Here is a 71,155-nt window from a genome sequence, read left to right as displayed (position 1 = left end):
AGTGCTACCTTTAAAATTCCATCATTCACCTTTGCAATATATAGCTCATGGGACAAAATAGCCTTAAAAACTATCGTAGTATTGAATATGTACTTATGTACTTTATATTTTATTAAGTTGCTTGTTCTGCGATAACCATGCTTCTGGGGAACGCCATCAACTATTGTTGAATATCATGTGAGTTGCTATGCATGTCCGTCTTGTCTGAAGGATCTATCATTTTAGTGGTTGGAGCATGCAAAATTGTTAGAGAAGAACATTGGGCCGCTAACTAAAGCCATGAACCATGGTGGAAGTTTCAGTTTGGACATATATCCTCAATCTCATATGAGAATAATAATCATTGCTACTTGCTTATGCATTTAAGAGGAGTCCATTATCCGTTGTCCATGTTGTCCCGGTATGGATGTCTAAGTTGAGAATAATCAAAAGCGAGAAATCCAAAATGCGAGCATTCTCCTTAGACCTTTGTACAGGCGGCATGGAGGTACCCCTTTGTGACACTTGGTTGAAACATGGCATGCGAAGATCCGGTAGTCCAAGCTAAGTAGGACGAGGTGCGGGCACTATTAGTATACTATGCATGAGGCTTGCAACTTGTAAGATATAATTTACATAACTCATATGCTTTATTACTACCGTTGACAAAATTGTTTCATGATTTCAAAATAAAAGCTCTAGCACAAATACAACAATCGATGCTTTCCTCTTTGAAGGACCATTCTTTTACTTTTATTGTTGAGTCAGTTTACCTATCTCCTTCCACCTTAAGAAGCAAACACTTGTGTGAACCGTGCATTGATTCCTACATACTTGCATATTGCACTTGTTATATTACTTTATGTTGACAATATCCATGAGATATACATGTTATAAGTTGAAAGCAACCGCTGAAACTTAATCTTCCTATGTGTTGCTTCAACACCTTTACTTTGATTTATTGCTTTATGAGTTAACTCTTATGCAAGACTTATTGATGCTTGTCTTGAAGTACTATTCATGAAAAGTCTTTGTCATATGATTCAGCTTGTTTACTCATGTCATTACCTTTGTTTTGATCGCTGCATTCATTACATATGTTTACAAATAGTATGATCAAGATTATGATGGCATGTCACTTCGAAATTATCTTTGTTATCGTTTTACTCGCTCGGGACGAGCGTAACTAAGCTTGGGGATGCTGATACGTCTCCAACGTATCGATAATTTCTTATGTTCCATGCTACTTTATTGATGATACCTACATGTTTTATGCACATTATATGTCATATTTATGCATTTTCCGGAACTAACCTATTAACAAGATGCCGAAGAGCCGAGTTCTTGTTTTCGCTGTTTTTGGTTTCGAAATCCTAGTAAGGAAATATTCTCGGAATTGGACGAAACTTTCGCCCAGGGTCCTATTTTTGCACGAAGCTTCCGTAAGACCGAAGAGATAACGAAGTGGGGCCACGAGGCAGCCAGGGACAGGCGGCGCGGCCCAAGCCCCGGCCGCGCGGCCCTACCCCCGGGCTCCTCGTGTGGCCCCCGCGTTGCCCTTCCGCCTACTTAAAGCCTCCGTCGCGAAACCCCCGAGCACCGAGAGCCACGATACGGAAAACCTTCCGAGACGCCGCCGCCGCGAATCCCATCTCGGGGGATTCGGGAGATCGCCTTCGGCACCCTGCCGGAGAGGGGATTCATCTCCTGAGGACTCTACACCGCCATGGTCGCCTCCGGAGTGATGAGTGAGTAGTTCACCCCTGGACCATGGGTCCATAGCAGGTAGCTAGATGGTCGTCTTCTCCTTGTTGTGCTTCATTGTTGGATCTTGTGAGCTGCCTAACATGATCAAGATCATCTATCCGTAATTCTATATGTTGTGTTTGTCGGGATCCGATGGATAGAGAATACTATGTTATGGTGATTATCAATCTATTGTTTATGTGTTGTTTATGATCTTGCATGCTCTCCGTTATTAGTAGAGGCTCCGGCCAAGTTTGTACTCTTAACTCCAAGAGGGAGTATTTATGCTCGATAGTGGGTTCATGCCTCCATTGAATCTCGGGACGATGACGGAAAGTTCTAAGGTTGTGGATGTGCTCGTTGCCACTAGGGATAAAACATTGATTCTATGTCTAAGGATGTAGTTGTCGATTACATTACGCACCATACTTAATGCAATTGTCCGTTGCTTAGCAACTTAATACCGAATGGGGTTCGGACGATAACCCGAAGGTGGACTTTTTAGGCATAGATGCAGCTTGGATGGCGGTCTATGTACTTTGTCGTAATGCCCAATTAAATCTCACTATATTTATCATATCATGTATATGCATTGTTATGCCTTTCTCTATTTGTCAATTGCCCGATCGTAATTTGTTCACCCAACATGCTTTTATCTTATGGGAGAGACACCTCTAGTGAACCGTGGACCCCGGTCCTATTCTTTACATAGCATACAATCTACCGCAATTGTGTTTACTCGTTTTCTTTGCAAACATCTTCCACTCGATACGTTTAATCCTTTGTTACAGCAAGCCGGTGAGATTGACAACCTCACCGTTTCGTTGGGGCAAAGTACTTAGGTTTTGTTGTGCAGATTCCACGTTGGCGCAGGAATCCCTCGGTGTTGCGCCGCATCACATTTCGCGACCATCAACCTTCAACGTGCTTCTTGGCTCCTCCTGGTTCGATTAAACCTTGGTTTCTTTCTGAGGGAAAACTTGCTACTGTGCGCATCATACCTTCCTCTTGGGGTTCCCAACGAACGTGTGAGTTACACGCCATCATCTACACACGAGTCGGACTCTAGGGCTGAGTTGGAGGTGATGGAGGATGGGGGTGCGCCGAAGCCCTTGAAGCTTCGTGGAGAAGCTAGAGTCCCCGATGCGAGGAAGGAGCCGAAGACCCATGATGACAAGGCCCTTATCATTCCTTCGAGCGATGAGTAAGTGTACTACTTCAGAAATTTCGAACATGTATTTTCATCTTGGGCATAATAAACAATTTGGCATGTGTACTAATGTGTGATTTATTTGCAAGCAATCGGACATGGGATGCCAAGCCCCCCCGCATGCCTAACAGCCTTGCTTGGGGCTCTAATTAAGAAGTTCCGGCCCGGCAGATACACTCCCCTTAGCACGGTCCCCGGTGGCGCGACGAAGCTAGCCACTACTTGGGCGGACTATGAGGATGCCCCTCGCCGTAGGCTTCGCGACAGCCGCCGAGGCTCGTGACCACCAAGTTCCGGGTAAGGCATATATTTCTCGAGCACCGTTCATAGTTAATGACCCTAATGTGCTAACTCATGACTTTCACAACTCATTTATGCATGATTGAAGTGCTTCTATCGTGTGGACTCCGGAGCATGACACGCGAGCGCGTCTCACTTTGCGTGGCGCTTGCGAGAGGTTGACACCGCAGCAGTGGTACAACCAAAAGTTCACCGGCGCTAGTGCCTTCTGGGCTAACAAGGGTAAGAGGGTCAAGAAGGAGTACTATGTTGGTAACCAGCCTACGGATGAATGGGCAATGACCATTGAGGAGTACATGTCGGTGAGTAAAATGTCAATGAGATACTACATTGCTGCTAAGTTTTCATTGGATTATCTTGAGTTGAGTATTGCGTTTTCAGGTTTGTCCCGAGTGGGCCGAGCAGCATAGGGAGGCATGTGAGGAGCTGATTAGGGCGAGGTGGCTCGGTGGAGGACGAGGAGTTTGCAGCCGTGTCGAGGCGGAACATGGAGAACCGAGGCACCGGTGGCACACACTCGCGCGGGAAACCGCGACTACACCCGCTACAAGGGGAAAATGGTATGTATATACATGGAACGACCTTCTTTCATTTCCCGTCATGTTACATTTGTGGTACGCATAACTTTTCTTTTCGCGATGCAGGTGGCCGAGGCAGCACCTCGGGTGGTGCTTCATGATGCCCAGATATATGACATGATGCGGACGAAGAAGAAGCCCAATCCCGCATTGCCTCAGCCCACGCACTACGACAATGCCAAGGCCGCCAAGGAGGACTACTGCGACATGGTCAAGTCTCGTCACCCCGAGGTGGATGACCCCTTGAGCATTCCGGCCGACGAGGAGTCGTTGGTCCTGTCGGGGCGCGGGCGTCCGCATGGCCGTTACCCCTTTCTGAATAAGGCGGTCAAGCCTACCCCAGCCACGAGCTACACGCGTCTCAAGCATACCCTCACCGCCGACAGCCCCCAGCCTCGTCCACCCGCCTACGATGTAAGTTTTCCTCATTTTCATCCTCTTTCCGGTTTTCCTTCCTACATGGCTAAGTGTTTACGAGATTCATTGTTTCTGAAATTGTAGCCTGAGTTCGAGGCGGCCTTCGAAGCCTCGTAATGAAGCGTATCGGCGAGGCCGCTGCGCAGTGGAATAGGCAGAATACGGCCTACATGGCGTATATAGGAGTAAGTCTGAATCTTTCTTCTCGCAAGTAGATGACAAGTCTCGGCTTGATGCTTTATTTCGCAAAGCCTAACTTGTAACCTATCTTGCAGGAAATGATGATCTCTATGTCTACTGGTACACCGCCACCGGCTCGAGTTACCGTGGCGGGGGACATGCCTATCATGCCGTCGAAGGCAGCTTTCGCTGCGACTTACTACGGATCCACACCGGAGGTAAGTTCTTGCCAAACCGGTAGTTACCACTTTCCTTTGCCTCGCAAGTTGCTAACATGTCGAGAACACGTAGGGAACGGGATGGTCCGGGAACCAGGCATCGCCGGGTGGGCGCGAGGTCACACCGGTTCATGAAGGTGGTCGGTCTCCTGGGCGTTCCGCCGGTGCCTCTCCGTCGACTACTCCCGGGACTACTCCCGGTGCCTCTCCGTCGACTTCTCCCGGGCGTAGCACCGGTCCTTCTCCGGGTGGTTCTTCTGCAGCTTCTACCGGAGCGCAACCCCGGGCTGCTCGTTTCGCCAACGATGTGGGCGGACACACCCCGCCCGGGTCCTTCCTCCGCTAGTCGGCCTTAGAACTAGGGTTTGCTTGCTACTACTATGTATTTGGATGACATGGCACTCTCCGCTCTCCTCTTGTATGCTACTATGTGCACCATGTATGCTACTATGTGAATTATATGCTATTTTGGTGAATTATGGCGAATTTGGTCGATTTTGGATTAATTTGGATGAATTGGACCTGTTGAACTGCATTGCAATTGAATTGGAACAGGGCTGAAACAGCAAAAAAACAGCAAAAAAAAAATATGGCAGGCCTACGCCGAGGGGTTGCCGTCGGCATAGACCCCGGCATAGACCATATGGTCAGGTCTATGCCGAGGGGGTTGCCCTCGGCGTAGCCCTTGCGCCTGGCCGCCCCACGAACGCGCCACGTAGCTGCATGCCCCATGCATATGCCGAGGGGGTTGCCCTCGGCGTAGACCTCCAGCTGGCAGCGCCAGGTCGAGCCACGCCGCCTCTTCTCTCGCAGGAGCCCTGCCCTGTGCCGAGGGCGAGGCCGTCGGCGTCTCCGGCCCTCCGTTAACGGCGACGGTGCGACGGTACGTGGTCGCCGAGGGCACGTACGCCGAGGGGTGGTCTTGGCCGTCGGCGTATGACGTGTACGCCGAGGGCCAGCCGTACGCCGACGGCGTGGTTGCGTACGCCGAGGGAGCTGGACGCCGACGAGGTACGCCGAGGGCTGCCGTCGGTGTAGCCTACGCCGAGGGCCAGGCGTGGCTACGCCGAGGGCAGCTGGCCGTCGGCATATCCTCGCATTCCTGTAGTGAAAAAAATAATGGCAATTTATATAATTCTAACCTAGCTAGTGCGAAAACTTTGTATAGCTGATGATTGTCGACGATCGATGTCGGCCAGTACGGCTAATACAGATTGCTCTTACAATAATAAGATTATTATCTTGAGCTGAGAACATTGGACACGCTTCTTCCAAATAATTTAATTCATGTGAAGGAAACGATTGTTTTACTTGTGTTTAGCAAACACATGCAGATCAACAATGCACACCAGCAAGCAAAGAGGAGCGCGTATATATATCCTTTCCCGCCCACTAGTGGAAAAGAGGCCTTTCGTCCCACCCTTTAGTCCCCGTTTTGAACCAAACCGGGACCAATGAGGGGCATTGGTCCCGGTTCATCATGAAAACCCTTTAGTCCCGGTTCGTTTGGACCCTTTAGTCCCCCTTCGTATTACGAACCGGGACTAAAGGGTGGTCTATGGGGCAAAACCCTTTAGTCCCCCTTCGTATTACCAACCGGGACTAAAGGTCTACCCTTTAGTCCCGGTTCGTAATACGAAGGGGGACTAAAGGGTTTTCTGCCTCCCCATGCACCTCCACCCCCCCCGTGGATCGCCTTTTTGACACCGTAAAATATAAAAGAAAATGATACAAAATTCAAAAAATAAAATGTTTTCGGATTCTTGTATGTTATGCAACCTACTATTAGGGAAAATTAACAAATTTGAATTTTCACTTATTTTGCAAAAATGTTTTGAAAAATGGTAAAACCGCAATAACTTTTGCGTACGACGTCGAAAAAAACGTATAATATATCAAAAATATCCTGGGAAAAAGTTACATCCGAATTCACCAGGGTTTACCCGGTTAGCCAATTTTTAGATTCTCAAAATTCCAAATGAAAATATGAAAGCAGGAAGATTTTAGTTTTTGCCAGAAATTCGGAATTTTATTTTTTAAATTTTTTTAAAATAATAATTACATCATGCATAAAGATTACTATTACTTAACCACAAAGTTAGCCAATTTTTTAGATTTTCAAGTTTGGCAAAAAAATATTAAAAAATAATAAATTAAAAAAACAATTATAATACAGATTTAAAAAATTATAATTATAATACCATTACCACAACATGTACGTTATTAGTTTTGTTTATTAAAATAATTTGGATTTCGAATAATAAATAAGTGTGACATCGACCAACATGTTAATAGGATTGATATGATACTAGTATCACAACATGCGCGCGAAGCACTTGGAAGCGGGATGGGAAAGGAACTTGGAAGTTAAGCGTGCTAGTGCTTGGAGTAGTGGGAGGATGGGTGACCGAGCGGGAAGTTGGACCACGAGTAAGTAATTTGACTAGAGATTAAGGATAGTTAGAGATTAAGTGGAGTTAGAAACTAAACTAGTTAAATAACTGAAATACTAGAAATTCTGAAAAAATAGGAAAAAAAGAGGAGCGAAAAATAATTGGGAACCAAATAGATAAAAAAATAACAAAATAACTTGTAGTCCCGGTTCGTGTTACAAACCGGGACTAAAGGGTTTTTTCCTCGACGCGCGCCAAGCAGCCCACGTGGCGGGACCTTTAGTCCCGGTTTGTTTTACAACCGGACTCAAGCGGGACCTTAGTCCCGCCTAATTGGTCCCGGTTTGGAAACCGGGACTAAAGGCCCAAATGAACCGGGCCTATAGCCCCGTTTTCCACTAGTGGCCATAGCTTGTGTGCGCCGCTTTCCCATGCACCATCTAAACGGCTACTAATTTTTCAGTTTCCATCTAACCGCCATGGCTCAGAGAAAAGCGTAAGTAGTTTAGTCTATCTTACGATAAAGAGGGTGAGATAGGGCATCAATATGTCCTGGTCGATATATGTTAATTCTCTTTTGTTTATATATCTTGGTCTACATTTTAGCTAGCAAGGTGGTCAACTGGTCATGTAAAGGGTGTGCAGTTTCCGGTTGCGGTATATTGCACACGTCATTCATTTTTAAAGCTAGGTACATGAAATTTGAAGACACTTCCCCTTCTAAAAAAGGAGAGGAAAAAAGGTAGGAGTATGAATTTAACTGAAACATTTGAAATTCTTAAACCCCTCCTTCCATGTCTCATATGTCAAGTTAGAATATGTTAATTTGAACCATCTGCCAATATTCAGAGATCCACACATGGAAAAGGGACAAGAATGACTGCAGATCGTTTGACGTAGATAAATGATAAATAATCAAGTGTGGTGGAAGACCAAGCTAATAGGAGCGACGAATAAACAACCGGTAGCCGGTCACCCATGCGGCCAAAAAAAGACGCAAAAGCAACTGAGCAAACGATTGAAGCTAGAAAAAATAGCTACATCTCAGGCAAGGACTGGACAAAGAAGTGGATAATTTGCACATCTACAGTGCTCAAATCATTATGAAGGGTACTAAACTGATTGAAAAATATATAGTGTATAATTTCTCGTTGATAGTCGTCTAATCAAAAATTTTCTTATTCTTACATAATTGCACCAAATCTTGATATCCAGATTTGTAGGAATTGATTGATAACTACAAAAATCTGAAAAAGATCCGAGAAACAATGATATATTATAGCCTAGAAATACATGAATTCCCATAAATTAAAATAAAACAAATATGCATAACTATTTTTTAAACTGTACACCAGGAGCTCTGCCTTTTCATTATAGGGGGGGGGGGGGCAAATTTCGATGTACAAAATACAACAAAGGCTACCAACACTCATTGAGGAAAGGTTAAAAGAAAAAATGCAAACTATTCTACGAGCACCTCTAAAAAGAGCAAACTCATTCTTAGCAAAGCTAGCCACCGATTTAGCATGCGCTTGCTTTCCCTAGAAAATGTGTTGGTTATGTTCTTTCCATATGTTCCATGCCACATGCCCGGCTACTGTGACATCATTGGCAACCTCATCCTTAAGCCCGGTGTTGATGAGGCACCACTAGTCGCTAAGGCCATCAGAGGACGCAACCAAATGGGCGATTCTCTGCTGATTGGGGTTGCAAACCACTTTGGCAAAAGGGCATTGCAAAATCAAGTGACCGGAGCGGTTTCCAATACATGTAGGTAGAAGCAGCACACTTATCGTTGTGGTTCCATCATTGGTTCATCAGCCTATTTGATGTCCATAACTGGTTTCGCAGCAGGAGCCATAAAAAAGAATCTCACCTTCTTCCATTTTTGCCTTTCAAACATTGTTCAGATCTAGTAGGACCAATCTCCCATAGAACTATGATTCATAAGCAAATTTTGCTGAGTAGGCAGCCTCTATCGTCAAGATCCAAGTCATGGTGTGAATTCTATCAGTCGGCTGAATTTCCTGAACTTTCTCCCACATCTTAGCAAAGGTCAATCATCCTTTCAAGCCCTCTCACCTCCACTTCCCTTGAGACATAGCATCTTTTACCGATAGCTTCTTGTGAAAAGCCAGCTTGAACATGCCAGGGGCAACTGTCGCTAGTGCCACTCTAGAGAGCCAGTTAACAGTCTAGAAACGACCAATAGTGACATTATCGATGGAGATCAAGGTGCAAGCATCAAAGATATCTCTATCGATGACATCACAAGGCACCACCATTCCTTTCAGAGGCCAGTCAGAGGTATCCCGGTGGAAACACAACCATCGCAGGCGAAGGGATCTACTAAAAGTTGTGATGTCCCACCACTCTCTTACAATTTACTAAGCATTTCCCTCCTTTTGCCTCCTCCTCATCACTCCACATAAAACCTCACCTTAACTTATCAATTTTCTTGATGAACCACTTGTCTACGGGGAAAGAAGCAAGGTGATGGGAAGCCATGGATGTCATGATATAGTTTACCAGGCACGACCTAGCGGATCTACCCATCATCTTGCCTTTCCAAACTTTGAGAGTACGAGCTATCTTGTCAATAATAGGTTGCAACTCCACCATCGTCGGTCTTCTCAGACCTAGCGGTAGCCCAAGGTATCTACAAGGAAAAATCCCACTTTCTCCTCCAAAACCTGCAAGCACCTGTTAAACATCAATACCCATGCATTGATAGAGTATGTCGTGCATTTGTGAATATAGGTCCAGAGGCCAGAGGCATCACCAAACATTTTTAAAAACCGCTGAATTGTAGTTACATCTGCTTCACAGGGTTGATAAAGATATCAGCATCATTAGCATATAAACTAGCACACATACGAGCGGCATGCTCTCCCAAGGGTGACAGAACGCCATTAGCAGTTGCAAGATGCAGCAACCTTTGCAATGGCTCCATCAACAAGATGAACAAAAGAGTGGACTGGGGGTCACCCAGTCTGAGGCTATGACGACGAGAAAAAGGAACACCCGGGATGCCATTCAAGAAAACTCTAGAGATCGAAGAGGCAATAAAATGTCTACCAAATCCCACCACCTCTGGCCAAATCCCAACTAGTTGAGAACTTCCAAGAGAAAATTACAATTAACTAAGTCAAAGGTTTTGGCGAGGTCAAGATTTAGAAAAATTGAGGGGTTCTTCTTCCTGTGAGCAGCTTTGACGACATTCTTCACATACAAAATTTTTTTTCTTGGACTGTTCTTCCCCGAATGAAGGCACTATGACGTTGGGACACCATCTTGTCAAGCTCCGGTGCTAATGGGTTTGCTATCATCTTGCTGAAGATCTTTGAGAAACTATGAATGAGGCTGATTGGTTGATAATCCTAGGCCCTGGCGGCAACAACTTTCTTGTGAAGAAGCACCAAGTTCGCATAATTTAACAGCCCCCAGTTGACACCACTTAGAGCATGAATTTGATTCATGGCAATAAGAAAGTCGTCTTTTACAACTATGATTGCGAATATATATCTATATAGTTTGATGCGGCATTTTAGTTAATAAATCTCCCTTTATCGATCTAAATAGCATTTGACGGGGAGACCCAATTACGAGTAGCTTAATTTGCCAAGCTATTTTCAAAAGAGGATAACTTTAGTGTGTGTTTCTTAACATAATAATTTAAAAGAGGTAAAGACCAAATTCTTAGGCGAACAATATCAGCTATCACTAAAATATTACTCCCACCAATATAAAGGGCAATATTTTTATGAGTGTCATAGCTCACACCTCACACCTCACAGCTAGTTGTTTTTATCGGATAGTCACTTAGTTTACTCTAAAATCAAGATGAATTGCACATATCTATCTCTCTCACACATACACACACGCACGCATGCACACGCGCACAAGGGTGCGCCCCCGCACACACCCTTATATTTGTAGTCTTGTACACGATAAATTCTTCCTTTTTATGTCACAAGTTTCTCCTATTTCTTCTCCTGGACGATAGATGGAAAGGCGCGTGAAGTTCCTTTGCTAGAGAATATATCTGAATTGAGAGTAAGACGCTTGAAATGCTTGATCCTCTTCTTTAGACGGAGGGCTCGAGCTGAGTTTGGCTTTAAACTAATAAAGCTACACCGGCAAGCACAAGGTTCAGCACCACACAAACACAACAACACAAATTTCAAATTAGAATGTATGAAGTTATCTTGATCTAAAACTCGTCAAGTCAACTATTTAGAAGCTTGTGTGCTACAGACAAGCGGGGTCAATATCGAGTGTAACAAGTAAAAAAGTATGGAGGAACACGATTTAGATTGCCTCAACATGACTTTTAAGGTGGTCAAAATATAGGGAATTGACTGTATAATGTATAGTTCGAGGGAAGAAGCATATGAATATGGTATGTGTTACCTAGATGAGCATAAATATAGTCAAGAAATTTATCTGCTAAGTGTTTTGCATGGAAACAGATTGCTAAATGAGGTAGAAGCTGGTCATTTTTGTGAATATGGAACTTCACTTGTTTGAATATAGTTAGGGCTATGGAGTGAATATACTCAAAAATTGACACGTAAAGTTACCGGCTGCTCATTTTCCCAAAAAGTTACTCCCCGCGCTCACTAATATAAATCTTTAAGTTTTTTTTGTAAATGCAAATATTTAGATGCGGTTTTTCTGTGTAGGGTTCACTCATGATTATCCATATCTAGTTTACTTTAAAATATTTAAAAAAATTACATTTGTGGAGAGAGGAAGCACAAGCTTCTTTGAGCAAGACTTTTATTTGCCCGAAAGAGTATTGCAGCTTCTTTTGAAGCCGAGTTTTTTTTTTTTTTGCCAAGGACTGGACTAGGGTATCGAATTCTCCTCTTCTTTGCTAATGGTATCTCTGATATCTCCGAGGTGGATTGCTTCCATGCATGCACGTACTTGTCCGGTCGGAGTTTCCTTAGACTAGAGAAACAATGACAGCCGCAAAATAATTGCAGCAACGAAAACCCACCTGACCGGTTGATTTACCGTGAAGCTAACTGCGTGCGGCGGCCAGATTGCTAGATTTCGGTGCACCTAGGACCTAGCTATAATCCAAATCGAGGGCAATACGTGGCCAGGTCAGTACGATCGCATGGAATTTACAGGTCCTAGCTAAGCTAGTGTGTGTACGTGTTATGTGTCGCCAAATGAGAGGTGACTGTTACACGGTACCAAAAGCCGGGAAAATTAACAAGCTAGGAGAATCGTTGAGATTGCAAAAAAAAAGAAAATTGTTTGGAAATCGATCGTGACACTGATGGATGGTTATTTGTTGGCTACCTAATGTATGTAAACGCCTATCGATTGATCGTGACAATTGAACGCAAACAATGCCAAAGCCAAGAGTGTGATTACTTCGATCAACCCGTGAAAGTCATTGATCAGCAAGGTTGATATGTGTGAGTTCAAGGGAATCACGTGACGCTCTCGATTAAAATGTTACTCAACTACTCAACAAATAATCTTCAATAAATTAGCAAGAATGTCATAGCTGAGAGGGGAGAGAGGAATTTATGCTAAGCGCATCTCCAACATGTGCTGTATAACGCAGTGCTTTAAATCGTCTTTAGACCGCGCGCTATGCGGATGCAGCGTGCGACGCCGGCGACAGCTTCACCAGACGCTGCAATTTACAACGCGCACATAGCAGCCGAAAAAACATCCCCCACTAGGCGCTGCAAACTACATCGCGCGGCGCCAGCGCAAACAGCATATGCACAATTGTATATACTCAACAAGATCAAACAAATCAACTAAAAATCAAGAACACATGATTGCAAAAGTCAACAACTCATCCAAAATAGCGCAGTTCAAATGCAACACATAGTTCAACACAAAGGATAACCAAGTACAACACCACATAAAACCAAATTTAACACAAACACATCACTTTTCAACATCCTCATCCTCATGGCCATCTCCATTTTGTCCTTCTTCATTGGACTCTTGGAGGATGGTTTGATCATTTGAAGGAGGATTCATGGAGCACCTCATAGCAATGGAAAAACACAAATGTCCTCCCGGGTATCGGCTTACCCTTCTTGTTCTTCTTTCCCTCATCCTTGAATAAGCTTTCCCATGTGAAGCTACATTTTGAACAAAAGAGAACAAATGAATGTCTCATAACAATAAACATATGCACATGAGACGAATAAATAGAACATACCCCATCCACATCATTTGTGCCACTTGGGTTAAGTGTGTCAATATTCTTTTGCATGCCCGCCCACTTTTGACAATCGGCGTTGATGAGTGACCAATGGGATCGAAGAGAACAGTCGATGCACTCATTTCCACTTGTATTGTTTGCATCAAAGTACTCCTTCATCCTAGCCCAATAGGTATCTCTAGTTTGGTCCGTGCCAACCGTTGGATCCATGCCAATTTTCAACCATGTCTTGCAAAGCAACATATCCTCATCAACGATGTAGTTGGCCGACCTACCTTTCGGCGCCTCAACCGTTCCCTCTCCTTCATCATCTACTTCATACTCCTCATTCCCATAGGCTTGTGCGAATGATGAGCCAACATTCATTGCCTCCAAAAAAGTATCATCATCAACACTACATTGCAATTGAATAAAACACATATCAAAAATCATTCTATGCATTCATCTATCTCAAAAACCAACAAAAAAGAGGCATATTAACCTTGTGGCCATTTGGTCGAGCACTTGGTGCGCGCCATACGCTGCAGCATCGGTCGGCATTGCTCCCGGTGCCGGCGATGGACGAGGGGCAGAGTGGGATGACGGCGGAGCGCGGGAAGATGGCGCCCTCATCCGCGCCGTCGCCGCCTTCTTCGCTGCCTTCTTAGGTCGATGGAGACCCGCCGCCGCTGCGCCGCGCTTGTCTCCTGCGACCTTCGGCGCATGTGGCGGCATCTGCGTCAGCCGTGGCGGCACGAAGAGGACGCAGGCAGTGCTAGAACTCCCGACAAAATTGCTGGCAGCGACATTGCTCCCGCCGCCGGCGCCGCCGCTAGGGTTAGGCGCGGCCTGCGGCGGAACACCTCCGCTGGAGGCGGGGACCGAGTAGGGAGGATTTGGTGGAGCCTCGGATGCGCTGTCCATCGCCGGAATAGTGCCGGCGATGATGGAGGTTGCGCGCGTGGGGAATTTTTTAGAGTGGCAGTTGAGCATCACGCGTGAACGAAAACAATAGCGCGCGCTGTAGTCAACGCTCGAGATATGGCGCGGCAAATAGCGCAACGCTCTACCCGCGCAAAAAAATTTGCAGCGCGCGGTTTTTTGCAGCGCCTGCTGAAAAATGGTCGAACCCGCGGTATATCGGCGGTCAATTTAGCACGCTCGCGTAGCTCCTGCTGGAGATGCTCTAACACATCTACGGCGATACGGCATGCACTCAAGGAGTTGATTAACCGAGCCTGGATGGGCTTATCACGTTGTACAAGATCCATGCATTTAGGATTGGGCTAAGTTCTGCTAGTAGAATATTTCCGTTGGACTAGATAATGCATACACATATACACACATGACACATATTGGGTTGTTGGTTTGCTACTAAGAAAGGAAGACAGAGACAGATTGCTTATTTATTACTAAAATTTATAAAATATACAGCGGGCGAACCCAATGTTCAGCTTAAAAAAAAAAACAAATTGCGATAGCTCAACTGGATGATGGGCCCTCTGGCTCGTTGGATCCCAATGTGTTTGCCATGCATGCCCTTTTCCAAGGCCGGACATGTCTATCTTGATGTCTCAAGGGTGGCGGCGTATTGGTGTCTTAGCAAATACATATAATGCATTGCTCAACCGCTAACATGGCAATGAGTAGCTAAATCTTCACGTTTCGGAGGAACTATGAAGATTGCAGTCACCATGACTATCGAATAGAAAGTTGTCGAATCAAATCCGTTAACAAATACTCAGTGGATCGGCTCGAATATGTAATCTGAACTCGAGCACATGTTCCCAATGCATCCCATGCCTAACACAATCAGCATCCTTGTAAGCCAAGCTAGCTAGCACCACTTGTGTATATTCCTAGTTGCAGCAATAGAAAAGATGGGCAACCTTATATTTTCACCTTGCAATCTTGAGTGTTCGGCTTATATTTGGGACCGTGTTGGTAGGTGCAAATGAGCGACTCCATATTGTATTTATGTGAAAGTTGTTGATCTCACCATCTCACTATATCCGATTGTTCAAGTATTTCATTCCAAGTGTACACTTGGTATAAGAGCCAACACTTTATTGGCATGGACTTTGTTTTTGACACATAGATCGGCCTGTGTGTAACGAGATGTAGTTATGAACATGATTTATGATGTCCCAATGCTGTTATTTCTAGTTATAAGCAATGGTTACAAATTTTGTAATTATATTTATGAATATATCTCAACTACAATACAATTATGAAGACATATTGGTTGTAATCTGCCTTGGTACAATTATAATGGTCAATTATCTGTTTAGTTACAATTATTATGATTAAGCGACTAAGATACAAAGCGATTTATCTTACCGTGGTCTACTATAAAAGGGTGCATCCATTATCAATCAGATGCTATAATGCTACCATAAACTATCATTTTTTCCTTGCAAATCGATCTACAATCCAGATAACTTAGGGTGGTTTGTCTTTATTTGCATCATATATCATATACTTGTAAGGTTCTGACTAAATACAATCTGGAAAAAATTAAGCCTCCCAGTTTTCCAACCATAGGAGTTTCCTTCCAAGTGCAGTAGCGGGACCCATCATGAGGTCCACCGAGGCCACTGCATATTCGACTCTTATGAATCTGAGCACGCCATTATGGAAGCACACCTCAAGTGATTACAAGCCAGGCATGTGGCACATGCACGGTGGCACGCTCGAATGCCGCCACAAATGCGTGGAACATGTCCCGTCAGATACAACCCCAAAACTCATGTTCCCAATGCATCCCATGCCTAACACCATCATCATCCTTGTAATCCAATATAGTACCACACCTGTATACTCCTAATTGCAGCAACAGAAGAGATGGGCAACCTTATAATTTCACCATGCAATCTTGAGTGTCCAACTCAATTCGGGACCATGTTGGGAGGTACAAAGGAGTGAATCGATAATGTATTTATCAGATTTTTTATTTTACCATCTCAAAATTCGGTTGTGCAATTATTTTACTTAGTGTCTACAATTGATATAATAGCCAACACTTTATATATTGACATAGACTTTCTTTCGATATGTATATCGGCTTGCATTTAATGAGATGTAGTTATGAGCATGATCGATGATGACCATGTGATGTTAGCTGCAATATTTTTCAGGTGCAATACACCTATAATGATCAATTCTTTGTTTACTTATGATGATTATAATTTAAAGACTTATATACAAAGAGATTTAGTTGACTAAGGTCTAATATGAAAAGGGTGCAACCATTAAAGTCAGATGTTATAATGCAACCATGACCTAGTATTTTTTCCTTGCTAAATGATTGAATAAGGATAACTTAGGGTGATTTGTCTTTATTTGCATCATATCATATACTTGCAAGGTTCTAACTATATACAAAGAAAAAAATATTTAAACCTCCCAGCGCTCTCCTACCCTTGGCGGTTCCTTCCAAGCCCATCCCCAGACCCCATCACGAGGTCCACCATGCGTTATTGCATATCCAACTCTTATGAAGCCAGGCGCGCCATTGTGGAAGCACACATCAAGTGATTGCAAGCTTGGCGCGCGGCACATGCATAGTTGCACGCTCGAATGCCGCCACAAACACGTGGAACATGTCCGTGAGATACAACCCCAAAACTCATGTTCCCAATGCATCCCATGCCTAATTCCATCACCGTCCTTGTAATCCAAGCTAGCACCACGCCAGTATACTCCTAATTGCAGCAACAGAAGGGATGTGCAACCTTATATTTTCACCCTGCAATCTTGCATGTCCAACTACTATTTGGTACCGTGTTGGGACTTGGGAGGTACAAAGGAGTGAATCGATAATGTATTTATGATTTTTTTTGATTTTACCATCTCAAAATCCGATTGTGCAATTATTTTACTCTGTGTGTACAATTGGTATTATAGCCAAAACTTTATTGACATGGGCTTTCTTTCGATATGTATATCGGCTTGCATGTAATGAGATGTAGTTATGACCATGATCCATGATGACCAAGTGATGTTAGCTCCAATATTTTTCAGGTGCAATACAACTATGATAATCAATAATTTGTTTACTTACAATGATTATAATTTAAAGACTTAGATATAAAGAGATTTAGTTGACCAAGGTCTACTATGAAAATGGTGCAACCATTACAGTCAATTGCTATAATGCTACCATGAACTAGTATTTTTTTCTTTCTAAATGATCGCAATAAGGATAACTTGAGGTGATTTGTCTTTATTGGCATCATATCATGTATGGTAAGGTTCTGACTATGTACAAAGAAAAAAATTGAGCCTCCGAGCGCTCTCCAACCCTTGGTTCCTTCCAAGTCCATCCCCAGACCCCATCACGAGGTCCACCACTCATTATTACACATCAAGTGATGCCAAGCTTGGCGCGCAACACATGCATAGTTGCACGCTCAAACACTGCCACAAACACGCAAAACGTGGGACAACCCCAAAACTCATGTTCCTAGTGCATCCCATGCCTAACATATCATCCTTGTAAGACGAGCGAGCACCACCCTTGTATACTCCTAACTGCAGCACAAAAAGATGGGCAACCTTATATTTTCATCCTGCAACCTTGAGACTATACTCTTTTGTACTGTGTTGGTATATGCAAAGGAGTAACTCGGTAATGTAATTACGAGGAAATTGTTGATTTTAAATTCTCACAATCTGGTTATTCAATTATTTTACTCTCTGTGTACAATTGGTATAAGAACCAACACTTTATTGACAAGGAGTTTCTTTCGATATGTGGATGGGCCTGCGTGTAATGAAATGTAGTTATGAACATGATCGAGGATGATCAAGTGATGTTGGCTGCAATATTTGTTATCTACAATACAACTATAATGATCAGTTATCTATTTAGTTACAATGATTATGATTTAATGACTTAGATACAAATAGATTTAGCAGATGACCATGGTCTACAATAAAAAAAGGTGCAACCATTACAGTCAGATGCTATAATGCTACCATGAACTAGCATTTTTCCTTGCTAAACGACAAACAATCAAAGATAACTTAGGGTGATTTGTCTTTTTTTGCATCGTATCATATACTTGTAAGGTTCTGACTAAATACAAAGAAAAAATAAGCCTAACAACGCTATCCAACCTTTCGCGGTTCCTTCCAAGCCAATCCCGGGCCCCATCATGAAGTCCACTGCTGCGTCGCTGCACATGCGACTTACGAACCCGAGAGCTCCATTGTCGAAGCACATCTCAAGCGATGGCAAGCCTGGCGCACAACATGTGCACTGTGGTATGCTCAAACGCTGCCACAACTGCCCGGTACATGTCCCGTCGGTTACAACCCCAAAACAAAGGGTGACACAAGAGGTTCAAACATAACTTCTGTGAGCAAGGAATATGGTTTGCACCAGAATGACATTCTTGTTAAAGAATACAAAACCCTAGCTTTTTTAATTTTGCAGCTTTCTCGATTTTGTACAGCTCTTGGGCATGTAATAAAGTTGCAGACTCAAGTTGGTGGGGAGATGGTGCATCAGCCTCAAATGTTACGGACAGACAGTGCCCTACCTTCGCCCATAGTTATTTGGTTGTTAGGGTTCAGCTCGGCACTCTCATTAATGGAATTCAGATTTCGGTGAAAATTTGTAGCCGATGCGTGTATAATCCTTTATTATATTATTGGCCGTCTTTCACTCAAGACCCGTTTGACTTGTTTCTTGAGTCATCTATCTCTGAATTTCACAGTAACCCATTTCTGCATATTGCAACCTGCACCTCAGTTTACAAACTTTTTGACACAATATACCCTATTTAGCAAAAATATGACTCCAAATCTAAAAGAAAGGCTTACTTGTCGGGCTTACTTGGTGAGTTTATGACGAATGTCGCAGGTGCACATTTGTGTCATACACTACCTAGATGGCAGGTGGGGAAGGCTGGTCAATTTGGCTCCGGTTCAACCGAATCAATAAGACGTCCCACTTGGTCAGTTGCCCCAACACTTAAAGAACGATGAGCTGTGCATGGCTCTGGAGGTGGAAGCCGAGGCTCACCAATACGGGTGCCTAGCTAGAGGCTAGGTTGGCACGGACAATAGCCACGTAGCCGCCAATCACCGCCCCTCACGCTGCTCCATATAGCGCAAAAGGCCAGCGCTCATGGCGCTAAAAGTCGACACAAACGCCACCTCACATAGCGCCAAGCACCGATCGGCCTAACGCTAACCCTACCTAGCATGCGTGTGTCATCGCTGTTGAAGTGGCGCCACGCCAACCTTATTGTTACTTCGTCATGTCAAATGTCATGTGTGATTGGTACAAAGGGCACTTTGTGTCACTAAGTTTTTTATGGAGTACATTAGTGAATCTTTCTTTTGAATGCCGTGGCAATCTTTCAGGATGCAAAGTGAAAAAATTACTAAAGAAAGATCGATCCCTAAAAAAAAAATTTAAAACGCCGGGGTGAAAGTTAGCTAGCTAATGTTACATCACTACATGTGCACCGTTGGAAAGTTGAACTAGATAGGAAAAAGGATGGAGTGTAGGGCACGAAGACGTAAACACGATTAATTTGATGTCAGCATTGACGGACAATCACTCAGGTTAGAGTCGAAAGTGACAAGATAGGAGGAAAAACGGACGTGGCATGAATCTTTGTCCTTCACGTCGGTCGTTTTCGTTGGCAGAGAACTCGATCACCTTTCCACGGGAAGAGGGCGAAATGTGACGCGCCTGACGCGTTAACCCAACCAACCTCCAAACCTGAAAACAACCTGTTAGTCAAGCGCCTAGCTAACCGATCAAACTAAAGTACCCAATCTTCATTTGTTGTCTGCAACAATAAAACATTTGTGGAAAAGGAAATCGCTACACATAATTTCTTGTTCAATCCATACGTGTATATGTCTTGCTGGCTGTGGCATCCTGGATGCAGATCGCAGATGCTCGAGGCTTGGACACTTATTTCTACTTTTCCCTTTTTGGGAAAGGTTGTTCACTTTCAGTGGTCAACTAATTAGATAACAGTATAACTTTCTAGTAAAAAAGAGTTCACCAAATTCATTTTGTAGAGTACAATGCCAATATGTGACTAGGCGCAGATGAAAAGCTACGTAGTAGATTCCTGATCGTGTCAGTATGTAATTGGCTAAACGCATATGCTAATTGGGCAGTAGACAGTAGATACAGTCATACAGAGCACATCTGTGATGCAGAATTCATTAATTACTTGATACCCCTGAAACAATTCTTCTAGACAGTCCTTCATGCGTTTCAGGCACCGTTGTTCAGTGTTCACCTGAACCTGACGAAAACAGATAATAATCGTAACCTGGCTAGTGCCGAATCCATGTCTATCCTGATGAGTGAACCGAGGCATGGTGGAACTTCAAAAACCGCTCTCTCGTGTCGCCCCCTCCAGGCGACCGGGAGGGCGAACCCTAGCCCGCTGCCGCCGCCCGCCCCCTCCCTCTCCCCCTCCTCCACGCCGTCCTCGGAGGCGCTGCGGCGAAGCAAGCGGCGCCGGTGAAGAGGGCGGCGGGGATCTGAGCCCTCAGCCCCCGCGCGGTTACTAGCTGGAGGAACTCCGCGCCGGGATCTCCGTTGCCGCGGCTGCGCTGCTCGGTGGACTCCTCCTGGTGGTCTACCGGTGGTCCGCTGCGGTGGGGGCTCGGCAGCCGGGCGGCGGCCCCGGGTGGGTGGACGGCGCCGTTCCTGCGGCGGGGGCGTCCGTGGTGGGTGCGGTCCATCTTCCTCGGCCGCGCGGGCGGCGTGGAGATGGCGGCCGTGGTTCGCGGAGTAGGGGCTGGCCCTTGCTCCGGACCCGAGGAGGAAGCCTGCTCCTTCCCGATCTACGCGCCCTGCCAATCCCGGATCTTGGTGGTCTCTGGTCGCCGGATCTGGGTGCCCCGGCAGGTGGGTGGATGCTGGTGTGTGGTGCTGGGGGAAACCCTTGGTCAGCCTGGCTGGCCACGACGAGGACGACGCCGTCTCGTTGAGGTAACACCCTGGCTAACCCCTCCTCTAACTGGGCGAAAGCCCTGGTTCTCCGTGCGGATGGCGGCGGCGTTGAGGCGTCGTTCCCCTTCTTGGAGGCGTCATCCGGGGAACCGCAGAGGTGCGGTCGTTGCAGCTGTGTTTGGTGGTGGCCGTGGCGACAGTTCTTGCTCGGCGTCGCCCTCGCCCATGTCGTCTGTCAAGTGCTTGGTCCGGTGTCCGGCCGTGGAAAGGCCATTGCTTGCCGGTCGACGCCTCGCTCGGGCGAGAGGGGAAAGGGTTCCCCTCACGGCAACAATGGCGGTTTGGCGGACGCGTATACGGTGCTTTGGTGGTCTTGTTCAGCAACACGGGGTGGTGGCGTCCCTTCCGTCGCTTCTTCCTGGGTGCGTCTTCGTCCGGCAGCTTCGGTACGGTGTTGCGGTGGTGCCTGTGGTGGTGGTGGTCTCGGTGAAGCTTTCTGGACGCTTATGGTGGATTCTCCCCCGGCAGCCTAGTCATCTTAGGTCCGCCGTGTTCTTGGGGGAACTGCTTTGCCTCCTGATGGTTCGACGCCCTTCGAACCGGGGCGAGGGACTGGGAGTCCTTTCCGGAGGTGAAGACGGTGGAGCTCGGGTCTTAGTTGTTCGGCTGGAGTAGACGTCGGCGTGTTCCCGGCTCAACCTCGCTGCCTTAGGAGTCTTCTCGGTGTCGTGCTGTGGTCTAGGCATCTCTAGCTGTGTTTCAGGTGTATCCTTAGTCTGCTTGGTGCCTGTTTCCTGTAAGCTGTTTGTAAGCACTCTTGTATCTGCCGTATGTGGCTTTATTAATTTAAAGCTGGGCCTTTGGCCTTATGTTTAAAAAAAACCGAGGCATAGCCCGGTGGTTGGGATGGGCTGATGCATCCCCGCCCGCCCAAGTTCGAGTCTCCGCACTCGCAATTTAGTGTCGTACACACAATCACTTCTAGTAAAATCACAGCGCTTTGGGTTTCTTTCCCTTAAAGCCAAACATTTTTTCATGTCTATCCTGATGACTGTTGACGATGTCTGCCAGCATTTCAAATATATACAGATTGCTTTAAAATTCAAGTGACAGGTATATCTTAGTTGAGAGAAATGCACACGCTTCTTCCAAATAATTTAGTTGCTGTGAAGGAAGCTATTGTTTATGTTGAGCAAACACATGCGGATCGAGAAAAAACATACGAGCAAGCAAAGAGGAGCGTGTATATATCCTTTCCCACCGTAGTTTGTCTGCGCGCCGTTTTCCCATGCACCATCTACACGGCACTAATTTTAGGTTTCCAGCTAACCGCCATCGCTCAATTATTCATGCAGAAAAATAATAATTATCTTACAACAGAAAGAGGGTGAGACAGGACACTGATTTGTCATGGTAGAAACAATGAATATTTTAAGTCAGTTTTGTTTATTGGTCTACAAAACTTTACCTATATAATCCTAGGAGTACTATTTTAGCTAGCAAATAATCCTAGTAGTACTATTCTAGCTAGCTAGGTGTGGTCATGTAAATGCTGCCCAGTGTGTGGTTACTGTAGTAGCGATTTGCAAGATTGAAGGTTCCATTGCTACGTAGTGTGTGGTTACTCTATACTAGTACTACTTTGCAAGATTCCATTCTTTTCCGATGACAAGTTCCTTGCTTCCCCCCCTCCCCGATAGATGAAATCTAAAGGTAAAATTAATTATTTTACAGTTTTGCTTTTGAAAAGCTGTATCCTAGCTTCATTACGGAAACTCAGGGTTGTCTACGGAGTTTTACAGGTTATACATCACAACCATTTGCGATGCACATACAGTAGCATGAACCAAAGCAAAAATTACAAGCTGCCAAGCCAGTGAAACATATCCAAGCTAGCCTTTTGATCGGTTGAAGACATCGCCGATCACCATCTTCTGAAGTTCAGTAGTACCTCGATGCAGTAACTTTTTTGCACCCTTGGTTTCTGCAATTCACCCTAATAATCAATCCAATACATATTTGATACTCCATATCATAAGGGCAGCATATTCTACGGATCGGCCCGCCAATGGTTACAGGCGTTAGCACAGTTGCTCATGATAGATATGTACTGCTTCTTTTTTGTTTTAGAACTTGTGGTTCCTCAGACTTGTGGACGGCTGTGTGTATCTTGGTTATGCAGAGACCGGATGTAATTGCTTGCTTCAAATAATAAAACGCCCATTATATAAAAAAAATGCGGCATAACATTAACAAAGCAAGCTCTATTTCTAGTTTTCCACAAGGACCAGAAAACACAGGTCAGAAACATCTTCCCCATTTCAACAACAGATTTTTGTTGCATATGAGAGCCAATTTATATCTGTGTTAATCCTGTATTTCTTTTTTGATAGTATTTTTTGTGTGTGGATTGAGGTTTTCCTAAAGAGCTGCGAGAGACACTACATTTTTTTCTCGGTGTGATTTTTTCTCCTGCTATTTAATTAATGTTCTTGTCCCAGGTTGATTGCTTCCATGCTTGCAGGAATTTCTTCGATAGAGTTTCTTCTATGTACGGCGAGAATGAACGGCCGACCAGCCATGACATGCAAAGAGGGAAAACCTTCCAGACTCAGTTAATTCACCGTGAAGATAGCTATCGGCTGTGTGCGGCGGCCAGGTTGCTAGATTTCGGTGCACCTAGACCTAGCTATAATCCAAACCAAGGGCAAAGACGTGGCCTGCAGGTCGGTACGGTTGCATGGAATTACAGGCCTGAGCTAGTTAGCGTGCATTGACCTCCGTGTGTACGTGTTTACGCGCGCGTTCTATATCATTTTGAGAGTGTTGTCTCGCCAAATGAAAAATGACTGTTGCACGATACCAAAAGCCGGCAAAACAAGCTAGGATCGAGTGATCGTCGGGAATTTGAATCTTGCAAAGAAAAGAAATTGTTTCGATCAATCGATCGTGACATTTTTCGCAAGAAAAGAAAAGAAAATCGATCGATCGTGACATTGACAGATATAGTTAATTCCTTGTTGGCTACCTAATGCCTGTACGTGACTGTCGATTGATCCTGGCAATTGGCGCCCAAAATGACACCCAAGGGGCCAAGAGTTGGTGCAAAGTTGTACTTTGAGCCCGTGAATCGTCGATCAGCTACGAGGTGCGTGTGTGTTCAACGTTCGAGCGAATCACGTGAGTTGTGGCGCGTCACGAAAAGAGGTGCACACATTTGCAAAAGCGGGATCGGTCCTCACGGGGTGCACTGCACCCATAGCCCTGGCTCGCAATGGCGACCTCCGAAGATTACCAACGCGGTCCAATAATTTGTCCGGCACCCATGCTGGCATGCACGCATAGGGATTGGCCATGAGATGCCTGCAACCAACACCGCGTTGGACTTCTCTCGTCAGGCCTCTCCGCAGCGCACAAACCATTTGCCCCCCTCCCCGCCCTCACCCCTAAGTGCTCGGCTCGTCTTCCCACCCCCGTGAGTTGCCACCAAATCGTCGATGCCGTCACCCACAATTTGACGGGTCAACACACCGGCGTCGTGGATGGAGCAGCATGCCACATCCTCCCGCTACTGTCGTCGCCTCGCCATTGTTTGGACTCGGAGCTACCTTGGACCCGCGGCAGCTCTCGGTCGTCGCCTAAGGCCCGTTGCCACCGCTGTCTGGAATGCTAAGCTGGAACGATGGAGAAACCTCCTGCAAGTCCTGGCTAGACAATGTGAGTAGCTCCATCGTCTTCTTCTTCATTGCATTGTAAAATACTAACGGTTCAAAACAATTTAGGATATTTGTAGTATACATTGTACCTAGCTTAGAATTTGGGCTATTTTCGCCGGTGACTAGTATCCCGAGGTTGACTATCCACCGAAGACGAATGTCGATCTACCATGGAGCGGGCTTGATTCGGCCAAGCATTGCCGCATCCACGAGCATCTGCCAGAAAAAATTGTTGCTTTCGAGAGGACAAACATAGACCGGCGGTTCTATGCATTTTCACAACACAATGTAAGTAGTGTGCTATATACATTGTTTAAATTTAGTAGCATGCCGATTTTCTCAAACTTGTTTCACAATTTATATTTATAGGATGTCATCAACTCTGTGTGTTTGTATGTTGGGCTGCTCCTGAGTGGCCTTTGCAATTACAACATGCACTATCTACTTTGTGGGCATGTATGAGAATAACAATGATGCTAGAATTTAGGAGAAAATTCAAAATGTTGAGTTTGTTAAGAATATGGTTGAAGAGAAGAATAAGGTGGATAAGAAATACACTAGCTTATTGTAAGATGTGAAAAGGTGGATGAATACCACTGAGAGGCATGCGTTGTAGAAAAACATGAAAAAAATGAAGGAGAACTATGAGGAGCAAGATGGGATTGAGTTATGCAAGATAGATAAGGAGAGGAACTTGCTGCTAAAGAAGAAGAAGAAATGGGACGAAGAAAGGTAAACACCGAAGGAGGACAAGTGAATGTTGGAATACATGTTGTTTGATCTCCTCAAAACTAGTGATGCAACCCTCCATCCCAGAATATAAGGCATGATTTTTTTTGCACGGTCTTTGATGCATAACTTTGACCATAAATATATACTAAAATATATTGGTTAAGAATGTATAAATTGTATTGTAGCATATGTCTTGCAATTCTCTTTTATTTCATATATTTTTATGGATATATTATAAATACAAAGTATAGTCAAAGTTATAAGTCATTGACCAGTAAGATCTAAGGGCGTCTTATATTTGGAGACAGAGGGGAGAAAATGATAAAGATGACTAGGAAAATGTGTGATGAGTGAGATGTTTGTTCAGCATGTGTGCTACAAAACTATGCATTTATATAATCTAGATGTTTTGTGTAAATTTTTTTAATTTTTCTTTGCAGACTAATTGATTTTGAATGGTCGTTGGTACAAAATTATTTGGAAAAATAAAAGAACATATTTCTAGGGCGCCGGTGTGGGCAATCGTCCCAAATCCACGTTAGTTTTTGTCGGTGCTCCCAAAAACTTATTACTCCTAGTTCTTATTTTCCTGGCCACTAGTAGTAACTCTTTTAGCTATGCTATTACATGCATAACCACTTGATATGTCCAACATAAATGATTTATTTCCGTATATAGAGGAGTTATAAACCATGAAGCATCAATATATATGGAAGTAATTGAATTACGCTACGCCATTGCAAGCAAAACCACTCGATATCTACGGCATAAATTAATCATTTCCATATTTATACGCACTTATAATTACGTATGCAACACATTTCCTTGCCATATTTCGAAGGGACAAACACAAGCCGAGACTTCTATGCATGTTCACAACACAAACGTGTGCTATATTGTTTAAATTTTGTAGGATGATGATTTTCCCAAATTTGTTTCACAATTTATATTTGTAGGATGTCATCATCTGTGGTTTTGTTTGTTAGCATGATCCTGAGTGGACTTTGATTACAACATGCATTATCTAGTTTGTAGGCATGTATGAGAATAGCAATGATTCTAAAATTTAGGGGATATTTCAAAATGTTAAGTAGGTTATGAATTAATTTGTTTAATAAAGGGAAAAATAAGGTGGATAAGATGTACACCAGTCTATTGGCGGATGTGAAGAATTTGATGGATAGCACTAAGTTTCGTGTGCTGGAGAAAAACATGGAAAAGTTGAAGAAGATCTATGAGTAGCAAGCTAGGATGCAATTGGGCAAGATGGAGAAGGAGAGGAAATTGCACCTAGATGAGAAGAAGAAAAGATATGAAGAAAGAAAAAAAACCTAAAGGACAAGAAGAGGTTGAAATACATGTTATTTGGTCCCTCAAAGCTATTGATGCAAACAAGAAAAGGATGAAGATGATTAGGCAAATATGTGATGCGTGAGATGCTTGTTTAGCATGTGTGCTAGAAAGCCATGCATTTTATCTAATCTATATGTTTTGTGTAACTGCTGTATGCAGACTAGTTGACATGGAATGGTTGTTGGTAAAAAGTTATTTAGAAAAAATAAAGAAAAACACATTTCGAGGGCGCCGGTGTTTCTAGTCGGCCCCAAATCCACGCCAGTTTTGTTGGTGCTCCCAAAGAGTTATTACTCCTATTTTTTATTTTCTTGGCCACTATCAATGACTTGTTTGGCTACGCCATTACAGGTGGAACCACTCGGTATGTCCAACATAAATGATTTATTTCCATATATAGAGGAGTTATAAACCATGAAGCATCAATATATATGGAAGTAATTGAATTTCTCTACGCCATTGCAAGCAAAACCACTCAATATCTACAACATAAATGAATCATTTCCATATTTATCCGCACTTATAGTTACTTATGCAACACATTTCCCCGCCCTAATTCGAAGGGACAAACTCAAGCTGACAGTTTTATGCATGTTCAGGACACAATATATGTGTGCTATATTGTTTAAATTTAGTAGAAAGTTGTTTTGCTCAAATTTGTTTCACAATTTATATTTGTAAGATGTTATCAACCGTGGCTTTGTTTATTGGGATGATTCTTGGTGGACGTCGCAATTACAACATGCATCCACTTTGTGGGCATGTATGAGAAAATTCAAAATGTTAAATTGGTTATAAATTAATTTGTTTGAGGATAAAAAAACAAGGTGGATAAGAAATACATTCATTTATTGGTGGGTGTGAAGAAGTTGACAGATACCGCTGAATGCGGTGTGCTGGAGCAAAATATGGAAAAATTAAAGAAGAACTATGAGGAGCAATCTAGGATTGAGTTGGGTAAAATGGAGAAGGAGAGAAACTTGCTGTTAGAGGAGAAGAAGAATTGAGATGGAAAAAGGAAAAGAAAAAACTGAAGAATGACAAGAAGAGGTTGAAATACATGTTGTTTGATCCCTGCAAAGCTAGTGATGCAAACGAGAAAAAAGATGAAGATGTTTGAAACCATGCATTTATCTAATCTAGATATTTTGTGTGATATTATTGAAATTGTTGCATGAGTGCTTCTTGATATCGAATGGTTGGTAATTGAGTTACTTAAAGTAAAAAAGAAAACACATATTTGGGGAATCCCCGACCTCAGCGGAAAATCCGTAACATATTTTAGCGACACCCCCAAAACACACGCCCGAGGCTGTTCTCGGGCGATATTTGGGGGCGCCGGCGGAGATGACCTTTTTACTCCTGGTTCTTATTTGGGGTACCCTTCTTATTTTCCTTGCCACTATCAATAATAACTCGTTTGGCTACGCCGTTACTACCAGCGGAACCACTCGATATATCGAGCATAAATGATTAATTTCCATATTTATAGTATAGTTACAAGCTTACAATGAAGCAGAAATATACGGAAGTAATTGAATTTCGCTGCGCAGCTGCAAGCAGAACCATCCGGTATCTACAGCATAAATGACTAATTTCCATATTTATTCGCACTTATAATTAATCAGCAAATCTCTCCCGATCCACTGTACGTACGTATACGTGAGTAAAGGAGATTGATACGCCTCGTAGTATATCTCCAAATTAATGGTCCTGACCGCCGTTAATCGCCTATCGACAATGAACCAGGACATGGTCCAAGCGACCAGGTTAACGCCATCCGGGCCGTCCATCTCGGCCACGTGGCGCGCCCGCGCCACGGCGTGGACCGTCCGTTTTCGTTTGCTGGTGATCTGAACGTAACCGCCGCATCCTTGAGCGCGAGGTGAGGCCGCATGCACGAAGGAGGCGCTTGTCGTGCGGTTTGGTGACTTGCCATTGATTTTTTTCGGCGCGCACGAACGCACGCCTCCCACCTCCCGCACGTAATCTAATTTTAGCAGCTTGCGCGCCATTGCCCTCGACTCTTGTACCATCTCTCTATATAAAGAGACCTGGAGCCCCACGGACTCCAAGAAAGGAGATCCAGCTTACAGCAACAGGTACTGCATATCGATCTCAGAGCTCAGAGATACACCAGAGGGACAGAGTCCAGAGGAAGACGAAAGATCAATCATGTCTTCTGCCGGTGCGAGGACGGCTGCTGCAGCTGCCGGCGGCCGCGCCGGTGCGGCGAGGACGGTGGCGCCATGGATTAACGCCTGCAGCCTCCTGCTCTGTGCGTCGTCCGTGCTGTTCCAGGGTGAGTTCAGTCGACGATCATCATCGCCCACCTCTCCTTTCTTCGTCTGTTTAATTCCTTTAGCTCGTGATCCATGAGTATACAGCTTTGCTCATTCGTACACGCACATAATTGCTGTTCATCTAAGTTCTCAGCTAAATCCGCAGCCAATTTATTCCAGCACGTCAATGCCCAGCTCTCACCTGTATTTTCTTCCGCTTTATCCCCTTTGTAAGTACGTACACGTCTATTTTTTGTGGATGTACATAGGCGTTTTTTTGTTTCATTATTTAATATAAGCGTGATTAGAAGCGTGGTTCATCCTCCCTTTCTTGTTTTACTACCGTCAGTACATTCTTGGCATGCCTTACTATTTTCCATCCTGAGCCAAAAAAATAAAAATACAGACCTAAATTGTTCATTGCGGTTTTGATCACCGAACGCCTATATGTATCTGTGCCGGTACACATCTGCCACCGTCCCAATACATTCTTGGCATGCCTTACGTGTTTTGCCATGCCTGCCACCGTCCAGTATATTCTTGGCAGGCCTTGCTATTTTCCCTTCTGAACCACAAAAGAGACCTTAATTCTCCATTGCGGTTTTGCTCCCTTTACTTTGTTGGCGAAACGAGCCTGCAATCAGTATGTTCACATCAGTTCTTGGCTCAACCGATCGAGATTGCACCCTGGTTAGGATAAAGGATTTTCGTTTTCGGAGGGGATCCTTTAGGATAAAGATGGCGCCAAATCCGTTGCCTCCATTGTTTATGCCTTGCAGGTAGAGGCGTGCCTAGACTGCTAGAGGTGGTTGTCAGGCCGATCTTATTCTTTGTCTTCTTGGTTGGTTTTTCTATAACAAAACAATCATGCTAGGGAAGCATATCATGCATGATTGGCTTCATTATGTGCATGGAATCTAATACTCTATAGTATAATGTTTCACACAATGGCAGAACCTGAAAAAATAATTTAACATTTGGTTATTTAATTTAATTAGCTCTGTATCATTGCACAAAACTTTGCTTATCAGAGCCCTCTATTCATATTGCAAGCATAGTTTATATTGGATATTATAAGTTGCAGCAAAGTACCTGTTTGTACCTCGTGGGCCTACTCTGTTCTCACTAGCTATCGGCCAATAGACTAGTCGGCACAAGATTGTACAAGCGTACCTAAATATAATTTTGAATACTAGTATATGATATTTGCATTGTTTATTTGCAGTAGATGTCACGTCGCTAGCAAAAATAGTATTGTGCGCGTTGTATTGTTTTTGCGTGATGGCTTCAAAAGGCAGAACTCTTTGCGTAGCTGATTAAATTAGAGTTAATTACTTGTTAATCTCATCTTAGTATGACAATGCATGACAGGAGGAAAACCTTCTTTTCGTCTGTATTTGGCCATATCAGACACACCCTAAGCTCTAGGTCAGAAGTTTGCTCTACCAGATACCATCATTTCTATATAGAAAAAGGACACAAGACGCAAGAGGGTTTTTTCGTCTGCATTTCTGAATAGCTCACAATTTGATTCCCATGCATCAGTTATATAGCTTATCCTTGAGCTATCATGGACCAGCTCTAATTAGGCGGGATTGGAGATGCTAGCTAGTATGAACTTAGCTGACGCATGCATATCAACTTGCCATTTTCTTTTTTCTCAACAACATTTCTGACTTCAACTTGGACGTTGACAGACACTGTTGACACCAAGTTGAAAAAGTGTACATATCCATTGCATGCTCAACTAAAGTTTATGAATATATGTTGATAGGGTTGGGCCATTTCTAGTACTAGGTAGGAAAACTTTTTTTTTGAGTTTTAGGTAGGAAAACTTTACACAGACGTTAACTCGGTAAAGACTTAACTTAGAATTTTGATGGCCACGTACAACGACTAGGTTTCTGTCCTGTAAATTTGTTGGCTAGAACCAGTCGTCCTTCACTAATCTAGGGTGTCACTTCGTGTACGTAACCCAAGCTGCCTACCTACTGCTCCCTTCTTCATTTCGTAATGGCTTACTCTACACAAATATGATTTCAGATGGTAGGCATCCTACCTGTTGTAGAAACAAATGTCAAAATGGCTAGGTAACTTTCCCTAAAAAAATGGTTGGCTAATGTGAATGCGAACACCGTTAATCAAAGATTGCATCATTACTCATACAAAATTTCTTCTTTTCTTCTCCCAACATTGTTAATTTCCAGCAAATAGGTAGTTTACTTGATCGTTTACAATTGAATTTTGATGCATGGTCGCTAAGTTCCTTGTGATGAAAGAACAATTCTAATGTTTTTACATGTAAAATCTACAGGGGCTGAAGGCGCCATTGGTGTGAACTACGGCATGATCGCCAACAACCTGCCGTCGCCGGACAAGGTGATCGCCATGTACAAAGCCAACAACATCAAGTACGTGCGCCTCTTCCACCCGGACACCACCGTCCTCTCCGCACTCCGGGGTACTGGCATCGGCGTCGTCCTTGGCACGCTTAACGAGGACCTCGCCCAACTCGCCTCCGACGAGTCCTTCGCTGCCTCGTGGGTGGCTTCCTACGTCAAGCCCTTCGCCGGCACTGTCACCTTCCGGTACATCACAGCAGGAAACGAGGTCATCCCGAGCGACCTCGGCGTGCACGTCCTCCCTGCCATACGGAACCTCGAGGCCGCGATCAGGGCGGTGGGTGTCACCGGCGTGCCCGTCACGACGGCCGTGGCCACGTCCATACTCGGTACGTCGTACCCGCCGTCGCAGGGCGCGTTCTCCGAGGCTGCAGCGCCGGTCATGGTGCCGCTCGTGGCGCACCTGCTGTCGAAGAACGCGCCGCTGCTGGTGAACGTGTACCCGTACTTCGCCTACGCGGCGGAGCCGGAGACGGTGCAGCTCGGGTACGCGCTGCTGGCCGGGTCGAGCGCGACGTCCAACTCCAAGGTGGTGTCCATCACGGACGGCGGGCTGGTGTACACAAACATGTTCGACGCGATCGTGGACGCGGCGCACGCGGCGGTGGAGAAGGCCGGGGTGCAGGGGCTGGAGCTGGTGGTGTCGGAGACTGGGTGGCCGTCAGGCGGCGGCGCGACGGGGGCCACGGTGGAGAACGCGGCGGCGTACAACAACAACGTGGTGCGGCACGTGGTCGCGGGCACGGGCACGCCGCGGCGGCCGGGGAAGGCCGTGGAGACGTACCTGTTCGCCATGTTCAACGAGAACCAGAAGGCTGAGGGCACGGAGCAGCACTTTGGGCTCTTCCAGCCGGACATGACCGCGGTGTACCCCGTCGACTTCGCCGGATCCTACTGAGACTGAGAAGAGGGACAGTATAGATTCAGTTTTACCACACACAGATTAATTCATTTACCAGTTATTACCTTGCTACTCCGATTTACAAGTTTACAATTTACAGCTCTGTACAGCAGTAGTTCGTTGCTTTAGGTGTCACGAGTGCGTTGGATCTGATTTGTATTGATACTTATGATTTACTAGTCCAATGTGCTCATTCAGTTCTATTTAACACTTCTCTCACGGTGTAGTTTCACAATTATCAGTGCTTCTTTGTTGAAGGAAATTCCATGAAGCGAAATTTCTGAGCCTCCAATTACAGCTAGAAAAGAAAGGAAAATCTGCACTGCCAATTTGCATACTTCTGTACTCCCTGCACTCCCGGTTGCAGATTTTCTGAACTTATTTTGAAGGGGAAAGGAAAATTTAATTACTTTGCAAAGGGAAAATAAATCTAGCTACCTGAATCATTGGCCCAACTGAATGCAAAACGAAGACATAGTTCACAGGCTATCTGCAAGGTTAGCTCTGTGCCAGTCTTCTACTCCGTATCTGCTTTTCGGTTCTTTTCGACCCACATGAGTAGCATTTATGTATAGTTAGGTCTCTCTATTTCTGCTGTAGGAGTTGCTCGATTTTGTAGTTGCACTGAAGGAATCGAGAATAGAAAGCATGAGGCTTTTTTTTTTTGCGTAGAAGGCGGGAGCTTTATTACTCAATAATAGGGTTACAATCACAAGCTACAAAGTCTGATAAAAAACGAGGGGCTTTGATTTATGCTCTACTTTGAGATGCATAAAGGAAGTCAGATTAATCTCGGCGCTAGTAGAAGTACACACACGGGCTAGAAATAGTGGAAGATGTAGTGCAAAAATTTATTCGTCCACTTAATCTTTTGAGATACAAAAACAAAGTGGAAGATGTAGTGCAAAATTTATATAATTTCAGATCTCTAGCAGCATTGTTCCTGACAATTTCTGTATACACACAAGGGCGAAAAATAGTACTGGTGCGTTTCCGACTGAAATGGGGGTTAGGATGAGAACATATTTCCGTTGTAATTTCCATAGAGGTAACTGGAATCTAACGGTGATACTTGTCGTTGATGGGTGTCATAATCTTTACATGAAGCCGTAGTACCTCTGCCTGCACTTTGCCTTGTTGCAGTGCTTTCCGAGGAGGACTGTAGTTTAGCTACATGCCTACATCTTGTCAAAGACTTATCAAGTTCTGATTAAAATTAAGAATTTAAGAATGATAATACTGTGATAAATTCGAAAAACTTCGGTAGTAGGCAGCAAGCTCAGTAAATTAAGCCAGATGCCCTGGCAGATTATCAGGGCGTCCTGAAGCACACCGGAAATGAGAAAGAGAAAGTAGTATATCACGATTGCTCAACTGAATCCAAAACAATAGCAGAAGATGTCCGGCCCAACCAAAACTAGCCCATTGGGCTCAAGAGAGGCAGAAAGGTGCCACGTTACCCTCTTCTTCCGCCTACACGTAGCCAGCAGCTCTAGAAAGTAGAAGTGCCCTGGCGAAGCGAAGAGGGGATTGGATTACCTGGGGAAAGAACAAGGATTTCCTTCGTTGCGTGCAAAAGCCCTTCAGTCTTCCGCGCTTCGTTTCTGCGCCGACCGGATCTCCAGGAGGTGAGTGCGGCGGCGACTCGCCTTGCTGTAGGTTAATTTCGTCCTCTCTGTGCTTGATTTGTCACTCCGCGTCTGGTCTTCGGTCGATTTGTGGAGTAGTAGTGATGGATCTGCATGAGTAGCGTTCATGCTGGTCTATTTCTGCACTAGAAGTTGTTTGATTTGAAAGCAGGACGCGCTGGAGAACTTGATTTATGCTCGTTTTGAGATAAAAATAACAGAGTCAGGTTATTCTCGCGCTAGTAGAAGTAAGTGTATTTGATGATTTTTGTGAAGGCACACCCAAAAAAAAGACCACTATGTTTCTGACTGAACTTGATGCTTAGGATGAGGACATTGTTCCGTAGAAATTTCCATTGGGGGCAACCGGAAGCTAATGTTGGATTAGTTTGATGGTGATACTTTGTGCTATGTGCGGGTGTTGTAATCCTTCCCATGAAGTCACCGTAGCTTTGCCTGCAGTTTCGGATGCTGCAAATAATATGGTATCAGGATAGCTTACCAACAAAGAGGACACTTTATTTGCATCTTTAGCAATGGGCATTTTGTTAAGAAAGAGGAATTAAGCCTCATATTAGTGTGTGTACTGTGGTATCTTTCCATGGAGTTCTCATATATCTAGTAGCACATCTTTCCAGGCATGGATGGGAAGAACTTCAGCAGTGGGCAACAAGCTCAACAAGCTAAGTTAGATGCATTGTCACCTGATCAGGGCACCCTGACGCACAATGCAGATTCTGTCACCGGAAAGGTGAGTCCGGTGAATGGTCATGAACCTGTAGATATGAACATGGAAGCTGCTATCTCTGCTGATGATGTCATGCGAGCCGGAGGCTTCGGTGCAAAAGACGACATTGGCAGCCTCCTACCCACGGCTATGGACTCCACCGACTTTGAGGCCTCTCTGCGGGATGCCCGCGACTTCGAAGACGAACAAGAGAAGCCGTCACATCCTGGGCTGGGTTACAAAGCAACCGAAGCTGACGGAGGAAGCAAGCCATTGGAAGTGCCTCCGCAGTGAGCCTATCTTCCTTGCACAGTTTTAGCTTCTGAAGAACCTATGTTTTTGTTACACATCTGTAGTTTCCAGCTTCTAAACTGTGTGTTTAAGTCGGCAGCATTCTGTTGTTTCTATGATGGATGGACATGAGTTTATGAGTTCATGAGTAGTTTTCATTTTTATATGCGATTTGCTAGTTCTCAGCTAGCTGAGAATTAAGTTTGTGCTCTACACCATTTGATTTACTTCGTGATTCGTGCTAGTCATCAGTTTCAACATGAGTTGCAACTAAGATTTAATAACATCATCTAACTAAGAATGAAGTTAGTTCTCAGTCAACTGAGAAATAGTGGCACCCTTTTTATATTGTTGTTGAATTATGGAAGTATGAGAAAATATATAGTTTTGGTGTTTTGTTGCCTCAAGTTTGCAGTTTGTGCTGTTTCCGCTTGGTCAGAACTTGGCTTCTCTTCTGAACCCAGTCAATTCGTCTGCCTGAAGATACAACAAATACTGCAATCCTCTATTGGGAACATCGACAAAAATGACCAGAAACCTAGAGCCGCAAGATGAGTATTATTAGGTATTTTGCACCGGGTACACTCAAGAGTTTGGAACGAGCTTAGGCCTGCTCGGGAGGAGGCAGATGCAGTGGTACACATTTCATAACTCCACCAGAACCAGCGTTGCAATGAGTGCAGACTTTTGGCTCCTGCGCACCAGTGCACAGAAATATTAAAAAAAAAACTTTGTATTTCAAAAAATTCTCAAAACAAGCATGCATGCAGATTTCAATATTCATAGCCATCAGAGGAAATTTCAAAAGATATTGATGATATTTGCATGGGAATTTAAAATTGTAAAAACATGGCCAAACTTCTTGTTTTTTAGCAGGTCATTTTGAATTACTCTGTGCAAATTTATCAGTCCAAAATACAATCAGAATACTGTGTGTTTTTTTTTGACAAACATATACCTTTTTAAATTTTATTTTCTGGCACCAGGAGCACTAATGTTTGGCAACCCCTATACCGTATTGCTGGACTGCTGAAGTTGGCAGATGCTCAGAACAACGGAGGAGGAGATGCCCTCGCTGTCGCGATGCATATAGCAGAGAAAGTTCCAGAATGGAGGCGTGTAACAAAGGCTTGTTGAATCAGCTCGCCTAGGTGCTCTCAACTCTAACACATGTTCCCAGTGCATCCCACTCCTAGAGCTGATCATCGTCGCCATAGGCCAACCCGACACTAGTTTTGTGTACACCAAGTAGCAACCATGAAAAAGATAGGCAGCCTTACATTTTAGCTGCGCAGTTTCGAGTGTTCAGCTTATATACTCGTTGAGACTGTAGGTAGGTGCAGAGGAGTGATTTGATAACCTCAACAGCCGCTGAGCCGCATGTCCAATTATTTAACGCCGTGAGTACAGTTGATATAAGAGCAACACTCGTAATGACCCGCTGTTTTTTTTTTGTGAAAGCTAGCATGTCGATCCGTGTAGTCTAGGCGGACGAACATTAGTACTCCCTTCGTTTCTAAAAAAAATTCTCAACTTTATCTAAATACAGATGTATCTGAATATATCTTAGTTATATAGATACATCCGTATCATGAAAAAGTTGAGCAGCTTTTCAAAAACAGAGGGAGTAGAATAGGAATGATCCACCAGACAACAATGTGTCTAGATATTGTTTAGGTGTAGTTATACAAAATGGGTTATGATATGTATAATTATACTTATGAATATCTATCGATTAAGATTTTTTTAGATATGATTTATCAGCTTCGAAACAATATATAAGATCTATTGACCGTGGTCTACTACAACAAAGGTCAAACAATTATTGGCGCCCATACCATTTTTTCTGTTTTCCAGCTTCTAATCTCCATGCTATGGTGGACACATGTTCTTGTTTCAGTATTGGATGAACATCGATTTGGTTTTTAGTTTTATTTGTCGACGGATTATGGAGTATTGAGGTATTTGGAAGTATGTTTTCCATGGTGATGTGATGCATGGGGTTTCTAGTTTGGCTTGTATTATTGGTACCACTTAGTCGATCAGGATTTAGCTTTTCTTTCGGAACCAAATTATTCACCTGACTAGACAAGCAAACAATCTAGTCTAGATTTTCTTTAAGAGCTAGGGGATTTGCCTTACGAAATACGCAAACAGTATAATTACTCTTTAAACAGTGACAAAAGATTTGCCATATTACATTGAGTAAGGAGAGTTACAAATATGCACAAGGAGAGACCACCAAGAGAGAGGACTCAAAATGATAAGAAGCCTACTATCACAAGATGGGTGCTCCTGGGTCTTTTCCACAGTCCATACCCTTTGGGACTCCGCGTTATCCTGCTCGGGGGATGGGAGGCATGGTTGACATTCTAGAAGACCCATGTCAAGGAAATTATGAATATTAGTATCAGGGATTTACTGGATCAAGGGCTGGATGATGTTAAGGTGTAGTTACTAAAAATATTGAACGAAGAACCGTGTCCATGTTTTGTCAGGTTTCATCAGTTTCATGCATCTAAACAGTCAAAACTATGTGCTTCAACGTCCTATTTGTTCCATGCTTTCCGCTGGGGCTCACCTGGGCGGGAGTTTTTTCGGTTAGATCTATGTATCTTGATCTACTGGATGAACATACTAGGAATTTTAAGAAATGTATCTGGAAGATCAAAGTACCACTTAAAATCAGAATTTTTATGTGGTTCGTGCATAAAAAGATCATACTTACTAAGGATAACCTCAAGAAATGTAATTGGCAGGGATGCTATAAATGTTGTTTTTGTGATCAAGATGGGACAATCCAACATCTCTTTTTTTCTTACTCTTTTGCTAAGCTCCTTTGGCGTATAATCTATATAGCTTTTAATATTCCGTCACATGCTAATATCACAAACATGTTTGGTAATTGGCTAAATGGAGTGATTAAGACGGATACAGAACACATTCGAGTGGGTGTATGTGCTTTATTATGGGAAATTTGGAACGTCCGTAATGATTTTATCTTTAACAAAAAGAGTTTTCCATCTTTTCTGCAGGTTACCCCTTTGGTTACTCACTGGATCCATATGTGGTCTTATCTCCAGTCGGAGGATGTGCGTCAGGACATGGATTTTGGGGGCGATGGTAGCACGAGATTTATACAGCCGGTGCGGTTGGCGTTCTGAGGCGCGACTTGCATGAAGATCTTGTGGCGCCTAATTTTTTTGTTCATTTTCCTTTGGCTTATCCATGTTGAGACATTGAATGATCCGTGATATGTAATGGTTTTGTAACTCAAATTGATAATAAAGCAATAAAGAGCCGTAAGCATCAGGCTACCCCTTATCGAAAAAAAATGTGTTCCATGCTTGATGAATATGAGTGTATGGGTGCATTTTCTTTGTAATTGGATTATGAAGGTCTACCAATGTATGGATCTATCTTGTACTATGTTGCATGCGACTTTTTTTTTCAGGAACGAGGGATTTTAACAACCTTTTATCCATGTGTGAACAAACAATGCAATCCATGTGCATAAACTGACAAAAAAGTGGTATACTTTGATCGTGGAAGCTTAACCAATTGCATTTGAAGTTTGCACGAGCTAGCAAGGACGATTGCCCGTAACTCCCTCCCATAACTCCCTCCCGTACCGCCCCCGCGCGGCGGCCGGGGGGGATCTCCACCGCGCCGCCGCCCCTCCTCCCCCTCTCCTCCTCCCCTCCCTCGCCGCTGCCGGGGGCGCGGTCAGGCAAGCCTGGCCGGCGGCGGGGATTGCTTCGTTCCCTATCGCGTGGGGGTCGGGTGTGGAGCGTCTTCCTCGGGCCAGGGCGCGGCCCTATCGTCGGGGGCCTCGATGGCGGCGCCTGGCCTCGGCTCGGCGACGGCATGACGGACGACGTGGAGGTGGTGTGCCCTGCCAGTGGCGGAGGGAGGGGTGGGGGTGGGCTGCAAGGGGAAACCCTAGGTCCCCTTCTCCTCGCCTCACGGCGGCTGGCGGTGGAGGGTTGGCGTTCGGCTGCGGCGGGGCCCATGTGTGTGCGGTGTCTCCGGACTACCCGATCTGCTTGGTGTCTCCGGCGGCAACCATGGCCAGCCAGAGATGGCCGTCGGCGTGGGGGCCCGACCTGAATAAAGGCGGCGATCCTAAGGTCTCTTTTGGGTGAAGATGAAGAACTGCCGGAGGCCTGGCCTTCATGATCTGGCCGGAGTGTTGAGTTCCGGAAGGCGCCGCTGGCAGGTGTAACAGCGCTTCTATTGCCTGGAGTTTGCAGGATCGGTGGTATTCGGTCGTGCGCACCCATGCTTTTATTCCGGCCGTTTGGTCTGGAGGGAGCGGCGCGAAGCTCTTTTGTGTGTTGACACCAAGTGACAGTTGATCCGTGGTGAAGTCAGAAGAAGAGAATATCATGAAGGCCAGATTGGAGGACTAGCTAATGGAGGTTCAAGTCTTTGCGATGTTGAGGGGCTTGCTTGGTGTTCCGAACTTCGCAGCAGTGGTATGAAAGTGGGGGCGGCAACACATGTGAAGTTCGGAGTCTTACCTTTCAGGGTGAAAACCCAAGGTATGACCTTAACTGATTGTGCCTGGCAATGTCCTTGTTGAAGGCATTGTTTTGAGAGCGGAGACTATCTTCAGGGTGAAAACCTATGATCTTTGATCGGGCGACGACGGTGCTGGTGCACTGTTCCTTTCTTGGAGGCATCGCTTTTGAAGAGTCTGAATTTTAGGTATTGTCTTGGCGGTGGTTTGTACTACTGTTGCTAGGGCTGGGATACTATAGCGGGATTTTTATTTTTTAGTTTTCTTTTTCTCTTTTTTGGTTGTGTGCATCCGTAATGTTTTAGGGCATTGCGTTGTTGCAGAGACTGGGTGTAATTGGTATCGTTTAATATTAATATATTCCCTTTATAAAAAAATTGAAGTTTGCACAACGTTCTCAATTAACTCCCGGACTCTCACCAAATAGGGCAGTGGATGGATGTCCTAATTCCACACTATCATTCTGGACTCGCTAACAACTACAGTTACCGGGCGCAAAGGTCTCCACATCTGACCGTCCGACACCTCCTTCCTCCTTCACAAGGCTGGATGCGTGAAGACCACCTGGGTCAGTTAAAATTAAAACAAGTCCAAGTACAGCCTATCGTGCATGCATAAGCTAATGTGGCAGAATAACAATAAACTCTCATTGCCAAACAATGAGCACATAAGTTTAACTCGTCATCTTTTCTAACAATGCCTTCTTGATCAGTTACATTTTGAGTTCAGTTTTTCTATGTTGCACCTAGTGATGGTAATAAACTGCTGGCATTTGAACTTCAATAAAACTTTTGTCACAAAGTAATGTTTCTAAAATATATAAGATGTTTTATTAACAAAAGACATCGGTATGGGTCACAAGATGTCTTGTAAACCAAGTGGTAATGCACCAATTTGCGAGACCGATGACAACATTCTCTACCTGTCTGCCCACATCCTGCGTTGGGGGCTTCAATCGTCGACTCGTTATCCCCATCTCAGCCCAGGCTAGCACAAGCTCATTCAGACGTGTGGCGAGCTTTTGACCGGAAGGTGGTGGGGGGTCTTTCCCAGGTTTTGAGTGGCATATGATGGCCTCTGCCTGTGGGACGATGATTGACAGTTAACAACAAAGTCTATTGACGGTGTGGTGGCATGGAAGGAGGGGAATGCGGGAGGGATTCACTGGAGGTTCATCATACGTGCGTGATCAGGAAATGATGCATGCCCCACTTAGGCTCGGTGCGGCGTGTGATCGTCAATTCAGCCGCGCAGCTGAGCAGGCCCGGCTTACTCTCGAGCTGGGATGTCAGTTCCTGCCCGTAGCCTCACAGGTACCTTGGTATCAGCAAGCAAGGCGAACAACGCACAAGCTTTCACATCCCTTTCTTCTAGCAAATACTCGCCACATGGAGTCATGTATGCTCTCTCAACCCGAAATCATGTTCCCAATGCATCCCAATCCCAGCGCTGCTCAACAACCTCGTGGACAATTTTCTTTGTCCATCTAAATGGCAGCACAACGAACAAGTTTAGTTTTGGCAATGCAGCTTTGAGTATTCAGCTACTATCCTCATTGTTAGAGAGATGAAGGGGCGGGGCCATTGGTCGAGTTATGTAGTGAGATGCAAAGGAGCGACTAGGAGTCTAGGAGTTGTATTTGATGCTGGGTGTTGTTGCTTTATTACCTTACCGACCTTGTATCCAGTTACCTAACTATATAAGTATTTACCAGTGTAAATAGCTCTAACTAAAAACATAGGATGTTCCAGGCAAATAACCCATTTGGCTCAAAAGAGGCAGAAAGGAGCCACCTTACGCCTTCTTGCAGTGAACGCGTTGCGACTCGACTCTCGACAACACTACAAAGCACAAGTGTACTGCTAAAGTGAAGAGGGGATTGTATTACCTAGCAATACATAGAGGATTTCCTTGGCTGCGTGGAAGGAGCGTTAAGAGGTACTTCCTAACGTTTCTTCGCTGACTCGATCTCCAGACGGTGAGTGCGAGTGTGCGACAGCGCCTCGCTGCTTGCTTTGTTACTCCGCTTGATTGACCATATGATTTTCTTTCACGTGTATTAGGAGTCTATTCTGCGGTAGGACTTGTTTTGTTCTGTAATCGAGCAAGTGAAATCATAAGGCGAAGTTCATATATCCTCTGTTTGGGAGTACGAAAAAGTGTAAAATAAATCTCGGTGCAAGTAAAAGTAGCAAGTTTCGCGAAAGCTGCAATGCAAAATTTATGTCATGTTTGACAATTTTTCTACACACGCGCGCACAAAAGAGACTGCTGCGTTTCTGACTGAACTAGGTATTAGCATGAGGACGTTGGTCTGCTGTAATTTCCACTAGGACAACTAGAAGCCTGTGGTGATACTTTGCGCCATGGACAGCTGTTGTAATTCTTTCCACAAGTAGTTTTGATCCTAAGTGGTGTTCATGGATTCAGAATTATATTGAGAAAGGTAGTGTGGGTATTAGAGTAAACAATGACACAAGTTATTATTTTCAAATCAAAAAATGTCTTAGACAAGGCGACCCTCTGTCTCCGATTCTATTTAATATTGTTGCAGATATGTTGGCTATTCTGATCGCTAAGGCCAAAGAAGAAGTGGCAGGTTGCTGGTGTTATTCAGTATGTAGATGACTTCATTTTACTTATGGAACACGATCAAGATAAAGCTCTAAATACGAAATTAGTTCTATGCATTTTTTTAAATAATTGTCTGGTCTTAAAATAAACTTTTATAAGAGCGACCTTTTTTGTTTTGGGGCGGCAAAACAGGTGGAGAATGATTACAAAACTCTATTTGGGTGTGACATTGGTTTGTTACCTTTTAGATATCTTGGTATGGTGATCGGCTTATATTGATTAATTCAGTTTAGCTAGCCTCCCCATGTTCATGTTAACTTTCCTCGAGATTCCAGAGTTCGGAAGAGGTTAAATTTTTTTCAGATCATGCTTCTTTTGGCAAAGTGATGGGCATAAGAAAAATATAGGTTAACTAAATGGAACATAATATGTTGACCCAAAGATCAAGGAGGTTAGGAGTGGAGGTTTTAGAACTAAAAAACAATATTTTACTTAGCAAATGATATTTTAAACTCTTGAATAAGGATGGTATGTGGCAAGAGTTGTTGCATAAAAAATATTTGCATTCTAAAACTTTATCTCAGGTTTCAGCTTCACCTACTGACTTACCTTTTTGGAAAGTCTTAATGAATGTAAAGGAGGATTTTTTTCCCTGGGGTCTTTTGTTGTGGGTAATGTGCGTAATACAAGGTTTTGAGAGGATATTTGGTTAGGTGATAAGACTCTTGCTGATAATTATCCATCTTTACCATCTGTTATGTGCATGTACATATCACACAGACGATCAACAGAATATTCAGAAACATCCGACGAAGAGAGTATTGTTTTTCTTGAACTTGTTCTAGTCTTGGTCAGATATAATTCCTTCAGGGAAACCATCACTAACTTCAAACACTTTCAGATGAGTAAGCCAGAGCGTGGCCTTAACCTGCCACCTCTTAAATTGCACACCGGTAAACTTATCCGGACTCAGTGCATCAGCAAAACCAGCCATTGTTAACTCAGGAAATTGCCTACAATTAGGTTTTTGGATTGTTGGATAATTAGGCACAATTTCCATGATTAATTCCAGAGTATTAAGCATGACGACAGTAACTACTAACATGTGAAACTCGAACATATTAGATGCATTAATCAACATGAATAGTAGCAGGGCAAACAGTACAACATCCATCGATAAAAAAATCGAGATTTGTCGTGCGTACCGATCTGGTGGTGGCGGTGACGGTGTAGCAGATGACGTCGCAGCAGTAACGTTGTTGACGACGGGAACGACGGGTCGAAGTAGACGGCGTTGAAGACGACGGTAGGCAGCACCGCCCGACTTGGACGGAAGGCGACCCGTGATGAAGAACTTGAGCAGTCGCGCAGAGCGCTTCCCAAAAATCTAATTCGCCCTCTCCCGTACAGGATCGCAAAGGCGAGTGGTTCCGGAGACCTGCTCTCCCGTTCGCCGATGCACGTCGGCGCGCGGGGTGGAGTAGGCTACGATGGCGGCGCAAGCAGAGAGAGGTGGAAACCCTAACTCGTATATCAGATAACTTTCTGCGGTAGCCGGGCAAGAGATTATATAGGCTCGGGAAACCCTAGGCAACGTGGGGCACACCCACGTCGCGTGCACGTTTCGAGTCGGTTACAGATAGCCCACGGTCCGGGAGCGACCCGAACCGACTAACTGTGACGCGAACCGGGAAAGTCTCGGCTCGAGGCTCAATCCACTCACCACGAGCGCGGCGCGCGTCGTGACGTGACGTGTCGAGTCGAGACGAGCGAGCGAGGAGAAGGAGGAGCGCGCGTGTAGCACTCCTATTCTCACTCACTTACTAGTGGTGGAACAACCCACCTTATAAGGTGGTCTAACTTCCTCCCAACTTCCATGTATGACTAAACTTCTCTTCTCTTGCCACTCCCTAATGAGCTGCCATTCATTTGGGCTCAAACTCACAAGGCTGCCACTATGTGAGTTTTGAGATTTGTAGGGAAAACTGAAATCTAATTTGGGCCACTAAAAATGGCCCAATATTTTTTTAAAAAAAGTGGGCTCGAGGCTCGGCTCCTATGGATCACGAGGCAGCCACCAAAATGACCACATCCTGAAAAATTGGAAAAAAATTCCCACGCCGATTTCTTTCCTCTGCTCATTCTCGCACAGGCAGAGGATCTGCTCGCGCTAGGGTTGGAGAGCGATGCCGGCGCCGCTACTCTCGCCGGCCCCCACCACCAACGCCGGCCGCCGCCGCCCCATCTCCTCCTGACCCTATCTTTTCCCATCTTTTCCCGCATGCTCCTCCCGGTCCTCTGAGATGCGAGCAGCGGCGCGCGGATACGATTGGATCCAGGCTGCTAGCCCTCCGCAGTCTATCGACGTGCACGGAGCAGGGTGCTCGCGTGCCCCTCTTCATCTGAATTTTTCTTTGTGTGCTCTATGCAGAAGCGCCTGAATTTTCTTTCCTAGCTTAGATGAGGCACATGCGCAGATGAGAGGTGGCGCAGGAGAGAAATAATAGGGCGTTGTGATGATGCTGCCTGCCATTGCCAAGCCCGTGAGAAGCGTAGTGCAGCAGCTTGCTCCTTTAACACTGAGATAGAATGTAAGAGATTGAGAGGAATGAGAGGTTAGGAGATATAGTGCTGATGTGCTAAATACAATTATTTTCCTTCTATAATATAATTGGTCAAACTATGTGACATTTGTACTAGTGTGAGCTTTATAATTGATCAGATACAAGTAGCTGGCACTTTGTGAGATTTGTCAGACTATGTTATGGATGCATTCATGCTAAATGGTTGATTATGATTGTTAACGGTTACATTTTATCAAAGGTCATGTCCATTTTTTTTATTACATCGAGTCTTTGAGCTGGCTTGCGAGCTTTGTCAAGTGAGCTTATCAAACCTCGAGTCTTGACTGGAAAGTTTAGGCTTAACTTATCTAACTTAGAGCCAGGTCAAACCTGAGCCAAGCCTTATCGAGCCCAAACCATGCCTCGAGGTTTGAGCTTTGTGTCCATCCCTAGTGTACCGTCTACTGGTTAACTCAAGCGCGCAGCTGGACGGACCTAGCTACTTCTAGAACCGGGCCGATAGTTCAGGCTTTTTTTGTTCCAGCAAGCAAGCCCAACGATGCACAAGCTTTCTAATCCATCTTTTCTAGTGAAGAGTTGTTGGATCGAATCATGCCCTCTCAACCCGAAATCATGTTTCCAGTGCATCCCAATCCTAGCGCTGCTCAGCAACCTCGTAGACCAACTTCTCTATCCATCCAAATTGCAGCAACAACGAACAAGCTTAGTTTTGGCAATCCAGCTTTCCGTATTCAGCTACTATATATCCGCATTGTTAGAGAGGGAGGGGCGATGGCTGCTGTTGGACAATATGTCCAGCTACTTAACTCTGCTAGTAGGAGTTGTATTTGAGGCTGGTCGTTGTTGCTTTACTACCTCATCGACCATATGACCAGCTACTTAACTCTGCTAGTACTTGCCAGTGTAATTATCTCTAACCAAAAGGCCAAAATCCTAAGATGTCCGGGAAAATAGCACATTAGGCTCAAAAGAGGCAGAAAGGTGCCACGTTACCCCTTCTTGCACTGAACGCGTTGCGCTACCACCCTAGACAGCACTAGAAAGCACAAGTGTACCGATGAAGCGAAGAGGGGCATTGGATTACCTAGCAAAACACAGTTGGACTCCCTTCGCTGCGTGGATGGGCGCCTCGCTGCTGGTTAATTTATTCTGCTCTGTGCTTGTTTTTTTATAAGAGAATATATTAATGCCGTAAATATAAAGATTACACATAATTTCTGCAGCAACATAATACCCTAATAGAATGCGCATAACTAAAAAAAGTCTTTCTATAGTGTTTTAGTCCTTGTAGAAGCAGCGCAAACACCACCAAGACAACATTAACAGCCCAAATTCTCCAAAAATGGCGCCTCCGAGAAAAAAAATCGTCGTCCAACCATAGATCTTAGATTTTGACCATTGAAGAAAGTCTCCTCTCTCAAAACAATGTCTCAACAAGGCTATTTCCAGGCATAACAAATTAAGACCGAACTATTGATTTTCACCCTGAAAGGTAAGATTTTGAACTTCTCATGTGATGTTGGCCCCAATTGTGTGCCACTGATACGAAGCTCGAATCACCAAGTAGGTTCCTGATCGTCACAAAGACTTGAATCACCATTACTAGTTCTTAGATCTTGACTTTCATGCCATTCTCCGCCTCTAACTTCACCATGGAATGAAAAAGACATGTCCCATGATAGAAACAAATAGTAGAGCTTTGGGCCGCTTCCTCCTTAAATCCAGTATCTAATTCAGCAATCTCTAGGCATGAGGCATCTAAGGGAGTTTACCGACGGAGCCTTCTGAAACTCGACACTCCGCCAGATCAATGATGAAAAGCATCCAACAGATCTTGGTCTTGGTGCCAGAGGAACCCTAGGACTGTCACCTTTATTAGGAAATATGATGCCCCCCACGCCGTCGGCCACCGGTTCCCAACTGCAGGCCAGAGATCTCAGTGGACTCCGCCTCCACCACCCCCATCACACAGAGATGAGGGGCTTAGCCCCGCCGAGTCCCCCGAACCAGGCACTGTGCCACCCTCGTGCCCATAGCGGTCGCCAAGGTCGCTGAAAAAACCGGGGCCTCACGTGCACCTAGCTGCCCAGGGCCGCCGATCTACATCAGCCGGAGATCCCACCGTGTGGGGATGAAAGTTCCGCGCCGCCTCCCGTCGTGCGAGGAGATGAAGGCCCGCCATCACCGTCAGCCGCGCAGGCTTTGCTCGGTTATTTCCTCCGACAGCGGCGGGGGACGGGGTGGAGGGGGTGGGGGCGGCGGCTAGGATCTGAATTGCCCGAGCCACCCAACGGAAAATGTTGCTTGTTTTGTTACTCCGCTTTGATTGTTCTGTCACGTGTGTTAGGAGTCTATTTCTGGAGTATGAATTATTTTGTTTTGTGATCAAGCAAGGGAAATCACAAGGCGCAATTGATCTATGCTCTGTTTGGAGTACAAAAGAGTGCAAAATTAATCACGGTCTAAGTAGACGTGGCAAGGTCGGTGAAAGCTGCAGCCGAAAATTTATGAGGTTTGATCTCTGGCAATGTCATGTTTGACGATTTTTCTACACACGCGCACACAAATGAGATCGCCATGTTTCTGATTAAACTAGGTATTAACACCAGAACATTGTTCTGTCGTAATTTCCACCGAAATAACTGGAATGCCGTGGTGATACTTTGTGTCATGGATGGCTATTATAATTTTTGCCACGATATCATAGTTGCTTCGCCTACACTTTACCTTGTTGCAAAATATCCGGGATCTAGATAGCTTATCGAGGAGGAGGATACTTTATTTGAATCTTGCCAAACAATTCTGAAGTTCTGTTTAAATACCATTTAAAAAGGAAGAATTCAAGCATGATATGGTGTGGTATCTTGCCTGGAGTTTTCATATCTAGTAGCATATATCATTCAAGGTATGGATGGGATGAACTTTGGCTACTGGCAACAAACTAAGAAAGATGTGTTATAGAAACTGCAGGTATGGTGGTGACATTAAGGCATGTGCAATACGCATATCACTGTAACCAACCAGAACCAGTGTGCTGCAAATCTGCAATCGCCTTCTTCTTGGCGTGTTAAGTGCGACAGCAACTTCTGTTGCCAACGTATGTAATTGGTGTTAGAGCAGCTCTACTGTATTCATCGAGTGACGGTGTGGGCATATCAGACGAGCAGAAGTCCGTGTAGTCGCCATGTATATAGCAGAGAAACTTTCAGACTGAAATCACGTAACAAGGGCCTCTTTGATCGACCGTGTAGGTTCTCTAAACACGAACTCATGTTCCCGGTGCATCTCACTCTCAGAGCTGATCATCGTCTCCGTAGGCCAAGCTAGCTAGCACTACCTTTGTATCCACCCAGTAGCAACAATAAAAAGGATGGGCAAGGTAACATTTTAGCCGTGCAGTCTTGAGCGTTCAGCTTATATATACACTGTTGAGACTGTTGGGGTGATTCGATCTTGTCTTAATGGCTTACAACCTCACCAACTGTCTGTGAAAATATTAAACTGTCGGTACAGTGTTCGTTTAAGAGCCAACAATCGTAACGACGTCTAGATATATTTTATACCCTTACAAAGCAAAAACATTTTAGATAACCAGATCAACAATGACAGGCTGGTGTTCAGATGGTCATAAAAATGAGTTCTGGGATGTGTATTTTTTTTTTGAATTGATGCGCCTACGCTCCTAGGATCATTTTAATTAAGAAACCGAAAATACAAATGCAGCCTCCTGAAAGGTCCCAGTACACAAAGAAAACAAATACGCATCCAGTGAGCTCACTTTTGAAAATTTTAAAATGCCACTTTTCAATCTCCAAAAATTCAGCTAAAAAATTCTTTGCTAGATATATACATCGAGATTGCACGCCAGAAATTTTGTTCAAAATTACGTTGTATTTTGGGAAATATAAAAGACAAATTTCTCACAACAGTACTCATATATAATAGCTATATACTATCAGATTTTTTTTCACAGCCCAAAACATTATGATTTTTCTACCAAAACTTTTCACGCATATACAGACCATATATAAGTATCCCCGAAATAAATTTTGGATGTTTTGAAACACAAAATACAAATTTAATTTTTTTCAAAAGGAGAGCACACTGGTTTTCTACACCGAATTCGCGTCCAATATTGTATATGCTATTTTATGAGAAAAAAATGGTCACACGTAACCCAAATGTGATGGGGGTCTTTCCCAGGCCTTCGGTTATGTGCGACGGCCTCAGCACATCGACAGCTAGCCGCAAAGCCTCTTTGCGGTGTGGCGGCATGGAAGGAGGGGCACAACGGAGGTGCATGCATGCTCCTAGACGGATGCATGTCCAATTCGGCTCAGTGTGGCGTGTAATACTAATGGTCAGTTCATGCGCGCAGCTGGGCGGGGCTGGCTGATTCGCTATGTGGAGCGACAGTTCTCGCTTGTAGCTAGCCTCACAGAATGTTCTGCTGTTGCAAGCAAGCCCATCGCACAAGCTTCCCTATCCATTTTTTCTAGCGAAGATTTACTGGGTCGAGCCATGTACGCCCTCTTAACCCGAAATCATGTTCCCAGTGCATCCCAAGCCTAACGATGCTAAGCAACCCCGTTGAGTAATTTCTCTACCCATAAAATGGCAGCATCGCAAAAAAGACAGGCCCTTTCTTCGCAATTCAGATTTTAGTATTCATTTCCTATACTCATGCACTGCGAGAGAGGAAGTGGCGGCCTGGCGGTGCTCTTGTTTGAGCTTTGTACCCAGATGCAAAGGAGCGACTAGTAGTTGTATTTAGGGCCGGTGTTGTTGCTTTACTACCTCACCGACCATATGTCCAGTTACTTAACTTGTTCACGAGGACAACACGGAAACTTATCAATTGAGATACCTGGATACCCCATTATAACAAGATAGGTGAACCGACTGTTCATGGTTATGGATAAGAAGCTGCAGCCGTTCCTAGAGGTTAGAACATCTCCAGTTGCGTCCCCCAAAGGTCTCCCAAACCGCACCGGATTGAGCGTTTGGGGGACGTCGCTCCCCAGCCGCGTCCCCCAAACGCCGCCCCCAAACATTTTTTTAAAGCTTTTTTAACACACAATCATTTATCAAATATAACATAGGAATAAATATGTTTGCAGAGATAGTTTTCAAATTAAAATACAACAAATAAGAAAACAACTAAACAAATGCAATAAATATGGCTAGATCAAGGTGCCGCGGCATTTCCTTTGATCCTCCACAAATGCTCAACGAGATCAGCTTGAAGTTGATCATGAACATTGCTGTCACGGATCTCTGCGTGCATGGCGAGGAAATCAGCAAAATCTGCAGGCAACTCATGATCAACCTCCGCAAGAGGACCCTCACACTCATAGGGACCAACATGTGTCCTGGCATGATTCTTGCGGTCATCCTCGATGATCATGTTGTGCATGATCACACAAGCCTGCATCACCTCTCACATTTGGTCGTGAGACCAGCTTAGAGCAGGGTACCGGATAATGGCAAATTGTGCTTGAAGCACACCAAATGCCCGCTCGACATCCTTCCTGCAAGCCTCCTGTCGCGTAGCAAAGTGGGAATTCTTCAGACCTGATGGATTCGAGATTGTTTTGAAAAAAGTGGCCCATTTTGGATATATACCATCGGCTAGATAATAGTCTTTGGTATATTGGTGGCCATTGACCTTATAGTTGCATGGTGGAGCATGTCCTTTCACTAGTCTGCTGAATACCGGAGACTACTGCAACACGTTGATGTCATTGTGTGATCCCGCCATGCCAAAGAAAGAATGCCAAATCCACAGGTCATAATCTGCCACAGCTTCAAGCACCACACTGCAATATCCCTGACGCCCTTTCTATATACCTTGCCAAGCAAACGGGCAGTTCTTCCATGACTAGTGCATGCAATCGATGCTTCGAAGCATTCCAGGAAATCCTCTGGCAACATTTTGTGCCATGATCCTTGCAGTCTCTTCCTCAGTTGGCCCTCTCAAGTAGTATTTGCCAAACTTTCCCACCACAGCTCAGCAAAACTTGTACATGCACTCAATGGCAGTAGACTCACTCATGCGAAGGTAGTCGTCATGTGTATCGGCAGGTGCTCCATATGCAAGCATCCTCATGGCGACGGTGCACTTCTTAATCGACGAGAAACCGACAACGCCTACAACGTCGAGCTTGAGCTTGAAGTAGGGGACAAACTCTCGAACGCCGTGGAGGATATTCATGAACAGACCCTTGTTCATCCTGTACCGGCGCCGAAAATTGTCTTCATGTGTTGCACCATCTGCAAAGTAGTCGTTGTGCAGCATGGTATGCCCCTCCATCCTCTGCCGAGGCTTGGACTTCTTTCTCCCCGGCCTTGATCCTCCGCGGCGCGGCCTCTTCCTCTTCTCTGCCTCGGCGTCAACCATGTCCTGGAGGAACGCGATGATCAGTAAATGCTCCCGGAGGTCGTCGTCGAAGGCTTGCTCGTCCTCCAGCAGTAGGGCAAGCATCTCATCATCGTTATCCATGTCTAAAACAAAATCAATGGTTAAAATTGCGCCGAGGCAGATGACGCAACGAACAGCGGCCAATCGCGCCTACCTGGCAAATCATCGAGCACCTTGTGTGCGCGGAGGTGGGGCGGATTTGACGCCGCGTTCAGGGACGCGATGGCGAAGCGGCGGCGGCGGAACGACCGGCGGGAGCGGCAGCCGCGACGACGGTGCCGACTCTCAGAAGATCAGATGCCGAAACGGTCGGCAAATCCAGCAGCGGCGGAGGGGTGGGAGGCGCGGAAAGGAAGGAGCGACGAGAAAAAAAGGCGTGAATCAACGGTTTATGCAAATACTCACCGACATGTGGGAGCCCGCCTCGCTTTTCGTTGTGTCCAGCGTGCCCGGAGCGTCCCCTGTGGAACGGGGACGGGCTCGGGGCGCCGGACACCGTATCGGGACGCGACGGACAAAAAACGGGTGTGGGGGACGCGGCTGAAAGCGTGTTTTTGTCCGACGCGTCCAAACAGCTTTGGAGGACGCTTTGGAGACGCGACTGGAGATGCTCTTAAGAGCGGCAATCGTGGAGGTCCGAGTCGGACTGGTCAATCCTGAAGGACTGCCACGATCGCCTGCCTCACCAACATTAATTTCTCTCGTTGACCCGATGAGCGCTCGCGGCCAAGGCGTCGTGGTCACCCATACTTTGTTATTTCATCAGGTACATGTAACCCCTCAAACGTTATGATAAATTGATAATTCATGATAATGACAGCCAATTTCATTGGGTTATATGTGAAAAAACCCGTTGGTGATGCATAAAGAATATTGGATGGATCGAGTATTAGCACCATGCATCAATATAAACATATTCATTGCGATATTAGTAATTCATGAAAATTTCTACGTACTCATGGTTTTCATCTAGCTATATATGAAGAAAATGTTTGATGCATGAAGCATATTGGATGGATTAATTTGGGATAAATTCCATAGCATCAAAATATGTTTTGAGATCATTGACCTCAAGAGATGAATATATTGTGATTGAGAAGAACCAAGTGATGGGAACTTTGAGGCATCAAATTGATTTCAACGAGTAAATAAAAAATGTGGTCGAGATAAAGTTTATGTGAAGATCAAAATATGACCATGTTTACTTCATCGATGTCATTAAAAAGTGATTGTTATTGGGCTTATGAGTTGAGCCGTGAGGTCAACATCTTGGGAGTACATGAGAAGATAGAGTTCAATATATGGGTTCAAGATCTCGAGGGATTATCATTGATCACTTGTCGTAAAGGGATTATGAGGTGGTTCGTTGTCTAGGTGTGTATAGCTTGTTGTTAGCTTCGAAATGAGCCAATTGTTTTTATGAAAAAGATACTTCCTCTAATTCATAATAAGTGTTGAAGATTTAGTTCTAAGCTAGTACAACTTTTGTACTAAGTTTTTGACACATATTATGGATCGGATAGAGTAGTTTATATAAGAAAATTATATTTTTGTAACCATTGTTATGTAGTTATAGAGCTCCGACTTAGGAGTTAGCCTGTAAGTTATCCTCCGAATCACTCAGAAATGCACTTGGTCCAGATTTATCTCGGGGGCTATCGATTTTACCGAGAAAATGTCGCTAATAGGCACAACGAACTAGTTTTCTAAGCTTAGGTATAAGTATCCATCTTGGTAACTTGGAGGGGGTTACAGTGTTACACGGTGCTATAGGAGTCATTTATTACCCTCCTCCATTGCTAACACCCCACCCAGAAAAAAAAACCATCTCTAATTGATCTATTGTATGAGTTGCATCTTGTGTGAGATGCGAGAGAAGAATTTGAGCAAAATGTATTTTGTGGTTGCGTTGGTCGCGGCACTCTACATGGATTGGTTTGGGTACTATATGACCACCACCTTCTAAAGGGTTTGGTGTTGTTGGGTTGGTGATTTATTAAAGGACCTTGTGCGGGCGATTTTTGATGTGGTTTGTGGAGATTGCACTTTCCAGGTGGAGGAAGAAGTTCCACAGGAGGGAGATGGGAGAAAGAGGGAGGGAGAGACTAGTAATTTAATAATACATATGTTTACTGTTTTCAGTAAAAATCTAACTAAATTTAAAAATGTTTGATTTTCAGAAAAGAAAAATGTACACTTGTCCACGGACCAAGGAAGTATAGTGTAAGAATTAGCAAATCCTCTTTTCTGAACTCTCTTTTTTTTAGATGATTTTTCTGAACTCTCTGAAATCACATGACCAAGTAATTCCGTGATTGAAAATACGCAGGGGTTTCTTCTATCTTTTGTGAAGTCCGAATCTGAACCCTGAAACATAGCAGCAAAGCGTATCAGCCAGACGCGCCGCGAAATCGCGCACGAGCGCCGCAATACTGATCTCCTAGATGGACTCCGGCGAGCAAGCGGCGGAGGAGTCATCGGCCAATCGCCGGGAGCGCCTCCTCGCCCTCCGCTCCGCCGCCGCCGCCGCCGGTTCCTCCTCCTCTTCGCCATCTGCCGCGCCGCCTCCCCTGCCGCCGCCGGCCTGGGATCTCCCGGAGCCCGACCTGACGCCCTCCTCCGCCCCGCGCCCGCCCGCGCGGTTCGGGTTCTACACCAACCCCGGCGCGGCCTTCTCCTCCGCCGCCGCCCCGCACAAGCGCAAGAGCCCCGACACCCTGCTGGGCCCCTCTCCCGCTCCAGCTCCGCCTCACGGTCGGTACCTTACCCTACTAGTGTATTGCTCCTCTTTCTTCTCTTCCTGAAGCTTATTTGCATACGGTGCTTCTAGGTTAAACCTAGATGTTCTAGACTTCTAGGTTAGTTGCTTGTGTAAGATTAGCATTTGTATGATTTGAATATAGTTATCTTAATTTTAACACTTCCATTGATCTATACAACTGAGTTTTCCTGGGATTTGCCTAACTGCAACAAAATCGTGGTACGAAAATTGAATTCTATTCTATAAACTAGCCTTCTAGGAAGTATGTGGATGCTAACTTCTAATGGATGGGAGTATTGGTCAATTGAAGAATCTTAGATGATCCTTGTAGGTTGGAGAGAATAGTTTTGAACAATTTACATCACCAATCATAGCATCAAAGGGTGGTCATCGTCAACTATCGTACACTCTAGATATTGGGGTGAAAACTGGCTAGTAAAAGAGTTGGGCTGTTTAGTGCTTACTTCTAACTATACTGGTGCTGCAATAAACCCCATTTTCTATTTTGGCGTTTTGCATATCCTGCAAAATGTGAAAATTACTTATCAGGTTTTCACACTTTATTGTATTGGGTTGATCATAGCTGAATGACCTGGATAGACGGATAGCTGCTTGAAATTGTACATTGAGCTGGGTCTCTTCTTGAAATTTTCAGTTTACTTGTAGGATGCCATGAATAAATAATATTACTCCCTCTGATTCATATTAATTGACTTCAATATGGATGTATCTAAAACTAAAATATGTCTAGATACATCCATATTAGAGTCAATTAATATGAATCGAGGGAGTACAAAATTTGCATCCTGATCATTGGTCTCACTTTGCTTATCTAGGTAGATCTGGGAACTATGGTAACAACTATCCTCCACACCAGCACCATATGGCCCCATCCCAGATGGAACCGGCTCCACCAGGGACTGGTCCATGGAGAAGTCCTATGCAGTTCCAGACTCCAATGTCAGAATATGGAGGAGCACCTCCTGGTCCTCCACCTCACTGGAACCCACATTCTACTTCTCCAGCTCAAGATTATTATCCACGTTCGCCCAACTTTGGGTTCAGAGGCTCTAATGTTGGCCGAGGGGGCAACCAGATGAATTATGGACCAAGAGGTAGCCCGGTGAATTATGGACCAAGAGGTAGCCCGATGAACTACTCACCAAGAGGTAGCCCAATGAATTATGAACCAAGAGGTAGCCCAATGAATTATGAACCAAGAGGTAGCCCAATGAATTATGAACCAAGAGGTAGCCCGATGAATTATGGACCAAGAGGTAGCCCGTGCTCATCTTCTGGACGAGGCAGGGGCGAGAACTACTACAGCGGCCCAGGCTCAAGAGGAAGAGGGGGAAGGGGTGGCTCGGGTTTTCAGAACCATTCTGGAGGGCAAGGTCAGATGAACTACTACTACAAGTCCATGGTTGATGATCCTTGGAAGAACTTGCGACCTATTGTTGGCAGCATACTTCCTACTGGTGGTGGTGGTGCCAAGCCCTGGCATCAAGAACCATTTCGTACAAAGATAGATAATAAAGCTGATCAAGGCCGAGTTATATCAACGAATAAACCTGATCAAGGCCAAGTTATATCAACGTCAACATCAGGATTGAGTCTGGCAGAATACCTTGACTTGTCTTTCAATGAGGTTTCTAATGAGACGTAAGCTCATGTTCCGGGGTTCTTTTTAGCATAAACTATTTTATGATTAGGATTGCTGTTGTTCACAGCATATATTTGTCTCTTTCTAATTTATTTTCCTATGTAATACTGCTTTCTTTGGACTAGATATGTGCATGTCAAGTGCAATATTTGTTGTACTGTGTATGAACTTATGGCCATGTTGTACCTTGATTTAGTATTATGTAAGGCACTACAAATGGGAAATCATTTAGACGCACCATTTTAGCTTGTGTTATCTACCATTCACGGTGTATTTTCATATCAGAAAAAGGTAAACATTTGATATCATGGAGCCAGGTGCTAAGTTGCACGCTCCAAAACCATTTGCAAACATACGCAAATTATAACTCGAAAATTCATGCGTCTGGGAAATAGACAGCTGCAACGAGGGAAGTAACAAAACGAAGACGAAGTTTAGTACTGTAGCATATACGGGGTTTGTATTGTGCATCATGGCCTTGTCAGTCTTTTGTCCATCTTGGTAGTACAAAATCAGCAGCAGAGTGCTGTTATGAGAAGGTTTTGCTGAGGAATTGATGTTTTGTCTACTGTTATGTTTTTTTTTTGGTTTATCCAAAATTATGGCTACCTGATGTTGCTTCCCTCTTCATGAATTGGTCGCATGTTGTGCAGTTTTGGCTAACATGTATTGCTCATTACGGCAGCATGAATATCTAATGCAGCCAGCATGTTGAAAATCTGTTAGAATTGCTGAACTGCTGGTTATTGAGAATCTAATGAAGGCTACCATGTCCAAATTCCAAACTGAACAATGATCCTTCGATGAAAGATTTTACAACAGCACACATGTGGTTATGTTTTCAGTAAGAAAAAAAAAATGTATTATGTTTACAGTGATCAGCTCACTCAGCTGATACATAAGTTTTGTGCTGACTCAGTAGTGCTGGCAGGAGGGGACATTCAGATTGAGAAGTGAACATGTGCCAGATTGTTCCACAACTCAACTTCGACAATCGCTTACTCTAATGCACATCTACTTCACAACAGTCAGCACCTCTAGAGTTTACTTCCCTGGAATAGAAAAGAAAACGAGAATCAAACATTCTTGACCCAGCAGAGTAACAAAGTTGGTGCAGACACAGGAAGTTCAGAGGGAACACCACAGGTCTCAGTCCTATAGTCCATCTTTGGCATTTAATCACTTCAGGTGTTAATTATGTTAACTGAGAAAAGATAACACTGAGTGAACACAAATGGTGAGGGGTGTTATTCAAACATCTCCCAGTATTTCTCTATAAAACATTGGTCTCTTACATTTCGAGTGGTCGAAGAGGTGCAAACGAGGAGAACATAGCACGTTTAGAACAGTACAATGAAAACTGAAGATGCAACATGGTGAAGCTTAGCCTCATACGGTGACTGTGACAGCTTCGTCCAATGCGACGACTCCAGGGAGTTGCTTTCCTTCCAACAACTCCAAGCTAGCACCACCTCCCGTTGAGATGTGGCTCATAACATCAGCCACTCCCACCTTCTCAACAGCCGCAACGGAGTCTCCACCTCCAATAATAGTTGTGACACCCTTTTTGCTAAGCTCCGCCAACTTCTTTGCAACAGCCTACATGAGAGATATCACAGATTCACAGTCAAGTTTCTTTCTGTGCAAATTGTTCCACAGTAAAGCTGGATGAATGTACTGCACAGGGAATTACCTCAGTTCCAACTGCAAACTTGTCAAATTCAAAGACACCCATTGGTCCATTCCAAATGATTGTCTGTGTTGTGTCCAGGGCATCATTGAATGTTTTGACTGAATCTGGGCCAATGTCCAGCCCCATCCAACCATCAGGAATTGCAGATGCTGCAACAGTCTACAGAAAAGAGTCTTGTTAAGTACTGATAAACTGATAATTATCTTCACGGATCCGTGAACTGCTTCAACTTGACTAGGAAAGGTCTACAGATAATTATCAACAGTGAAGGGGGGAAAAAAGCGTAACATACCTGGCTGTTAGCATCAGGAGCAAACTTATCAGCAATGACAACATCAGATGGCAACAAAAGGGAGACACCCTTTGCTTTTGCCTTTGCCAGGAGAGTTGTTGCCAGCTCAAGTTTATCTTCCTCAACCAAGGAAGAACCCACAGAGAGTCCTTGTGCCTTGTAAAACGTGAAGATCATACCACCACCCAAAAGAAGGATATCACACTTCTCCAACAGGGATTCGATAACCCCAATCTTGGATGACACCTTGGAACCACCCACGATGGCAGCAAATGGGCGCTTAGGGTTTGAAACAGCTCCATCAAGGTAGTCAAGTTCCTGCAATTAAAAAAAATGGTTCAGAACTTAGGACACAGTTTGGAATCAACGAAAGGACAAAACAAGATTTTAAGTCTTCTGTTGTAGACCTTTTTTTTTTTCTTTTGCTGTGTGGTGCAGTGTGTTAATAGAATTCAAGTATCAAACTTCAAATGTAAAAATAAAAGTAGTAACCTTCTGCAAAAGGAATCCTGCAACAGAAGGCTTCAAGAACTTGGTAACTCCCTCAGTGGATGCATGTGCTCTGTGGGCTGTTCCGAATGCATCGTTCACGTAAAGATCAGCTAGTGCAGCGAGCTTCTTTGCAAACTCGGGCTCATTCTTCTCCTCTTCCTTGTAGAACCTTACGTTCTCGAGGAGCAAAACAGCACCGTTTGGCAGGGCAGCCACCAATTTCTCAACCTCCGGGCCAATAACATCATCTGCTTTTGTCACCTAAATCATGAACAACAAGGTGTTTAATCAAAACAATCACCTCAACATATGCTCAATTAGAATTTAGAAGTATTGATGGTGTAAGATAAAGCTTACCGTAATGCCAAGAAGCTCGGACAATCTTGGCACAAGGGGAGCCAAGCTAAACTTAGGAGTAACACCCTTAGGGCGACCCTGCAAATCCATGGAGAAACAAGGTTATGAATCACAGCGATAACATGAGGCAATCATAAACAGCTACGTGTGAAACTAGCATTGGATTATCATTTAGAAAAGAGTTGCTAGAAAAGAAAATATGGATTTCAATGTATCACACTTGATAATCAAAAGAAAATTCACTGCTAGAGTAGTGATGCAGAATAATGATTTGGCTCAGGCAGCAGGTTTCAGCTAAAAACATTTTGTGGTTATAGTCTTATAGAGTTATAAACGATGATGAGTTAAAAGATTTGTATTTAGATGGGTTTCGTTATCAAGTAATGGAACCGGGGATCACCCCCTGTTTTTTTTAAATACTCTGTATTTAGCAATTCTCTGGCAATGATGAACAGTTGTTTTAGGACAGGTTAATAAACTGGCAACTGGCAGAGCTAGCGTTTAGTGCTTATACATCATGTATATCTTGAGCACATTAAAACATTTTGCAAGTCCTGGATTCCTACATTGCATACATGAGACCGAGATGGTCGATTTCTGGGAAAGGGACAGAGATGGGAGGCTTACCAAGTGGCTGGAGAGGATGACCTTGGCGCCCTTCTCGAGGAGGTACTTGATGGTGGGGATGGCGGCGCGGATACGGGTGTCGTCGGTGATGTTCTGGCTGTCGTCGAGCGGCACGTTGAGGTCGGCCCGGACGAGCACGCGCTTCCCCTCGAGCTCGGCGGCGCCGAGGTCGCCGACGCTCTTCTTGGCCATGGTTGCCACGGCCCGGGTCCCGCGCGCGGACGAGGCGGCGCGGCAGCGCGAGGCGACGTGGATCGCGAGGCGCGGGTCGGCGCCGGCGGCGCCGCTGGCCGCGAACGCCAGCGACCGCGCCGGCTGGCACCCGGCCGCGAGCCCCGCGCGTCGGAGCGGCGCCGCGGTGGACGCGGCTGCGGCGCGGCGGGCGACGAGGGCTGCGGGCGGCGCGGCAGTGGACGCCATTGGGGCTGGGATTGGGGAAGGGTGGAGTGGAGAGGAGGAGCGAGGTAGGAGAGGTAAAGAAAGGGTCTTTGTGGACGGGAGGGACGGGGGCGGGATTTGCTTATCGCTGGCGAGAGGTCGGGACGGCGGCTGGGGCGGGTGTGTGGCGGAGGAGCCGCCGGCGATCACGGCGATGGGGACGTCTGCGGGGATCGGCGCCTCGTGTGTGCCCCCTTGGCCCCTGTTCCTTGCGTGATCTGGGCTTGGAATCTTCGCATCCTGGTTCAGAACTTTGTGTGACCGCAGTTAGACTGTTATTTTGTTGGAAAACCAGCCGCACTGGACAAACCATCTGGCTGTCAAAAAATACAAAGGACAAACAATCTGAATTGAACGCACACAACGAACAGATCAAGACAAGCAAACTTTCACCAGCCATGAATTTCAACGACAGATATTGTACTGTAGTAGGATTCACCGTGTCTTCGTTCGCCTTGTATATGGACGCAAAACGGGCATCCTACTTAATCTGTCCACGAACCCCAATCAAATTTCTGGATAGCAGGTAGACTGTTTCAGGAGGAAGCATGTCAAGCAGCTAACTACTTAATTTGTACCAAGAATTTCCTCAAAAAAATTGTACCAAAAATATCATTTTCTTACTCCTAATTCTGCAGGTTTACATCAAGTAAGAAAAAACCAAATACACTAGAAACATCCACCTCACATGTGCTAATTGGATAAAACTCAATGCGACTCCAAGATGAGAAAAGTGATGACACACCTAGATTTTAACACACCTAGATTTTATAATCTGCTTGTGTTGAGAGCATGTCGTACTATCAAAGAGGTTAGTTAGGAAACTAAAATTCATGCAAACATCTCAAAGCAATTTCTTTTTCTTTTGGGACGGAACATTGATTTGTGCCCAAAACAGTTTACGGCAAACACCACAGGCAGCAAATTTGTCAGTCTTAGTACAATAGTGTAACTTGAACTACCACTGCATGCTATTACACGACATAGCACAGAATGATTCCAAGATACAAAGGCAGCACATACTAAGACTTCATCAAGCCAGAGGACTTCTGCCATCTCAAACAAGCAATGCTATGGAGATTGTGTGGACAATCAAGGGTGAGACTGCATCTAGAACATCATGACTTTCTTTCCCTTAAAGTAACCGTAACTCGGCCGCGCGCGGCCAGTTTTGGGATCAAAGCCCAACTCATCATCATCATCAGATTTATCCTCGTCCGCAGAGTCAGGATTGCACCAGCGAGGCATGGGCACAGGCCAACTGTTTAACTTAGTTTTGTCATCATCGTCCATTTTCCAGAAAGGCGCTTCTCCAGAGGGATCACTGTCATTGCCAACTTCACCAGGTTTACTTTTTGTCTCAAACGATGCTAGAACGTTGTAAATGTCCTCCAAATACATGAAAGGGGTTCCTATTTTCTTATCATAGAAGTTCATGCCAATAACATCCCCATCAAGACTAACAAGAGGGCCTCCAATACCAGCCTTAGTGATTTTGCATGTGGAAGTTGAGAGGTAATCGCAATCAAGTGTGCCTGTCCAGGAAACCTCATCCCCAATAGTAGCCATTAACGCTCCCGATTTGAAGCAACGCCCTATAGCTGCTACTTTGATAGCCTTGTGCCAATGAAGCAAAGTATTTAATGGACGAACAGCACGGTAATCCTTGACACTGACTAGAGCAACGTTGTAATGGAGACTACAATTCTGTAACTTCCCTTCTCTGCATTGGCCATTAAGCAACACTTCAATCCTCAAGTTTTCAACAATCTTGTTCTCATCACCTGAATTTCTAACCAAGCTTGCTGATGTCAAAATTATCGTAGATCCATTCCATTCAATAAAAAAACCCGTGCAAGCAAAAAGCCTTTTTTCACCACTGAATGAAGCCAGTGCGACAACATTGCGATTTATGTTAGAAGCTTTTTTACTAAATTTTCGCCAGACACCTTCACCATATATGTCGCCAAAAGTCTCTTCAAAAGTATTGACCAAAATCATGCCAGCTCCAACCATGGAGGATGGTAACTTCGGGTAACCCATGGAGTCTAGATCTAACTGCTCCTGGTTCAGAAAATCTCCATGTACTTGTGTATGGCTGTTAGATTTCTCACCAGCGGGTCTTTCTCCAAACCAGTAAACCTTCCAAGTTTTTGAGCATGCAAAACCAGTCTTCTTTTGTAGGGATGTCCAGTAATGCTCCAGATGCTTGAGAATCGTGCCCCATGGTAGGAAAACGGCTCTTGTAGTAGTCAGAAAAAGGTTCATGCCAACAACCTTCCCATCAACAGAAACAAGTGGCCCACCTTCCCAAGCCTCTGAGATTCTACCATCAAGATCTTCATCATCCTCAGATACCCTTGAATCACCATCAAATTCAACATTCTTGGCTACTATTTCACCAGAGACGCCACGCCCTATAACTACTAATATCTCACCATGGGGCAGAACATGCATTGCATCTAGGAAAGATCCAACCTGAACATCAAGGAACCCATGGACATTGACAACAGCAAAGTTGCGATCTAAATCATAATGAGACATCGTCCCCATATACACTTCATTGCCTTCATGGCGCACGTCAATCTTCAAGTCATCATGGTCTTCATTTGTAGCATTGAGAGCTCTAACCAAACTTGCAGAAGTCAGAAACCTTGTAAGGTGACAGCCCCGGCGTTCAATAGCTATGCCCGAGCATGAAAATAAGACTGTGTCTCCATTGTACAAAGTAATAGAGGCGACACTTTTAGACAAACATGCTATTGTCCTATCGCTGAGGCCAGGCCGAACACCTTGATCAGAGTCCCCAAGGAAGCGACCTGAGACCAATGATTCATTCTTGGAATCTCTTCTGTTCTTACGAGAGCTTCTAGTGAGATGATCACCACCCCTCTTAGCTTTCCGCATCTTTTGCAAGACTTGCAGGAGGTCGGCCGGGGAGGAGTGGGCGGAGTCCAGCTCGACCGAAGAGGGCGTCTGCCGGAGGGGACGGGCCGGCTGGGAGGTTGTTGGCGCCGTCGACCTTGCGAGAGGGGGCCGAGTCGGGCGAGGACGGTGGGATCCGGACGGAGACTGAGGGAAGACGGTGGAGGCGGAGGGTCGCCGGCGGGCGTGGCGGCGCGGGCGAGTTGAACCCTAGCGTCGCTCCTCTCTTGGCTCCTGTCACGCGATGGGGAAAATTGAGATATTTAGGGCCGGGTATTAAAAGTAAATCCTCCAAAACCCAACTCAAATCTCTCTATCGATCTCTACCAAAACCGGAAATCCCGGAATTATCATCTCAAAAAGAAAAGAGGGACGTCCAATTTACTTTCCTAAACTCGTCTCAAAGTTTAGATTACAACCCTTAACTTTACTTTGATTTAATCTTCAACCCTAAATTCTATAAATCGTTCGGAATTGGATTTTCTACCCTTTTTTGACATGTTTTCAACCGGTTTTTCTCGCCAGTTAGTGGGTTTTTATTCCTATATACTGTGCCAACTCATCAACATACAACATACACGATACACGAAAAACCATCTTAATACAATGCAAGGGGTGATTCTGAACCATTTTTAGAGTTTAGGATTGAAAGTTGAATCAAAGTAAAGTTAAGAGTTACAAAGCTGAACTTTAAGATAAGTTTAAGAGCGTAAATTGGACTTCTCTCAAAAGAAAATGCCAGAATTATGGTGAGTCCGTAGTTGGTTTATTTAGTTACTATACTAGAGGTCTAGGTGGTCAGGGGTTTAAAGGTATGGAATAGGTGTGGGTAATTCTCGTAGCGAGAATGGAGTTTCTACAACGATCGCAAATCCCTCAGATAGAATCTAAAAATGAAACTCAGAATAAAAACCAATTTTGTTTCCTTAAAAAAAAAAAGCGTCCGTAGATGTAGCATTCAGCACGTGGGGAGGCCATTTCCGATTTTTAAGCAATTCAAATCTGAACCAACGCGGTACATTCCATGTCCAATAATTCTGCGGAGGCACGTTCTGATTCAGTAGCATCCAGCACGTGGCCAGGCTGTTTTGACTTAGGTTATATTTGGATGTTTGTATTGACAATTTCGACAAAGTTAACCCTTACGCGAAACAAATTCAAAAAATAAACTCCGAACAAAACAATTTTACAAAATAATCTTTTTGTGCCGCGCCAGAGTCTAGGGCGCTGCAGACATCTATGTCGCGCCGTGGTGCTTGGCGTGACACACTCGCCAGCGTGGACACGTGGGTCCCGCATCTTGGTTGTGTAGCGCCCTGGAGTGGGGCGTTGCACAAACTGGTGTCACACCGAGGGATGAGGCGCTACACTCGATCGATTTGAGACTGAGCAGGATGTTGCTGTTTGGTTAGACCACATCTAGCGCTTAATGAATACTGTAAGCTGCAACGTGAAGTAGGATGGATGGGATCTCTCAACATATGTGTGCGCTTTATTTTCTGTTCCTTCTTAAGGTATAAAGCTGAGTACATCTCCACCAATACACAAATATACTAGTACTAGTACACGTTTGCGTATGTCCACATTGTCCGACCGGCCAGCAACGTATGCATGCATGCACGTATACATGCATCAATCCACCAAGAAGCTAAGCTAAAAGAAGCTAGCTAGCTATCCAAGTCATTGTGAAGACCATCTTCTCCTCTAGCTGCTGCAGTGCTGCTACTGCTATTTTGACATTCAATACCATCATTTAATTATAGGTGTCATATTATACTCCAGAATTAATTAATTAGTTAAATCAGTGCATACGTCAAACGTCGGCGTCACCCGGCAACCCCAATCCGACCCCCGTGGACGAGGCTTCAATTGGGCGTACCGCGACACGTTGAATTTTGTCCGTGGGCCCGCCTGACGGTCACTAGCACCAAATCCCTACTTCTATTCCCCAATTTTCTTCCCCTCCCGCCGCTTCATTTCTCCCGTCCGCCACTCCAGCTCCCACCCTCCTCTCTAGTGCATGCTCCCCCGACAGTCGATGTTTCCCACATGTCCCCGAAGAAGATGTCGGCTACGAAGGGGCGGGTGAAGCTGTGCAAGGTGCCATTGAACGAACATAGCTCGAACAACATCATCGACACGGCCATGGACGCGAAGTTCATGGCTGATGCGGAGCAGAAGCCAGAGGAGGAACTGGCGGCCCACACGGTGTTCGACGTGGAGCGGCAACGCCGCGAGGAGGCGGCGGCCGCGGAGGAGTCCAACGACTTCGACTTCGACTGGAGCGAGCCTGACTCGGAGGAGAAGGCAACGGAGCAGAGGGCCTTAGTCGCGTCCTTCGAAACGCTGAAGAAGGTCGAGGATAACGCCAATGAGGCGATGCAACAGCGGCTATTGGAGGACGCGACGGCCCACTGAGTTCTGGCGACCGCGTGGCGGATGGAGCAGCTGGCGGCGGAGAAGCTGAGGAGGTTGGGAGGCAACAACGTGGTCGGGCCGTCAACCGCCCCGAGGGGCAACAAGTAGTCTAGGGCCTTGTTCCTTGTTGTTTTTTCCTTTATTTCGTGTGTACATTATGCTTTTTCAGTTGAATGAAAAAATTGTTAGAAAATATAATATGCGTCAAGCGCTAGAGGTACACCTAGACGCAAACGGACGCGCGGTAAAAAAAAAACTATTTCGGTGTTCATGGACCGACGCTGGCGGACGCAGCTGGTCGATTTTAGCGTTCGATTTGCGTTGCCCCATTGGAGATGTCCTAATTCCATTTCTTAAACATGTCGTTTATATTTAGTCAAAAGTCACAGTGTGTGAAATTGATCATACATTATAATGGTAAAAACAGATTACAGTTTTGACAACCTGTTCAAGAGTTATGATTTTCCAAAGGGTTGGAACGTAGCTGTACGTGCAAATGAGCTAACCTAGCTACTCAAATTTTTACAGTGGATCGATCAGGTGCACGTTTGTATACTTGTACACGATTGTTACCCATGCGGGCATGCGGCCACCGACCGTCGGGTTTTGTCTGCGTTAGCACCTGACCCACCATAAATTGCCTCTCAGAACCACCGATTCAGATCATAATAAGTCATACGTTGATGTCCATCAAACGCCGCTGCACTGACAGGCAAGGAGATTAGCGCCCAGCGAAACCGAAGCTGAGCTGCTGCGCCCCGGTCCACGGCGTGGCACACCACGGTGCAGCGCCGAGCTCGAGGGCGTGACACCAGCGTACATGGGACCCGCTTGTCCACGCTGGCAGCAGGAGCAGCGCCGCGATCTATGGCGTGATACAGTGGGCTGTGACGCCCTGGATACAGGCGCGGCAAAAAACAGGTTAATTTCGTGAAATTGTTTCGAAGGAAGTTTAATTTTCAAATTTGTTTTATCTTTAGGTTATTTCTGTCGAAATAGCCGTTTGTATTGAGGGGCTTGGCATTGCATTCGGTGTAATATTAATATACTGAAACATTTGCATTGAGATCAATACTTCGTACAAATATTTTTGCTTGGATGTATAGATATTTGGTACTCCTATATTAGTGTCTAGATACATCTATATTAGTATCAAGTAATATGGATCAGAGGGAGTACCTAGAATTGATGCCGTAGTAGAATGCCAAATCCTGTTTGTATGGTTAAAGTGGTGTATTGCATTTGTATGAGAGTATGATCATGCTACATGTTTGTAAAAGATTTTTTGTGTGAGTTTCTAATATATTTGATTATATGATATAATAACAATTAATAAAAGGCAAAAAATTGATATAAAATTGTCGCGTCATCTTATAACTTGAAACAAACATGGAAAAGTCAGTGAATGTCACTTCATAGGAGCAATCAAATTCTTCAAAAATGATAACAGCAACATACAAGTAATAAGTGCATTGCATAATCCATCAAGTTTCATCCAAAATGTTCACCTCAGATTTTTGCGGCACCTCGTTTCTTTGACTTTCCTTTTCTTCAACCGACAGGGTAATGTGAGCGGCCGGGCAACAACGAGCAGAATGTGAGCGGCTAGGCAATGGGAGCAGATGGAGATGCATGAGCTATTGAAGCCGGCGATGGTGCAGGGCGGCGCTGCCGAGGGCGCAACCGGCAAGGGCACGTGCGGGTAGCGCGGGTGCAGACGGCCGGTTGGTCGAGCGTGATCGGGCAAGTTCGCTGCAGAGGCGCGTGATGCCGAGGCAGCTAGGGCATGCGCGAGGTGGAAGGAGACTCGCCGGCGGAGGATCCGTAGGGGAGGCATCGGATTTACTTGGCCGCCGCTCGAGGCGCTTCGGTGGATAAGAGAAAACGCAGTCGGGCGAGGAAGAAAAACTCGCCTCCGAATACTCAGCGATGTCCAGGTCTAGGCTCAACATTCAGGGATAGTGCGGTCGGGTCGTGTCAATATTTAGCCCGAATACCTCAGGTCAATACCTAGCACATCGAAACGCCATAAATTGAGGTATTCGGGCTAGGAATGTCTCAATACCCAATACCAAGCCTCAATACAAACATCCAAACGGTCCCTTACGGAACTTCAAGGTAAAATCCCTCCATGAAACCTACTTACTACCATCCGTAAGAAAATTCCGTAGCAGATTACTCTTCCATGTCAGTTTGTAGGTCTTTCCAGGCTAGAAGTCCGTAGGTATACGATTACCGGTAGCGGACGTAAGAAAAATGAAACTGTGTCTAGGAGGAACTAGACACTAAATGATATAGTAGAAGCGAGACCTCGGTGTGAGAATTCCAGAAATTCGTTTCTGACAGGATTCGAACTCTGGTCGTTGGGGTGCGCCACTGCAACCCCAACCACTGGGCTATGCCCACGTCCTCATTACTCATATACTCATATACTAGATAATAAAAGCGTGCATTGCTGCGCCGTCCATAATGTGTAAATAACTAAACAAATGTTTGACAAATTTGCATAATAGAAACATTTGTTGAGATCTAAAAAAAATTGAATTAGAAATGGCGCATATTTTTTTATCAAGTTAGAAATTATACTCACATGGATGCTTTTCGTTTTTACACATTTCCCATGTTGTATCATGAGAAGAATATTCAAAAATTGGATAGATCAAACGTTTACAACATTTTGTCCTCTAAAGGATAGCATCTACTCTTGCATATGATTGAACAATTCAACTCTAACAGGAAGGTCGAGTCCTCGAAAGTTCAACTCTCGCCACCATAGAATTGGCTATCTTCCAAAGTTGATAATAACTAAACCAAAGAGTTTTAAAAGTTACTAAGCCTGCACCGCATCAAGGTGAGAGTGTAAACGTTTAAGAGCCAACAAACCATACTGAATGTCTCTCGCAAGAAAGGAACACTCTTTTTTTCAACAGTTTACACAGTTTCTGAAGAATGAATCCACACAAGCCTTTAATAACTCAACAGATGAGTAATCGTCCAACGGAGAAGCATGGTGAACAATGTGAAAGCAGTAATATTTCCAGCGGGCAAATTATGATTAAGTTATATCAACCTGAATATTGAGGCATTGATGAGCACTAATACAAACTATTTTAAGCAATGCAATATGAACTGCAATACTGAAACTACAAATGTCGACCAAAACAAGCACAAGCTATAATCTTGGAAATACGAGCAAACCAAATGAACCATAGGAATTAAAAACATGGCAATTGGTTCTCAGTTTCCAGATCTTTGCTATTTACGGTAGACCCTCAGAGTTCTGTTATGTTAAAATAGGTCAGGATCAAGCAACAAAGATCATAACAGTAAACTGTGAGGGTTTTATCAGCGTGGAAACTAAAAAAAGGGGGCTAACAATACAGAGGTACAAGTATGGAGACAGCTAATCTACATAATTAAGTTGATTGTCACGCAGTACACACAATTCACCAGCAGAAGAATACATGTTATTCTCTGTCCATTCATGGCCACGGTCAGTCCATTGATTACATACGAACAACAGAAGTACATTACACTTTTATTTGACCTATTAACAAAAGAACCTGTATATGAATATAAGATCAAAGAATGCTTATTAACCCTTTCTAACATATCAAAATAATAACTACATATATTAGAAGGAAAACAATTTAGACAATAAATGTCACATATGCTGATGATTAGAAATTCTAATCACCACAAAAGGTCTCATCTAATTTTGGAGGCATTGTGGGTGTGCGTGAATATAAATTGCTAGTAGTTCATGGCCTGATTATGCTATAGTATGTAAATGCTAAAAGCGCATGAAATGGAGAATTCAAATGAGAATATAAGATTTTACCAAATCTGAAAAATAGATGGCAAAGATCTTCCCGGAAGCATTCTTTTACGTTCTTATTGTGCCATTTTTTGCCAGCTAAAAAATATCAGCAAGCAACACAGTTGCCCAATGTGCAGCTCCACATTTGTGCCTATTTCAACAATCTGTTTAGAGTTTGTGCACCTTGTATAAGGTAGCTAGATTCATTTCTGCAAGATGAAAATTTGACGTTGAACTCAAAAGACTTGCACTGGTGGAAAAAGGGGCTTTGGTCGCGGTTGGCAACTGCCATTAGTCGCGGTGGCCCAACCGCGACCAAAGTAGCGCGACTAAAGGCCCCCCCCTTTAGTCGCGGTTCCTTAGCCAGGGCGGAGGACCTTTAGTCGCGGTTCTTCTGGCCAACCGCGACTAAAGGCCTCCGCAGGGTTTAGGGTTTAGCTCCCCCTCCCCCTAAATCTGGTTTCTTTTTAATTTGTATTATTTTATTTCTTTTGGGTTTTAATTTTGAAGGAGTTTCACATATTCTACGGTACTGTATACATACATGCATATGAATGTACAATTTCAAACAAATTTGAAATTAGAACCAAAAAGAATTCAAGAGGAATATACAATATATATTCAATATCGGATGACCAATATACAATATATATTCAATATCGGATGACCATATACAATTTTGAACAAGTTAGTTACAAATTCCGGTGCATATAAAGTTCTACGTCATCGTAATAGTGTTCTCCTCTAGGATCGATGACTTCCCTCGCCAACCATCCAGCTAGTTCCTCTTGAAGTGGTCGGAAGCGAGCTTCTGGACTAAGCGTCTTCCGGAGGTTATTACCTCATGATGTTGTTCTCACACTTCTGGTCCCGCTCATTGCAGTATCTCCGAATCCTCTCACAAACATAGTATCCACATAGATTGGTCCCCGGTGGCTGAATATCCCCAGTCGTCCGCACTGCCATTTTAAAATGTAGCTCTTTTTGAATTCACCGACCTTGGTATCTACGAACCGTCTCCAAACCCTACGAGGCAAAGAAAATTAAATAAACAAGAGAGTTATTAATTAGTTACTTGATATTAGGAAATGATGAATGAAATAGGCCGATCGATATAGAGCGCAAATGAATGAAAATAATTACTTTTGCATCATTTTTCTCATGTCGGCCCAAAGCGCCGGATCCATATTCAGAGAGTCGTGGACGAGAGCTGAGGAGGTCTGAACTTGAATTACCATAAGAATCCAGTGGAACCTGCGGACACGATACATGCACAGTCATGCATAACTCATCGATTAGCCACATACCATGCATGGAGTAAACAAAAGAGAATGTGTGCTCAAGACAGAAACACTCACCCAAAATGGTAAGGAAATAGAATATCACTTTTCTGTTGCTGTTTTCTAATAAACCGCCACAGGTCATCCTCCACGTCGGCGGGGTGGTGTTCTAACACATGTGAATTAACGATGTGTGGGTCAATGAACCCAACATCATGGATGTTCCTTATTCGCATTTCCCGCTTCTTCATTCTGCATAATATATAGCGTACACAACAAGATAGTTAGGACAATATATATATATATATAGTGCAGGCCGGCAATGAACGAGATGGGGTAGAAATTAATAAATCACTTACAGAACGTAGCAACTGATGATAGATTTGTCGAGGTCGCGCAGATTGAACAGCTGGAACAATTCACTCAGAGGAATTTGTACCCAGTAATGTTTGAAGTGATGCTCATATTTAACTTCCGCATAGATATAGTCTTTGGCGTTTTCATGTTTTATGTAACCCTTGTACCAATTTAGCGAGACCTTTCATTTGTCGAGGTAGATCCTCTTCCTGCGCAGGCTCGATGAGAGGGCCATTCTTCACATATGTAAATACTACGTCCTTCATTGGCGCCTCATCAAGGCCTAACGAGTGCACGAAGAGTGATACCTAACTCGGCCGCTTGTTCTCCGGCACTCGTTACGGTCAATCCATGTGCTGCCGCAGCTGCTATGATATCGGGGGCATCCGGACCGGCGGCTTGCACTATGAGCGGGGCGATCGATTGTTTACTTTGTTCCCGAGCTGGGCAACTTCTTTCCCCCTTTCTAATTTTTTCTCGGCCTCGTCCTCCAAGGCTTTCTTCTCCGCCAACTCTTTGTTCCTCTTGAACTCGAGTGCTTGCCTACGAAGTTCACGTAAATAGTCGTCAGGCAGATTCTTCGCGGCTTGGGACGGTGTGTTCAAAAATGACTTAGCCCACTTCTTTTGCTCATCAGAAAATAATGGCTTGGGCTCGCCCTCTCTTTTCTTCTTGCACTCCTCCTTCCATTTCTCATGCTGAGCAGCCACGGCCGCTGCATTTTCCTCGACACTAAGTTCCCAAGGCCTCGGGATGA

At 44.7% G+C, this 71,155-nt stretch overlaps 5 protein-coding genes across 5 annotated transcripts; 3 read left to right on the top strand and 2 right to left on the bottom strand.

The window, feature by feature from the left end:
- The first annotated feature begins 29,074 nt into the window (after positions 1-29,074).
- Positions 29,075-32,732, top strand: LOC124650017 (putative glucan endo-1,3-beta-glucosidase GVI). Its single transcript, XM_047189584.1, has 2 exons — positions 29,075-29,244; positions 31,539-32,732. The coding sequence occupies exons 1-2, from the start codon at positions 29,118-29,120 to the stop codon at positions 32,522-32,524; spliced, it is 1,113 nt and encodes a 370-aa protein (XP_047045540.1). The 5' UTR covers positions 29,075-29,117; the 3' UTR covers positions 32,525-32,732.
- A 1,287-nt stretch (positions 32,733-34,019) lies between these two features.
- LOC124650016 lies at positions 34,020-35,391 on the top strand. The gene is made up of 2 exons (XM_047189583.1): positions 34,020-34,155; positions 34,794-35,391. The coding sequence occupies exon 2, from the start codon at positions 34,796-34,798 to the stop codon at positions 35,174-35,176; it is 381 nt and encodes a 126-aa protein (XP_047045539.1). The 5' UTR covers positions 34,020-34,155; positions 34,794-34,795; the 3' UTR covers positions 35,177-35,391.
- Positions 35,392-53,719: 18,328 nt separating this feature from the next.
- Positions 53,720-55,939, top strand: LOC124650015 (translation initiation factor IF-2-like). Its single transcript, XM_047189582.1, has 2 exons — positions 53,720-54,029; positions 54,873-55,939. Exons 1-2 carry the CDS (start codon positions 53,720-53,722, stop codon positions 55,700-55,702), a joined length of 1,140 nt encoding a protein of 379 aa, XP_047045538.1. The 3' UTR covers positions 55,703-55,939.
- Positions 55,940-56,924: 985 nt separating this feature from the next.
- LOC124707400 (phosphoglycerate kinase, chloroplastic) lies at positions 56,925-59,367 on the bottom strand. The gene is made up of 6 exons (XM_047239052.1): positions 59,161-59,367; positions 58,534-58,611; positions 58,177-58,437; positions 57,685-58,002; positions 57,393-57,551; positions 56,925-57,298 (listed from the first exon to the last, which is right to left on the bottom strand). The coding sequence occupies exons 1-6, from the start codon at positions 59,350-59,352 to the stop codon at positions 57,089-57,091; spliced, it is 1,218 nt and encodes a 405-aa protein (XP_047095008.1). The 5' UTR covers positions 59,353-59,367; the 3' UTR covers positions 56,925-57,088.
- A 1,341-nt stretch (positions 59,368-60,708) lies between these two features.
- On the bottom strand, positions 60,709-62,561 carry LOC124648497. Its single transcript, XM_047188255.1, has one exon. It carries the CDS (start codon positions 62,503-62,505, stop codon positions 60,709-60,711), a length of 1,797 nt encoding a protein of 598 aa, XP_047044211.1. The 5' UTR covers positions 62,506-62,561.
- Between the last annotated feature and the right edge of the window lie 8,594 nt (positions 62,562-71,155).

The sequence above is a fragment of the Lolium rigidum genome, chromosome 4, assembly GCF_022539505.1.
Source record: "Lolium rigidum isolate FL_2022 chromosome 4, APGP_CSIRO_Lrig_0.1, whole genome shotgun sequence".
Lineage (NCBI taxonomy): Eukaryota > Viridiplantae > Streptophyta > Magnoliopsida > Poales > Poaceae > Lolium > Lolium rigidum.
Note: the sequence above shows the minus strand (reverse complement) of the source record. Positions and strands in the feature narration are given on the sequence as shown.

Excerpts from the sequence above, each read along its gene's own strand:
- LOC124650015 (XM_047189582.1), top strand. The coding sequence starts at position 53,720 with ATGGACTCCGGCGAGCAAGCGGCGGAGGAGTCATCGGCCAATCGCCGG. Across the intron at positions 54,030-54,872 it reads CGCTCCAGCTCCGCCTCACG|GTAGATCTGGGAACTATGGT; the intron begins GTCGGTACCTTA and ends TTGCTTATCTAG.
- LOC124707400 (XM_047239052.1), bottom strand. The coding sequence starts at position 59,352 with ATGGCCAAGAAGAGCGTCGGCGACCTCGGCGCCGCCGAGCTCGAGGGG. Across the intron at positions 58,612-59,160 it reads TCATCCTCTCCAGCCACTTG|GGTCGCCCTAAGGGTGTTAC; the intron begins GTAAGCCTCCCA and ends ATGGATTTGCAG. Across the intron at positions 57,552-57,684 it reads CTCCTGATGCTAACAGCCAG|ACTGTTGCAGCATCTGCAAT; the intron begins GTATGTTACGCT and ends TCTTTTCTGTAG.
- LOC124648497 (XM_047188255.1), bottom strand. The coding sequence starts at position 62,505 with ATGCGGAAAGCTAAGAGGGGTGGTGATCATCTCACTAGAAGCTCTCGT.
- LOC124650016 (XM_047189583.1), top strand. The coding sequence starts at position 34,796 with ATGGATGGGAAGAACTTCAGCAGTGGGCAACAAGCTCAACAAGCTAAG.
- LOC124650017 (XM_047189584.1), top strand. The coding sequence starts at position 29,118 with ATGTCTTCTGCCGGTGCGAGGACGGCTGCTGCAGCTGCCGGCGGCCGC. Across the intron at positions 29,245-31,538 it reads GTCGTCCGTGCTGTTCCAGG|GGGCTGAAGGCGCCATTGGT; the intron begins GTGAGTTCAGTC and ends TAAAATCTACAG.